Source organism: Physella acuta, unplaced genomic scaffold (assembly GCF_028476545.2).
Source record: "Physella acuta isolate Inbredline_101_S28 unplaced genomic scaffold, ASM2847654v3 ptg000087l, whole genome shotgun sequence".
NCBI lineage: Eukaryota > Metazoa > Mollusca > Gastropoda > Physidae > Physella > Physella acuta.
Window position 1 is genome coordinate 447,056 of NW_026731607.1, and position 67,945 is coordinate 515,000.

General features: G+C 32.5%; 3 protein-coding genes across 3 annotated transcripts; all 3 read left to right on the top strand.

Annotated features, from left to right (window-relative positions):
* The first annotated feature begins 25,960 nt into the window (after nucleotides 1-25,960).
* Nucleotides 25,961-28,383, top strand: LOC131927462 (kelch-like protein 24). Its single transcript, XM_059283152.1, has 2 exons — nucleotides 25,961-26,062; nucleotides 26,838-28,383. The coding sequence occupies exon 2, from the start codon at nucleotides 26,866-26,868 to the stop codon at nucleotides 27,949-27,951; it is 1,086 nt and encodes a 361-aa protein (XP_059139135.1). The 5' UTR covers nucleotides 25,961-26,062; nucleotides 26,838-26,865; the 3' UTR covers nucleotides 27,952-28,383.
* Nucleotides 28,384-41,720: 13,337 nt separating this feature from the next.
* On the top strand, nucleotides 41,721-49,022 carry LOC131927476 (kelch-like protein 40). Its single transcript, XM_059283153.1, has 2 exons — nucleotides 41,721-41,758; nucleotides 47,338-49,022. Exon 2 carries the CDS (start codon nucleotides 47,360-47,362, stop codon nucleotides 48,524-48,526), a length of 1,167 nt encoding a protein of 388 aa, XP_059139136.1. The 5' UTR covers nucleotides 41,721-41,758; nucleotides 47,338-47,359; the 3' UTR covers nucleotides 48,527-49,022.
* A 1,124-nt stretch (nucleotides 49,023-50,146) lies between these two features.
* Nucleotides 50,147-53,661, top strand: LOC131927143 (kelch-like protein 24). Its single transcript, XM_059282862.1, has 3 exons — nucleotides 50,147-50,204; nucleotides 52,635-53,553; nucleotides 53,653-53,661. Exons 1-3 carry the CDS (start codon nucleotides 50,191-50,193, stop codon nucleotides 53,659-53,661), a joined length of 942 nt encoding a protein of 313 aa, XP_059138845.1. The 5' UTR covers nucleotides 50,147-50,190.
* The last annotated feature ends 14,284 nt before the right edge of the window (nucleotides 53,662-67,945 follow it).

Below are 67,945 nucleotides of genomic sequence, written 5' to 3' on the forward strand. Positions count from 1 at the left end.
ATATGTATATTGAAATAGAAAAACAAAACACTTTAAAATATTTAATTGTTTTTAAAATTGGTATATGCGTGTTAATATCTCAAATTTATTTACTTTAATTGTTAGTAAACAGGAACGGTTGCGGTAGGGTAGTGTAGATTAGGAGAGGTTGGGTTAAGTAAGGTAAGTATAATAAAGTTTAGGTCTGGTGAGGTTAAGTGAGTATGCTCTAGTTAGGTCATGTAATGTTATCAGAGGTGGGTGAGGTTGGATAAGACTAAGGCATGACCTTTGATCCCACGACAACTTGTAGATTATCACAACTATAGAGATAGCTAGTCAGATCAGGGTACAATTGAGTGCCTCAGAGTGTCTTTGATTGTACATGTACGATTCCCAGAAAAATGCGCAATCGGAAAACTGCGCAAACAGAAAAATGCATAAAAACAAACCAATGATACTAGTACACTTTAATTGTTTCATACTTCGTTGAAATATGTTTTATTATGTTAAAATTTACACGTAGTCACTTTTTGTTAATGTCTATTAATGTTCGATTTAAGTGCCATTGCGCACTTTTTTTGTGCGCACTTTTCCCGTTGCACATCGTTCCAGTCACCTACATTTTAAAAAAAATTAAGTTTCATTTAGATATTACTATTCAGATAAATTTCGTTTTTCATACTACACTGTAAAAGAATAGTGCCCATTTAGTGAATGGATGTTGTTTAGTAATTGCAGTTGTGCTTGTTTATTACACAAAAACACGAAGTGTTGTATTCAACTTGAGCTATAGTGTAAGACGGTCGTAGTCTAATAATATTCTTAAATCGGTAATTCCCAATAAAGCGCCTGTGTTTTCGGTGCAATCTTAGTTGAACATAACTATTGTTATTTCTGGGGGTAAACTAAAAACGAATGTCATTTTAGATTCGAAATGCTACGTGAAAGGTAGAATTATAAGATATTTCCATTGTACACTCAAAGGGACAAATAATTTTGTTTAAAAGATTTCAGTAAAAACGTGTGCCATTTATAAAAATCATAATAATAATTGATAATAGGTGTCTAGAGACCTTAAGACTTAAGTTACTGGGCTTATTCGTCTCGAATGCCAAATCAAATACTTTAACAATCAAGTATTATTACAACATCGTGCTTCAAACAGTGTAATCGATTATTTTTATGTTGACCAAAGATTTGATGAATTTGAATTTTTAGTGTTTTCTGTAACTGAACTATAAAACAGATATATAAAAAACAATTTGATTTTTCCTTATCGTCGCTTAGGAATGAATTCATTATAAAAGACATCTTGTTGCTTTATAGGGTAGTATACATTATAAGGAAGCGCCAAACTTGTACAAAGAATTTATAATATTATAATATTATTATTAGCAGTAGCAGACGCCAAACATTAAAACTAATTGACCCAGAAGTTAATATACTTAATTAAAAAATAATTAAAATATGAGCAGATTTATTTTGGAAAGTTCTTTATTTCAGGAAACTTATTCCTACATATAGATCTATCACTTTCTCTGCATTTGCAACTTTTATATTACAGATTCTGTAAAATTATTTTTCTAATTTTTTTTCAGACTTTCGTTTTTTTGGCGCAGTTATAAAGACTTACTTGACTTTGTCCTCTTTGCTCCTTATGGAGCATAGGGCCTCCACCATTTCCTTCCATTTCTTCCTATCCTCGGCTATTAATTTTGAAATCTCCCAAGACATAAAGGGAATATCATAAAGTTATAAAGGGAATATCATAATAACATGATTTTTTTTAATTCATGTCAACAACAATAATCGGAGATATCTATCTCATTTGTATCCATTTGACTTATAGGCTTTGATTAAAAAAATAGAACACACAAAAAAAATCAGACTCCGTATGATTGACTTATAAAATAAATGAAAAGTACTACTAGATCATGTACAAATTCCACGCCATACGAAAAGTGGAAATCGACACGTATAATATATATATATATATATATATATATATATATATATATATATATATATATATATATATATATATATATATATAGACGTTTTGTATTAGATCTATGTATAAGTAAACCATCTCAAATGAATGAAAGTTGGCTACAAGTAAGAAAGAAGTATTACTATTGCTAAGCTGTATCAGTCCTCACAAGCCGATGATGAAAACTGTAAAACTAAAGCGAACATGCACGGCCAATAGACGCTGTAAATTACATGTCTGAGGCGAAAAAAAATAAAAATAAAAAAAAAAGAAATTAAAAAAAAAGTACCTTTGGAGGATTCTTACACACCCCCACCCTCCCCCCATTCACCCCAACACCAACTTCGATTCGCTTGTTATTTTATGTTTTCCTTTTCCTTTTGCATTTTTTACTTTCTCGTATATACGAAGTATTGTAATCGTGCAACATGAGTCGGAAATACATAGTTTTGCAATCTTGTCTGTATGTCTGTGTGTGTATGTGTGTCTGTGTGTCTGTGTGTGTCTGTAAACACGATAACTTGAGTACCATTACAGCTGGGTTGATGAAATTTCATATATAGATATTATATCAACTTTGTAGATCCGTATAAACTTTTGAGCGATTTCCAATAAACGAAAGTGGAACTTTTTCTACTTTCAATTTTTTTAAAAGCCTATAACTTGAGTACTATTTCAGATAGCTAAAGGAAATTTCACATATAATTGAAAGATCTAATTCTCTGCCTTTCCGTTGACCAGAAGTAGTAATTTTCACTTTTTTCGATTCCTCAAAAATAGCACGTGAATTTAAAAAGTACTAATAATATTCCGCACTATTATACACATCTTTATTCGGCGTTCGCTTGGTGCGCAATACTTTTTTTTAATGAGATTCTGTTTTAAAAAGTTTAAGTATTTAAAATGGATTAAAAATCATAACTATATCCCGAGTTCCCTGTTGTTTTATATAAGAATATTCGAGAACGATTAGGGGAGATCACTCCCGGTTTATTTAATGCACAAAATGTGATGAAAACTATGTAAATAACTATTTTTCTGACTATTCTACTATGTATATAATTATGTCACCAACGACATTCGTTTACAAACAAATGTTTGACTTTAATTGTTTTAATTGAAAATAGAAGTAAAAATGATTGGGACTCAACTTTTAAGCTAAATTACACCGAATGATAGTCGCAAATACTTCAGTTTTAGAAATAAAAAAATAACTAAAAAAAAAACAACTAAACTTGTATTTAAGTATTATTATATATCATTATATAACTACAGCGAACACATTAAAATTAAAAATTGTGTTTCTTTTCTCCAACTTAGTATTCTTAGCAATAGCAAAACATTTTTATAATTCCTTGTTTTTGTGTTTTCAGAAATTTAAATTCTACTCTACAACCAGCCATGTTTTATTTCGATCGGCATTCTGTAGTTGACTATCATAAGGACGACGCCCTACACGTAGCTAAGGAAGTCTGCAGATGTTTCGATGAAAACAAGGACAAGTTTACTGACTTTACCGTCAACGTTGGCAACACCAAGTTCAACTGTCATAAGTTTGTCTTAAGTTCCTGCTCTGGTTTCTTTGAGGCTCTAATGAGGACAGATAAGAGATCAAAATCTGAATCAAGTTGTACCATACATGGAATAACGCCAGAAATATTTGGTCTTATACTGGATGTTTTTTATAAAGGGAAGAATGTTTTAACTGAAGAAAACATGGTTGAAATGTGGCACGCGTCTACTCTACTGGAAATCACATTTTTAATTTCGGACTGTGAAACATTTGTAAAAGATAGAGTAAATTTACAAAACTACTGGCAAATATTTATTGAAGCTAAGCTGTTGAATTCCTTCGTCGTTTTGAAGAAAACTAAAGAGTTTATGGTGGATAATTTTCAGAAGATTGCTGAATCAGACGTCTTGATGCAACTTTCTTTTGATGATTTAAAATTCATTTTAAAACACGATTGGTGTCTTAGGACTGATTATGTCGTGCAAGCAGTTTTAAAATGGACGTGTACAGATGACTCTTATCTGACTAGTTCTTCTAATAAATTGAGCAGCTTGTCACATGGGAAAGAGATTGCTTCGACGTTTGACCAGGATAACATAACACTCCGCAGGTCATACCTTGGTCAGTTGTTTGCTCTAGTTCCAATAAAACACACTTCCACGGAGTGCCTGGTCAAACTTTTGAACAATAAATTTGTCTTGGCAAATTTTGGTGCCATAACTCAAATAACCAGGATCGCATCCATTAGAGAAGTCGAAACAGAAACCAAAAATCTTAACGTAAAATCCAAAACGGCGGTTCAACTTTTTAAGACAGCTGATGGATTTCTATTCTTCATATTTGTTCTGTACATTTTGAATTTCTCTTTTGGTTTTCAGTGCTGCTAAACTGCTAAATTAACCTACAAACCGTGCTGTTTATAATATAACAAGTTTCTCTGCTGCCTACCACAAACTACCCCCCACCCCTAAACCTATCGATATTTTAAAAAATGCTACCCATTGCAATTACTTTCTGAAGCACAAGTATCATTAGGCCTAAACATTCGATTTTAAATTTTAATGACCAATAATTTGATTGTTTTCCTTTTTGGAAACTACAACATAGAATTTTTTTTTTATAGTAAACATGTACATACATAGTGGTATTTGGAACCACTCATAAGTATTTCTCAAGCTAAGCTGACTACCGGCACAGTTAAAATACAAACTTGACCACTGCTTTAATGGTAATCTAAAACCTGTATATTCACATAAAACAAAAACGCATATGTAAACACACAAAAATTCATCCTTTATATATTATTCAATTAAGTTTATGGGCCAAAATTTGTAGATTTGTTTCATGAAATTTGTAAGCATGATTATTTGATAAGCTATCATAGTTAGTCCATCAATCAAGTTTCGCCATAAAAGATTAGTATTTGTTTTTTAAGTGCTATAGAACTGATTTAAAGGATACATAACGCCCAATGAAATAAGCGTATCTGATATAACGAATTGATCAACAATGAAGTGAACACATTTTGAGTGTGATCTACATCATTGACTTTATGCTTCAGTGTGATCTACACCATGTACTGTATGCTTGCGTGATCTACATCATTGACTTTATGCTTGAATGTGATCTACATCATTGACTCTATGCTTGAGTGATATACATCATTGACTGTATGTTTGCACGATTCACATAACATCGCGTGTAAACTGACAATAAAAAATGTTATTACAACGACGTGTATCATGATATGTTTCTTCAAACATTGTTTTCACGGATTACATAATGTAACTCTGAATCATAGATCATAACTAAAAAGTTATTATTGACACAAACATCTCCTCAATCTATTACTTATATTTCTAAAAACCTACGAAGCTATTAACAAAATAAATAGGCCGGAATTCAAACCCAATGAAATCATTTTCGTTTACGATAAAATCATTCACAAGTTACTGTCAATCATCACTTTGAAATGTTTAATATTTTATATTTCCTTCTTAGATAACCGACGTCTTGTGTAAAGCTTGGAATTTGTTTAAAATGAATCTTTAGCTTGCAATCTACGATAGTTAAATACTTGCTATTTATGTTACATCACAACCGGCATTGAAACTTAAAATGTAGTCAAATCAGAATACACAAATTCAAACTTGACAGTCCGCACAGCAGTTGAAGTAGAGTTTATGTTTTCTCTAGCATCGGCATGAAAATAGATAACGTGTTTAGCATCATGCACGATCGCTTTTTCCTTTTCCCCTAACGTGAATTGTGTACCGATCAGAGCAGGATGTCCTGAGGAATTCAACCCAGAATACGAACTCAAGACATTTGGGTTAACATTTGTACGCTCTATAGTCCGACCACGCCGTTTCACAGTAACACTATCTTAGACGCATTTTATCATTGAGTATGGTCTTTTAATATTAATGGATAAATTAATATCCAATAAGATAAAAAAAAACTTATAAAATTTTGTCTCTGTGTTGTTATGAGACACAAGTGTGTTGGCAACTATTTCATCAAAATCACAGACAGGCGTGGTTACGTCGGTAAGATGTTAATAAAGCAGGAGTGATCTCCCCGAACTTTTTCATACTTCTTAAGTAACACTTTCAGTTCAACAGGGGCGACAGAGTTATAGAAGTTTGCATGGCGCTACCAATTAGGTCAGTGGTTCCCAACCTTTTTCGAGTGGCGACCCCCTTTTATAAAAATTAAGTGACCCGCGACCCCCATAGAATTAAAAAGCCGAAATTAGTATGGAAATTAATAAGCACTAAAATAACATTTTCTAGTAGACTTTCAATATGAACTACTCTTGATAACTGTTTTAATACCATGAGTAAAATTGCATACTATTCACTAAACATTCGCGGTTAATTTTTTTTAAGTATTTTTTTTGTTAACGCCAACCTATGTCATTATCATTATCTTAATTTTGTTTTTAATCGAAAAATAGTGTTGAAAATCTATTCTCGAAAAGTCAATCAATTTTACGTTTGGGTATGAATGGTGAATACTACACCAAAATTGAGTGTGCCGTTTTTTTATCTAACGCGGAATCATTCTACAAATCAAAGAATTCATCTTGTAATTCATCGGGAATGCTGGCAACATCGAGGGAAGAAGAGAATGGATAATGCGTCAATGCAGATTCTTTTTTTTTTCAGCTCAGAGAAATAGCGCTGCAGTTCGTTTCACTTGATTCAAGATGCCCAGAAATTTCTTCTTTCAAAATTTTAATTATCTCACAATTAGATTCATCTACCACACTGCAGAGTTTCTCAAATTTACAATATTTCCAAGATTTATTTTCTTTGTCGATTTTGCAGCTTTGATAAAATGCCCCGAGATAATCATGGAGAGTGATAATATTCGTTCATTTTCCCTGAAGCTTCGGGTTATGCTTATGTTGATGTTCGAACACATCTGCTAGGTATGATACTCTCTCCAACCACTCTATGTCGTTTTAAGTATACCAAAAGGTCTTGTTTCCTTTGCATTTCCAAGAACAATTTGATTTCAGATTTCAATTCAAAAACACGATTCACAGCAATTCGTTTGACAGCCAGCGCACTGTAGTGTAGAAGAGCAGAACCTCGTGATCTTTATTCAGGTCTTTGCTCAGTTCTTTGAAGGCTCCAGATTTTATATAATTTACCACTTATACCAGCAATGGAGTCTGGATGGCGATTGGTGAGGGTAGTGGTTAGGGAGCGAAATCTTTTCTGCTTTCTGAAAGCCCGATTTTGACCTAAACATAGATGGTGCACAATCCGCACAAACCCTCACAGCCGTTTTAACCCATTTTAATCATCCAATTTACAAAAAATGCTATTTATTTTCTCCATGCTATTTTCACAAAAGAGCAACTCTTCTTTGCTATCATCTGAATGAATATAGACAAAGACCAGCAACTGCGAACACGAACTCACGTCTGTTGATTTATCAACTTGAAAAGCAAACAATGGTGAAAGCTTAATGTCAATAAAAATGTGTTATTTAACATCTACGGACATGTAAGAATTAACTTCACCATCTTCAACATGCAGCGTTTGATGATATTTTCTCCTATTTTGTTTGTTTTCGCTTGGCATTTTCTGTCGCGACTTCATGTGATGCTTGCACTAATGCTGTGTTTCCTTGGTGAAAACTTCCTGTTCGATCAAGTCTCTGACGTTTGCAACTAGCTTCATACCGACGAAAGAACTCCATATCTTTTTTGGTGTGCTTCGAATGACTCGTCTCAAATGACCTTTTAGTTTTGAAGATTTCATAAACTCGTGACTGAGAACAACTTTGTACAGTACGCTTTGCTTCTTCTCTATTCCCTTTCCAGTGATGTTAGTAAAGCCGAAAAAATTCTTCTAAATATTTATATTTTGTTTCAAATTACTAAGGTTTAGTATACCAATTGGCGACCCCCTAGAAAGCCCTTCGCGACCCCTAAGGGGGTCGCGACCCCCAGGTTGGGAACCCGTGAATTAGGTGAACAAGGCGATCACCTAGGGCGCTAGCCATAGGGGTTTTAAAAAATTTGTAATTTGAATTGAAATTATATGCAATCGGAAATGAACGTGATTGTTTTTATCAATGGCGACATAAGACAAAATTGAAATCAACTTATCTATTTAAATTATTTTAACTGTTGAGCGTTATATAAATAAGTGTTTTATTATAAAAACAAACTATGACTCTTAAAATATAATTACAAATAGCACGATGGCTGACTTAATTATTAATTTATATTGATCTAGATCTATACAGACTATTTAAAAAAATACTAAGTGTTATGTACAAGAAAAGTTATGAGTAGCCATGCAAATTTATAAATAAATGAACTATTTCTCAATACATAAAAAAATAGGAAAAATGATATTTTCAACTTAATGTTGACAAATTAGCAATTAATGTCTACTTACATGTTCAAATATAATTTTACGTATCATACTTGTGAGACAAACCATGTTTAGCTATTTATTACTCAGGGGTCTACGACAAATTCCCGAAAGACACTTGCCCGAATGCCGTTTGCCCGAAGGCCGATTTCCCGAATGGACACTTGCCCGAATGCGACAAATGCCAGAATGGACACTTGCCCGAATGCGACAAACGCCCGAATGGACACTTGCCCGAATGCGACTAATGCCCGAATGGACACTTGCCCGAATGCGACAAATGCCCGAATGGACACTTGCCCGAATGGGACAAATGCCCGAATGGACACTTGCCCGAATGCGACAAATGCCCGAATGCCACTTGCCCGAAAGCCGTTTGCCCGAAAAATGTTAACATTATATATTACTAAATAATCATTCGTAATCAATTTAAATTTAAAATGTTGGTAAACAAAACACATCTACGCAAAAAGAAAGTAAAAAAAAAATTATTATATATTACCACGCAGACATTTTAAATTAATTTGTATTTGATATTTAAAACGTTTAGAAACATACTTTCTCTTCCATATATGAAAGACAAAAATACAATTTTCATTCATCTTCGGATTGTAAAATGAGTTTTGTTTTCTTTATTAAGTAATCGCTTCAACACATTGTCTTAACAAGGTGCATTAAATGGAGATCAAACATATTTGACTACGTTTAGTTTTTAAATTTGCCACCTAGACCTCGCCTCATTCTTTTGTTAAATGATCACCACACAAGTTAAGCATAATAAGATAATCAAACAAACGCGACTCTGTTCAATGTTGCGAGACTCCGCGCCGCCTACGCCTTGTCATAAGCGCTGTATAACCACCGCAACACGTCGGCTATACAAGGTGTTCAAAACATTCATCAAAAGAATATACAGACACCGCCGCCAACATCATCTTACATTTATTAAAGAATAAAGTTTTTCTTACTGCACTTTCTCAGTTTTGAAAAAAAAAATAAAAGCTAAATTTAAAATACAAACAACTTTGTTTTATGCTTAGAATTGTGTTTATAATCAAAATTTCAAACTTAAATTGATTAAAGAATGTCTATTTGGAAATATTATTTATTATCTAATATTAACATTTTTCGGGCAAACGGCCTTCGGGCAAGTGGCATTCGGGCATTTGTCGCATTCGGGCAAGTGTCCATTCGGGCATTTGTCCCATTCGGGCAAGTGTCCATTCGGGCATTTGTCGTATTCGGGCAAGTGTCCATTCGGGCATTTGTCGCATTCGGGCAAGTGTCCATTCGGGCGTTTGTCGCATTCGGGCAAGTGTCCATTCGGGCATTTGTCGCATTCGGGCAAGTGTCCATTCGGGAAATCGGCCTTCGGGCAAACGGCATTCGGGCAAGTGTCTTTCGGGAAAACGTCCGGCTCCCATTACTCAGAAACCATTTTTGTCTGGTTTTTTAAAGCAAAGTTCCTATTTGTATTTATTTTTCTTCTCTGAATATTAAATCTGAACTAGTTAAAGCTAGTATGTTTAGTGTAGATTAAATTATCGCGCCGAGAGCAGAATAGACCTTATTGCTTTAGCTTTGTGTCAATTTAAAAAAAAAAATTACCTGAACTATTACTAAAACCAGATAATTCGATGCATGGAAAAGTCATGCTATAGACTCAGAACGTTTCATACTCACTTGTTGTAAAAACAACATACAATTATCAAATTTATTAATCACTCCACTTAGAATTATCTCGTTTGATAGTATAGCTTTTAGAAGCGTAACGTGCATAGTTCAAAGACATCGTATAAAACCAATGAAATGGAATTCTAAGAATGAATCAAACAGTTAGTGGACATCGAAGCTTTGCGTTTTGTTAACGGATTTGACAATTTGAAATCCAACGTTCCTCCGTTGAATTTATTTGCCTACTCGAGACCCTCAAGTTAATATTCGCATAATATATATTAGTCTATCACAATCATCTTTTCCCGTTCGTGCCCATGGGGCAGATTAAGTCGAGTTCATCTGTTTCAGTGACCTCGGCATATGAATTGATAGCGTGGTCAGCACTTTTGCCCAGCTGCCTTTATTTTCCAGAACGTGAGTTAGGTATTTATCAGAGCTCGGTGGATTCGGGACGTTCTATTGACATTCTACTGACTTAAACTGACTAGCTCTCTACCGCCGTCCCATTTTTCGCACTATACTGGAAATAAATAATACCCATAATGTCGTTTAGTCATTGGAGATCTGTTTCTTACACACGACTATGTTAGTATCTGCGTTCTATACACATTGAGCTGTGCTTTAAAAGATGTCGTAATCTAATAATAACATTACCTCGTGGATTCCCAATACAGCGTTCTTTAAGTTTTGGTGCAAACTTAGTTGAACATACTGTTGTTGACGCCCGAGACTAACTAACAACGAAAGTCATCTACATACTTGAATTTTAATTGATTTCTGAACTTTGTTTAAGAAAGGTAGATTTATAACATATTACAAATGCGCACAAAAACGAATAAATCATTTTGTTTGTTAATAAGTAGGGTTTGAGTAAAAAATCATGTGTCGCTTAGTGTGAATTTAGAATTTTTAGATCTAGATCTAGATAAAGATCTAGAATCTAGATTCTAGTCTAGATTTACTTATTTAGGTGTAAAGTCTCGAATGTTGCATTAAATATTTTAAAAACTGCGTACGATGTTAAATGATATTACAAAAAATGTGGACCTAAAATTGTTTTTTTTTTTGTCGGATTTTACTCCAAATCTGTCTTTTTAAAAACTATTTTTCGTAGATAAAGAAAATTTTAAAAGGCAAAAGCAACTTGGACTTTAACATAGTAGTGAAGACATAAACAAACTAACCCTGCTGCTAAAATAAGCTATCATGCATTTAAATCACAAGGAAATACTGCACTTGCGCAGTGAAATTTTTTATGGTATTAATATTAGCAGTAGCAGACGCTATTCTTAATAACACATTGACTGGGAAGTAATTAATTTGATTTTTAAAAAATTGGCCAAGTTTACAATAGAAACATATTCCCAAATGTTTCACATCCTCTTCATAATTTGCAACATTTGTTGTATTAATTAATAGCATTTTCTATTTTTTCCAGGTTTAAGTTTTTAAAAAAAATCGGCTGTTTTGAACCAAAAAATTAACAAAAATATAAATATCAACAATAGGAATCAGAGCCATTGAACTCAGTCAGTCAAGTGTCTCCATGTTCTTCTTCGCTTTGTATAAATAATGTATAATTAACTATAAAATATTACCATTCCTCACAGAGAAGATGACATCAAATGGTTTTCAAATCTACGATTAAACTGTGTGACTCATATTAGAGAGTACCAAACGCCTACTAAACGTTAGTTACCACAAATGCATGCACTTAATAAAGCAGTAGAGCGACCTTATATAAAAAAACAAAAACAAAGAACAACGTGTATAACAAGATTTTAAATGCACTGAAAATAAGAAAGAAAAACTAAATTGTTTCTTAAATAAAACCTTTTGTTTCGCACGAGAAGTCTTAAATATTTTTTTAATTTCTCATTTTTTTCCTCAGAAAACCAACATTCATAGCTACCATGTTTCTTTCCGATCGTTTTTCTGTAGCTGACTATCACAAAGACGAAGACTTGCACGTAGCTGAGGAAGTCTGCAGATGTTTTGATAAAAACAAGGACAACTACTCAGACTTTACAGTCAACGTTGGCGACACTAAGTTCAACTGTCACAAGTTTGTCTTAAGTTCCTGCTCTGGTTTCTTTGAAGCTCTCATGAGGACAGATATGAGAGAAAAATCTGAATCAAGTTGTACCATAAAGGGCGTCTCACCAGAAATATTTGGTCTGATACTCGATTCTATTTATAAAGGGAAGGATGTTTTAGACATGGAAAACATGCTTGACATGTGGCTTGCATCAAACCAACTGCAGATCAAATTTTTAGTTTCATTATGTGAAAACTGTATCAATGAGAGAGTAAATTTACAAAACTACTGGGAAATATTTACTGATGCCAAGCTGCTGGATTCTATTAACGTCACAACTAGAGTTAAACAGTTTATGGTGAACAATTTTGAGAAAATTGTTGAATCAAACGACTTCATGCAACTTTCTTATGACGATTTGAAATACCTTTTAAATCACAATTGGTCCATTTCAGCCGATATTATCGTAGAGTCAGTTTTAAAATGGACATATGCAGATGATTTTTACCTTTTACATGAGCCAAAATATTTTATCAAAGCACCAAACACTGAGTCAGATAATTGCCATCTAAAGTCAATTTGTAGAAAAGGAAACATTTCGAAAAGTGACAAGTTTATGGAAGCACGTCGAAGGTCATACCTTGCACCTTTATTTGCTTTAGTTCCTCTCGAGAGAGCTAGCAACGAATGTTTGAACAAACTTATGAACAACAAATTTGTCTTGGCGAATGTATTTGCCATTACTCGTGTAAAAAAGGTCGTTGCTTCAAGATTTACTCCAGAAAGAAAATTAAAACCGAACAAAATGCCACAAGCAAGTTATAAAGATGATTTGGATTATATCACACAACCACTACTTAAATTTCCCTATAAGATAAATGACATGACAGAAGAGCAACCTATAGTAAACAAGGCCGCTGCTACAAGATTTAGTGACAAAGAAACAAACGAATATCATTTTTTCACATTAAGCAATAGAAAGAAAATGTTGATTATAAAAAAGGGATCTCAAATTAGATTAATCAAGTTCTGAGGATACATTGCCCCCCCCCCATAATTCTACCTTACTCTGCTTTTAGTTCGAGCAAAATAAAAAAAGAGCAACCGAAATCAGTTGATGGACCTTATCAAACTGCAGTCAAACTTGTAAAATCAGTCGGCAGACTTACTCTCAGTGGATTGGAATTCGGATGTTATTGTTTACTAGGCCTTATGATCGCATATTTATTTATTTGTTTAATTTTAAAGGTGACTATTACTGTAACCTACCGACAGTGCAATTTATAGTGGCTGACAACCACACTATACACACCATTCACAACAACCCCAACAACCCCAACATTCACAACATCAACCACAACAACCACAACATTCACGCCAACAACGTCTACCATAAAATCCACAAGAACCACAAAAATCACAACAATCAGAAATCCCACAACAACCACAACAGCCACAATAATCACAACAGCCACAAAATTTACAACTACAACAACCATAAGATCCACAAAAATTACAAGAACCATAAGAACTAAAAAAACCACAGTAACCACACCAACCACACCAACCACAATAAGTACAATAACTACAACAGCAACAGCAACAACTACAATCACCCCAACTACAACAACCACAACAACCACAACAACCACAACAACCACAACAACCACAACAACCACAACAACCACAACAACCACAACAACCACAACAACCACAACAACCACAACAACCACAACAACCACAACAACCACAACAACCACAACAACCACAACAACCACAACAACCATAACAACCACAACAACCACAACAACCACAACAACCACAACAACCACAACAACCACAACAACCACAACCACAAACAACCACAACAACCCCAACCACAACAACCACAACAATCACAACAACCATAACAAACACAACCACCATAACGGCCACAACAATCACAACACCCACAACAGAACAACCACCACAACAAACACATCCTCCGTAACTTAATCAAATTTTCATACCCACATCTTACTATTACTCCATATTGAAACACAAGTCTCTTTAGTCCTAAAGATAAATAATAACATATAAAGGACATTTAGTTTTTTCTCCCCGTTTTGACAAAAAAAACCTTACTATGGATTTTCATTGTTTCATTTAAAATAGCATGTTTGGTGGTAATTTGTTCAATCATAGCTAGATTGATTCGTTGTAAGTTTGACTTTAGTTCCATTTTTTAATTACACGCATGCCTGATGCATTTAAGCTGCCGGAAAAAAACGACCCATTTTGATTGTATTACTTGATTCCGCTGCTTATTTTAATACAGTTTCGTTTATATCTATACATAGAACTGTGTAATAAGCTGCCCTTTTATAATAGCAATCACGTTTAGTCGCAAACAATGTCTTTGGTTTTATGATTATACTAGCAGTGATGTAAATAAAAAATGAATTGTGCAATATATGATAATATATAATTTTAAGTACACGATGTTGAATCAAGATGTGAACACATTTTAACCAGGAAGCGAACACATTTAAAGAAAGAACTGAACACATTTAAAGAAAGAAGTAAACACATTTGAAGAAAGAACTGAACACATTTGAAGAAAGAACTAAACACATTTGAAGATAGAACTGAACACATTTAAACAAAGAAGTGAACATATTTAAAGAAAGAAGTTAACACATTTAAATCGAGAAGTAAACACATTTTAACCAGAAAGTGTACACAATTTAAAGAAAAAACTGTTCACTTTTAAACAAATAACTGAGAACATTTTGACTGTGATCTATCTCATTGACTGTATGCTTGCATGGATCAGAGAACATCGAATATAACTTGGCACTGAAAAGTACGTCTATGTCCAGCAGGATGATCAACGAAAACATGTATGTTGGGACTATGCAGTCTTGGTCCAAAATTTTTATAATGTTTTTATAAGTATGTTATTTTACTAATTAAATGATAACTTGCAGATAAAAATGTGATCATTCTAATAAAGATTTAAGTAAAATAGTTTTTCATACTTTACTTAAATTAATTTTATGAAAGTTTGAGATAATATAAAGTACTTATAAGCCAACAAATCTAATGCTAATAGATTTTCTTATTTTGAAATGTGAACATTTTCCAAAGGGCTTCTTCTTCTTTGTTCTTAATTTTAGTGTTTGAAGGGATCCCCCCCAACACAATTAAGGATACCTGTCAACTGGTTATGCGCCATTTATTGACTCCGATTTCAGCCTGCTTTTCTTTTTGCATTTGCTTCCATAGCCTTTGTCCAACCAAGAACAAGCTACAAGGCAGCAGTTGTTTGATTTTGGAGTTGTCTCTCCAGGTGGCTGTCCCCAGCTAACGAGCTTCATCTGCCCTGGGGTTCGAACTAGGGTTGATAAATTCTAAAAAAGTCTCGAAGTGCAAAGCCTCAGGCAGATAAAGCTCGATCCCTCCCAACACTAAAAATTAAGAACGAAGAAGAAGTAGGCATGTCTATTCAACCACACCAAACGCGTCATCACGTTCAATAGACGCGCTATGGTTTTCAGTCATGTAACTATATTGTAAATAAAACATGTAAAGTACTGAAAAAAAAATTCATAAAAAACGTTTTAATAACAAGCTTTTATGTAATAATGCACTAAAAAGAAGAAAATAAATTATGGACTAATTTTAAATTACTATTGTTATTAAAACGTTTTTTATGAATTTTTAAATTTTTTTTAATAGTGCTTATTAGTCTCGTTTTATCTCAATATGATTTAGAATAGTTTCGAATGATGTATGAATATATTTTTTAATCTGGGGGCTTTATTATTTACATACTCCATATATTTGTGTATTCCCAACGCTGCGCATTGAAATTTGGTGCAATCGGAAATGAACGTGTTTGTTTTTATCAATGGCGACATAAGACAAAATCGGAATCAACTTATCAATTTAAATTGTTTTAACTGTTGAGCGTCGTATAAGTAAGTGTTGCTAGTAAAGCTAAGTATACTGAGTGTGCTTTTTATTATAAAAACAAACTATGACTCTTAAAATATAATTAAAAATCGCAAGATGGCTGAAATCATTAATAATTTATAGATCTTTATGAACCAAAAAAATTACATCGTGGTTTGTAGAAGTACAACCATATTTTTCTGATATGTCATTTAATTTATAAATAAATTAACTACACCTCAATCAAAAAGAAATAACAAAGTGATATTAAAAAAATAATGTTGACAAATTAGAAAAGTTATTGAAGTTGATCAATTTTTTAGCCAAATGAGACATGTCTAGTTACATGTACACATATTTACTTTACGTATCATACTTGTGAGACAAACTGTGGTTGGCTATATCTATTACTCAGAAACATATTTTTGCTTTCTCTTTGATCAACGTATCTAATTGTAAAATATATATTTTTCTTTTCTTAAATTTCAATATAACCTAGTTAAGGCTAGTATGTTTAGTTTATATTACATTATCGTACCGAGACCTGAATAGACCGTATTGTTTTGGTTTGTTTGAATTTAAAAAAAAAATACCTAAATTATCACTAATACCATATAATTCGATGAGTTGTATAAAGTCATACAATTTCACTCAGAACGTTTTATACTCACTTTTGTTTTAAAATATGACACAGGACTATTGAATTTATTAATCACTCCACTGTGAATTATCTCGTTTGATAGTATAGCATTTAGAAGCGTAACGTGCATAGTTCAAAGACATCGTATAAATCACAAGGAAATGGAATTCTAAGAATGAATCATTTAGTGGAAAATCAAAAGTTTGCGTTATAATAACGGATTTGACAATTTGAAATCCATCGTTCCTCTGTGGAATTTGATTGCCTACTCGAGACCCTCAAGCTAATATTCCTATAGTATATATTAATCAATCACCATCATCATCTTTTCCCGTTCGTGCCCATGGGGCAGATGAAGTCGAGTTCATCTGTTTCTGTGACCTCGGCATATGGAGAGATATTGTGGTCAGCATTTTCCCCAGCCGCCTTTATTTTCCCTAACGTGAGTTAGGTATTTATCAGAGCTCGGTGGATTCGGGACGTTCTATTGACATTCTACTGACTTAAACTGACTAGCTCTCTACCGCCGTCCCTTTTTCACTCTATACTGTCAATAAATAATACCGATTTAGCAAAAAATGTTGTCGTTTATTCATTGACGATTTGTTTGTTAGACTCGTCTATGTTAGTATGTGCGTTCTATACACCTTGAGCTGTGCTTTAAAAGATGTCGTAATCTAATAATAACATTACTTCGGGGATTCCCAATACAGCGTTCTTTGAGTTTTGGAGACTAACAACGAATGTCATCTACATACTTGAATTTTATTTGATTTCTGAACTTTGTTTAAGAAAGGTAGATTTATAACATATTACAAATGCGCACAAAAACGAATAAATCATTTTGTTAGTTAATAAGTAGGGTTTGAGTAAAAAATCATGTGTCGCTTAGTGTGAATTTAGAATTTTTAGATCTAGATCTAGATACAGATGTAGAATCTAGATCTAGTCATCTAGTCTAGATTTACTTATTTAGGTGTAAAGTCTCGAATGTTGCATTAAATATTTTAAAAACTGCGTACAATGTTAAATGTTATAACAAAAAATGTGTGCCTAAAATTGTAATTGTTTTTTTGTCGGATTTTACTCCAGATTTGACAAATTTGGCTTTTTTAAAACTATTTTTCGTAGATAAAGAAATTTTAAAAAGGCAAAAGCAACTTGGACTTTCACATAGTAGTGAAGACATAAGCAAACTAACCCTGCTGCTAAAATAAGCTATCATGCATTGAAATCACAAGGAAATACTGCACTTGCGCAGTGAAATTTTTTATGGTATTAATATTAGCAGTAGCAGTCGCTATTCTTAATAACACATTGACTGGGAAGTAATTAATTTAATTTTTAAAAATTTGGCCAAGTTTACAATAGAAACATATTCTCGAATGTTTCACATTCTCTTCATAATTTGCAACATCGGCTGTTTTGAACAAAAAATTAACAAAAATATAAATATCAACAATAGGCATCAGAGCCATTGAACTCAGTCAGTCAAGTGTCTCCATTTTCTTCTTCGCTTTGTATAAAAAATGTACAACTAACTATAAAATATTATCCTTACAGAGAAGATGACATCAAATGGTTTTTAAGTCTACGACTAAACTGTGTGACTCATATTAGAGAGTACCAAACGCCTACTAAACGCGAGATACCACAAATGCATACACTTAATAAAGCAGTAGAGCAACCATATATAAAAAAAAACAACAAATGAACAACATGTATAACAAGATTTTAAATGCACTGAAAATAAGAAAGAAAAACTAAATTGTTTCTTAAATAAAACCTTTTGTTTCGTATGAGAAGTCTTAAATATTTTTTTTAATTTCTCATTTTTTCCTCAGAAAACCAACATCCATAGCTACCATGTTTCATTCCTGTTTCATTCCAAACGTATTTCTGTAGCTGACTATTACAAAGACGAAGACTTGCACGTAGCTGAGGAAGTCTGCAGATGTTTTAATAAAAACAAGGACAACTTTACTGATTTTACAGTCAACGTTGGCGATATAAAGTTCAACTGCCACAAGTTTGTCTTAAGTTCCTGCTCTGGTTTCTTTGAGGCTCTCATGAGGACAGATATGAGAGAAAAATCTGAATCAAGCTGTACCATAGAAGGGATCTCCCCAGAAATATTTGGTCTCATACTTGATGTTATTTACAAAGGGAAGGATGTTTTAGACATGGAAAACATGCTTGACATGTGGCACGCATCAAACCAACTGCAGATCAAATTTTTAGTTTCATTATGTGAAAACTTGGTAAAAAAAAGTGTAAATTTACAAAACTACTGGGAAATATTTACTGATGCTAAGCTGCTGGATTCTATTAACGTCACAACTAGAGTTAAACAGTTTATGGTGAAAAATTTTGAGAAAATTGTTGAATCAAACGACTTCATGCAACTTTCTTTTGACGATTTCAAATTTATTTTAATGCACAGTTGGTCCATTTCAGCCGATATTATTGTAGAGTCAGTTTTAAAATGGACAAATGTAGATGACTTTTACCTTCTACATGAGCCAAAATATTTTATCAAAGCGCCAAACACTGAGTCAAATAATTGCCATCTAAAGTCACTTTGTAGAAAAGGAAACATTTCGAAAAGTGACCAGTTTATGGAAGCATCATACCTCCTTTCACGGTTACTTGTATATGTTCCTCTCGAGGGAGCAAGCGACGAATGTTTAAACAAACTTATGAACAACAAATTTGTCTTGGCAAATGATTATTCCATAACTCGTGTAAACAGGATCATTGCTTCAAGATTTACTCTAGAAAAAAAATTAAAACCGAACAAAATGCTTGTAAAAGACGTGAAATCGAATTCGGTTTTGCCACAAGCAAGTTATAAAGATGATTTGGATTATATCACACAAAAACTACTTAAATTTCCATAAACGACATATGCCATGACAGAAGAACATCCTCTGGTATACAAGGTCGCTGCTGCAAGATTTAGTGAGACAGAAACAAACGAATATAATTTTGACACATTAATCAAGAGAAACAAAATGTTTTTAAATCCGAAATTATATTTGCACACATCAAGATCTGAGGATACATTTCTTTTTTCCCCCAAATTCTACCTTACTCAGCTTTTATTTCTAACAAAATAAAAAAAGAGCAACCGAAACCAGTTGATGGACCTTATCAAACTGCAGTCAAACTTGTAAAATCAGTCGGCAGACTTACTCTCAGTGGATTGGAATTCGGATGTTTTTGTTTACTAGGCCTTATGATCGCTTATTTAGTTATTTGTTTAATTTTAAAGGTGATTATTACTGTTACCTACCAACAGTGCAATTTATAGTTTAACTGTCTGCTGACAACCACACTATACACACCATTCACAACAACCACAGCACCAACAACAACCACAATAACCACAAAAACTACAACTACAACAACCACAACAACAACAATAACTATAAAATCCACAAAAACCGCAATAATTACAAGAACCACAGTAACCACAACAACCACAACAGCCACAGTACAACTACAATCACACCAACTACAACAACCATAACAACCATAACAACCACAACCACAACAGCCACAACAACCACAACAACCATAACAAGCACAACACCAGAACGGCCCAAACAACAACAACGACCACAACAGAAACATCCCCGTTACCTAAAACTATCCATTGTTATTACCCACATCTTCCTATTACTGCATATTGAAACACCAGTCTCTTTAGCCCTAATGATCGGTGACAACATATTAAGACATTTTTTCCCATTTTAAAAAACCTTACTATGGATTGTCAATGTTTCATTTAACATAGCATGTTTGGAGTTATTTGTTCAAGCATAGCTAGATTGATTCGTTGTAAGTTTGACTTTAGTTCCTTTTTTTAAGTATACGCATGACTGATGCATTTACGCTGCCGGAAAAACAATCCATTTTGATTGTATTAGGCCTACTTGATTCAGCTGCTCATTTTAATACAGTTTCGTTTATATGTATACATAGAACTGTGTAATAAGCTGCCATTGTAGGATAGCAATCACGTTTAGTCGCAAACAATGTCTTTGGTTTATGATTATACTAGCAGTGATGTAAACAATAACAAAAAATGAATTGTGCAATATAGGATAACACATAATTTTAGTACACGATGTTGAATCAAGAAGTAAACACATTTTAACCAGAAAGTGAACACATTTAAAGAACAAACTGTTCACTTTTAAACAAAGAAATGAGAACATTTTGACTGACCTATCTCATAGACTGTATGCTTGCATGGAACAGAGAACATCGGATATAACTTGGCACTGAAAAGTACGCCTATGTCCAGCAGGATGATCAACGAAAACATGTATTTTGGGACTATGCAGTCTTGGTCCAAAATTTTGATATTTTTTTTATAAGTGTGTTATTTTACTAATTAAATGATAACTTGCAGATAAAAATGTGATCATTATAATAAAGATTTAAGGAAAATAGTTTTTGATACCTTACTTTAATTAATTTTATGTTAGTTTGAAATGATATATAGTGCTTATAAGCCAACAAATCTAATGCTAATAGATTTTCTTATTTTGAAAATGTGAACATTTTCCAAAGGGCTTCTTCTTCTTCTTCGTTCTTTATTTTAGTGTTGGAAGGGGTCCCCTCCAACACACTTAAGGATACATGTCAACTGAGGCCATTGAGGCCATTGACTGCGATTTCAGCCTGCTTTTCTTTTTGGATTTGCTTCCATAGCCTTTGTCCAACCAAGAACAAACTACAAGGCAGCAGTTGTTTGATTTTGGAGTTGTCTCTCCTAGAAGAGTGGCTGTCCCCAGCTAACGAGCCTCATCTACCTGAGGGTTCGAACTCGAGACTTTTCGGTTTAGCAGCCTTGAGGGCATTATATGCATATTTACCATTTACAAAAGGAGAGAATGTTTTTGTGTAGTTGTACTGATTGTATTCGTCGTCGTGTTTCCTTCAGGAGAAGAGGTGTGTGTGTGTGTTTGGGGGGGGGGGGGGGGGGGGGGGGAGGTGTTTCTAGTTCCGCAAGTGATAGTATGCATTATTGTAACACTAGTATGGTAAAAAGTAAAGTTACTCTTTCAAACTGGACGTTCTGCCGGACAGCGGAAGTAGAGTTTACGCGCTTCGTTTACACCGGCATTTAAAGAGATAAATCGTTTAGCACTATTACCCATCTCCTTTACTTTGCCTAACGCGAATGAAGTACTGATTGGAACTTGAAAATCTGAGGACTTAAGCCGGAATACAAACTCAAATAATTAGAGTTAGAAGTCACAAGCTCAAACATCCAACCATGCTATTCCAAGGTAACAATATCGTTTTTTTTTTTTAAAATTCAGTGTATTTGTTTTTATATTTATGATTCATTGAATATATAATTAGTTTAATAAATATAAATAGTGTTTCTGTGATATCATGGGAAACTAGAAAGTTTGGGACAATTGTGTCAGAACATCTACTATAAACACAAAACATAGGTGAGAGTTAAACAAAACGGGAGTAAACTCCCCTTGAACTTTCTCGTTCATTCTTATGTAACAGTAAATTTGGATGACATTTCCAGTAGCATGGACAGATAGAAATATAGATTCTAGAAGTAACATAGGCTACACTTTATGAAAAAATGGTGTAAAACCGGAGGGTAGAGTAGATATCACAAACAAGACACAATATATACATACATATATATATATAAATATATATATATATATATATATATATATAAATGTATATATATATATGTATATATATTTATATATATACATAAATATATATATATATATATATATATATATATATATATATATATATATATATATATATATATATATATATATATATATATATATATATATATATATATATATATATATATATATATATATATATATATATATAAATATATATATATATATATATATATATATATATATTATATATATATATATATACATACATATATATGCACCTATATATATATATATATATATATATATATATATATATATATATATATATATATATATATATATACATATATATGCACCTATATATATATATATATATATATATATATATATACATATATATGCACCTATATATATATATATATATATATATATATATATATATATATATATATATATATATTTATATTTATATTTATATTTATATATATATATATATATATATATATATATATATATATATATATATATATATATATATATATATATATATATATATATAAATGTATATATATATATGTATATATATTTATTTATATACATAAATATATATATATATATATATATATATATATATATATATATATATATATATATATATATATATATATATATATAAGTGTAAATAAATAAATAAATAAATAAGTAAATAAATACATAAATAAATAAATAAATAAATAAATAAATAAATAAATATATATATATATATATATATATATATATATATATATATATATATATATATATATATATATATATATATATCTATAATATAAGCGGCTAGGTAGTGTGTCAGTCCTTCCGTCATCGCTATAGATTTTGGGACTATAAAAGTAAACATTGGCACCATGCTGTGCTTTTCAGTGCACCGCAGTGTCTTATTATAAGTATTTGAGTAGGGTTTGTTTATATAGCGGCATAGAGCTATTTTATAATTTCCACTGTTTGTACAATTTTGCATAACTTAAAGAAAATATTAAATATACACACACGGCTAAAACATATTAAAAGTATCAATGTCAAATATCATTTTCGTTTATATTCCCAGAAAAAAATGGATACATTTCAATAACATAATAACAGTACGGTAGAAAAATCAAATTAATATAACTCTTTTTTTCTAATTTTGACAAAAGAGGTAATTTAAAAATACATTAAACTCACGCTAATAAAAAATGTGAATGCAAATATACGGTCGTCATAGAAGGAATTAGTGTTGCAATAATATAATTAGCAAAATGTGAATGCAAATTATCCGGATGTGTAAGAGTAAATTATTGTTAGAAAATTATAATTAGCATGGATTGATAAAAGGCAATCTTTTATTTATTTTATTCACTGAATGAAGGCCCTACTGTTTATTACTTATAATTTTTAATCAACTATTCAGCACTATTATAGGCGCGTCATCACGTTCATTAGGTGCGCAATGGTTTTAGTTATGAAACTCTATTGTAAATTTTTAAAATTTAAAGTACTGGAAAAAAAATGCGTGAATGGATAAAGTGAAATATTGTATATATTATGGATACTGCCTATTATTTATACTGTTTTCTAATTATTATTCTATCTTTCGTGTTTTATAGGAGAGGCGTAGCGAGGGGGGGGGGGGCATATGTCCCCGGGTGCCGACCTTAGGGGGCGCCAAAGTGGGTTGGAAAAAATTTGCGAGGGGGGAGGGGAGTGGTGGAAATCGAAAGATTTAGGGCGGGGGGGGGGGGGAAGGGGTGCAAATCGAAAGTTTGAGGGGGGTGCAAATCACCGGAAAGGGCGCGATTTGGCGCTACGGGCTAGACTGTGAGCAATATACCTTTATGATTGCAATCAAATTGTGTTTATGTTATGAGTGTTGTGTTTGTTTTTTCGTTTTTTTTTTTTTTTTTTTTTTTTTTTTGCGTTCGTTTGTGTTGTGTTTAGTTTTGTTCTGTTGGTACATTTAAAAAAGATTTACCGTGGCGGAGCACGGGATGCAGCTAGTATATATATAAGCGGCTAGGTAGTGTGTCAGTCCTTCCGTCATCGCTATAGATTTTGGGACTATAAAAGTAAACTACGCACCATGCTGTGCTTTTCAGTGCACCGCAGTGTCTTATTATAAGTATTAGAGTAGGGTTTGTTTATATAGCGGCATAGAGCTATTTTATAATTTCCACTGTTTGTACAATTTTGCATAACTTAAAGAAAATATTAAATATACACACACGGCTAAAACCTATTAAAAGTATCAATGTCAAATATCATTTTCGTTTATATTTCCAGAAAAAAATGGATACATTTCAATAACATAATAACAGTACGGTAGAAAAATCAAATTAATATAACTCTTTTTTTCTAATTTTGACAAAAGAGGTAATTTAAAAATACATTAAACTCACGCTAATAAAAAATGTGAATGCAAATATACGGTCGTCATAGAAGGAATTAGTGTTGCAATAATATTATTAGCAAAATGTGAATGCAAATTATCCGGATGTGTAAGAGTAAATTATTGTTAGAAAATTATAATTAGCATGGATTGATAAAAGGCAATCTTTTATTTATTTTATTCACTAAATGTAGGCCCTACTGTTTATTACTTATAATTTTGAATCAACTATTCAGCACTATTATAGACGCGTCATCACGTTCATCAGGTGCGCAATGGTTTTAGTTATGAAACTCTATTGTAAATTTTTAAAATTTAAAGTGCTGGAAATAAATTGCGTGAATGGATAAAGTGAAATATTGTATATATTATAGATACTGACTATTATTTATACTGTTTTCTAATTATTATTCTATCTTTCGGGTTTTATAGGAGAGGCGTATGGAGGGGGGGGGGGCATATGTCCCCGGGTGCCGAACTTAGGGGGCGCCAAAGTAGGGTGGAAAAAATTTGCGAGGGGGGGGGGGGGTGTGGTGGAAATCGAAAGTTTTAGGGCGGGGGGGGGGTGGGGAAGGGGTGCAAATCGAAAGTTTGAGGGGGTGCAAATCACCGGCAAGGGCGCAATTTGGCGCTACGGGCTAGACTGTGAGCAATATGCCTTAATGATTACATTTAAATTGTGTTTATGTTATGAGTGTTATGTTTGTTTTTTCGTTTTTTTTTGTTTTTTTTTTTTTTTGCGTTCGTTTGTGTTGTGTTTAGTTTTGTTCTGTTCTGTTCCCAAGTTGGTACATTTAAAAAAGATTTACCGTGGCGGAGCACGGGATGCAGCTAGTATATATATATACGGCATTTCATTAACCTTAACAAATAGGCCGTCAAGTTTTTTTTTTTCAAATGTATAATTACAGAAAGATGTAAAAACGACACACTACATTTCTAAGACTCAGATGTGCAGCCCCTAGATTTTTTAGACAATTTGATTTCGATGTTTTTATACGTTTCAAATACATTATCTATACTTCGCATACAATAAAGTAGAATAAAATAACAATGCTTGACACGATGTTTTTTTTAATTAATTATTAAAGTAATAGTATGCAAAATATTCGGGTATTCCCGGCGCCGCACATTAAAATTTGGTGCAATCGGAAATGAAAATGTTTGTTTTATGTCTGGCTACTAAGAAATAAGTTAGATAAACCTTTACTGTCCTATACAATTTTTGTAACTATTCAGCATTGTTTAAGTAATTGTTGCTAATAAAACAAAGTAAACTGTGAGTATTTTTCAGCTTACATAATAAAACATGACTTTTACAATACGATGACCAATCTCAAGACGGCTTAATGATTTAGACCTAGACGTAAAGAATATAAATTTTTCTGATTAGCCATAAATCTAGATCTAGATCTAGATCTCCAATTTATAAATAATTTAAATTTAAACAGAATAAATGAAAAATAATAATTTGCCATTTTAAATATTAATTTTGATAAATGTGCAAATCTAAAATCTTAAGAATGTGTTAGCTTTAATTAACTTACAGAAATACACATATTTTACTCAACGAATGACATATGTAAGGTAAACTTTGATTAACTTTTTCTTACCAAGGAACCCCTTTCAAAGTTATATTGGCCCAACGTTTTTATTTGTAAATATGTATTTCTTATACAAAATTCATACATTACCTAGTTAAGGCCAGTTTTTTTTAATTATTGCGGTGGGACGTAAATAAAGCTGATTTTTTTGTCATTCATTTTGTTTTAGTTACAAAATCTAGTTCTATTATTTTAATTCTGCTTTGTTAACAGACATATAAAGTCCATTTAAGTCCAGGTTTTGATTTCGAATTTACAGGTTCTCCAATTTATGATCCATATTTCCGATAGCATATATATATATATATATATATATATATATATATATATATATTCTTACAGAAATTATGTTTAATGTTGTTGTAAAATTTTTACGTTTGTGCCAATAACGTAAGAGGAGACCAAAATGAAAATTTAAAACTTTAAATTTAAAAATTAAAATTTTTGCAGAAAAAATAAAACATCATCTACAACCGCCATGTATAAAAGTATATCCACCGCTCACAATTACGACGCGCAAATGGGAAAAGAAATCTTCAAATGTTTTGAAAAAAACATGGACATATTTACTGACTTTACAGTCAACGTTGGCGACTTCCAGTTCAGTTGTCACAGGTTTGTCTTAAGTTCCTGCTCTGGTTTCTTTGAGGCTCTCTTGAGGACAGATATGAGAGAAAAATATGAATCAAGCTGTACCATAGAAGGCATCTCTCCAGAAATATTTGGTCTTATACTAGATGTTATTTACAAAGGAACTGATGTTTTAGATGAAGAAAACATGGTTGAAATGTGGCATGCATCAAATCAACTGCAGATTGAATTTTTAGTTTCGTCTTGTCAGAAATTCGTAAATGAAAACATAACGTTGCAAAACTACTGGAGCATTTATGAAGCAGCAAAGCTTTTAAATTCGTTTGGTGTATTAACCAAAGTAAAAAAGTTAATCGTGAACAATTATCCAAATGTTGTAGGATCCGACGACTTCATGGAAATTCCTTTCGAAGAGTTCAAAGACCTTTTAAAACACTTTCGTATTGTCGGAGATTTTGTCGTAAATTCAGTTTTAAAATGGGCGTATTCGGATGACTCGTACCTCACACCTGAGCCAGAAAAATGTATCGGTTTATTGCGTGTGGACATTGGACTTCATAATGCACTTTGTAAGAAGGTGGACGTTGGAACAGAAGAAGATGAGAAAATGTCACTTCGTAGGTTGTACCTTGGTCAGCTGTTTTCAGCTATTTCACTCAAAGACATCAGCACCGCGTGCCTGTCCAACCTTTTGAACAACACATTTGTAATAGACAATAAAGACGCCATCACACTGGTGAACAAACAGGCCGCTTCCAGGCTAGAATTCACAAAACCTGCTCTGTTTAAAAATTACAGAACAGCCACTGCCATCAAGACACCTCCCCCACCGGCGAGGAAAGTTTCTGCGAACAAAGAAAACCCGGTGAATCGTGTCTCGCTATACTTTGACATTCCTCTTAAGTTTCAATATATTTTAATTCTTTTATTCGCAGCCTTCTTGTTTACCCTTTTGTTATTCTCAGGTTGTTAACAAAAAAAAGTAACCCTAGTACTAAGTACTAGTACATTGTATTATTTTTTTTTAAATATTGAATGTCTCGATACTGTAGCAAACATCAACAAGGGCCAACAAAATTTCTTTGCCTCACCAAAGTTTTGAATTAGACTTCATTCTACTTAAAAATCATTCGATTGGATAAAATGCTTTAATTGATTGAAAAAAATCTTGATGGTTTAATATATAGATTTTCAATGCTTGATTATGTATATACAGGCTTGGTAAAGTCTGATTCCGTCACTTGTGAGTGTTGATAAATGGCTCCGCTTAGAGCTACCGCCACATAAACAATTAACACAATTAATAATGATTGTCATGCTGTCCTTCGTTCTTTACCTGGACACACGAAGTAAATGTGCATGCAGAAATTATATGTTTAATTTCAACACATTTCAGCTCTATGCGTTGTGGTTATTTATTTTATTTCATTAAATGCTTTATACAAGATTGTCTGAAAGCTGAAGTGTTAAAACATATTATTTACACCCGTAAATTATCGACTTTCTAACAATATAAATACTGTGTCAATGAATACTTTAATTTTTGTTTGTTTATAATTTTCAAAAATATAAAACCTTATGTGAAATTCTGAAATTAGATAATTGATAGATATAAAGCAAAACTTGATTGACGTAGAAATGAGCAAATTCATGTGTTATATACCTCATCTAATCTATGCTTGAGTAAATGAAAATCATGACATCAAACATTCACACTGTAAAAATGTGTATTATTATGAGACTTTATATCTCAAATATGTTTGTAGAGACCATCAGATAACGTTTCATGTATCTTAGCTTTGGAGAGAAACAATAATGTGATATAATATATATATATATATATATATATATATATATATATATATATATATATATATATATATATATATATTTATAAATATATTTCTTTTTCGATTTCTATATTAGCCATATACATATTGTTTTTAGTCCGTAGTAAAAAAAATTAAAAATTTGTTGAAGAGTGTGCTTTGTGATGACTTAATAAAACATTCTGGATTCAGTAAGCAACATTGCATAAACATATTACACGTTTTTATTGTTCTTTGCCTTTTTCATTTAGAATGCTATAAAGTTATACAAGAAATAAAATTTTTAATTTTATCCAGCCGAAAAATGAATGTAAATTTATTTTCACCAAATATATTTCAATCCATGTAGGTCAATGCCGCAAAAAATCTAACAAATGTATATGAAATAAATGCGTTCAATTTATACATGCATTAAATCCAAAGAAAATTATTTTATTAACTAACACCGGCTTTTAGAAAAACAAGGTTGTCTGGTAAATTTAATAATGCAAATGCATGAATTGGACTGTTAATTATTATTATTTCGACTTGTAGTTTTAAAATTATAGAGTGTGATTGTCTAAACGATACATTAGCGCATAATAAACAAGATCCCATTGATTTCCAGCTAAACAAAGCCTTATCTTAAATGACTGTTTTATTCCCTGTAACTGAGGTATTGCTCCTTGATGATTGGTTATGTTTTTTGAATGTTATTTCCCAATCGTACTTAGAGTATTTTCTTTTTTTGGAAATTAAGAGATTTTGTTTTGTTGAAAACTTCTGAAAGAAAGTACTTTTCTGGTTTAATTTTGTGGATTGTAAAAATTTTTGTTTATTTTTTTAAATTTATTTTAATTTTTGTTTTGGCAGCAACCAAAACAGTTGGACTTTTGTAGCCATTATTTTTCAGCAACATTTGAATATGTTTTGCTTGCGTCTAGGGATGAAAAACACAATTTTTATATATTTTTCATATTAAGATACCAAGGGCTGTTTCCTCTATCAATTTACTGTGTGATCATTTCTGTTCCAAATATTTTCCCTTAAGAACCCTTTGATACACACGAATAAATATTAACTGTCTTATTAATACGGCTTTAATTTTTACAAATGTAACTATAATCTTATCGCTTGCCATATTTTTATAAATATGTTTAAAAAAAATAATTTTATTACATAGACTTTACATGCCCGTTGTGTCAAAACATCTACAACAAACGCACATACATCTGTAGATGTAAAACAAAGCGCGAGTGATCTCTCCTAAATTTTCTCGCACATACATATATAAAAGTAAATTAGGATTACACAGTTGCATTGACCAATGGAAATATAGATTTAAGAAATAACAGGCTGCACTTTATAAGTATGTGGTTCAAAACCGGAAGTAGAATAAGCACCACCAACTGGACATGATATATTTTATAAATAGGCTATATATATATACATATATATATATATATATATATATATATATATATATATATATATATATATATATATATATATATATATATATATATATATATATATATATATATATCCGGTTATCGGAAATCGCTATAAAGTTGAAACTGATATACGACTTTGATAAAATACTTATATATGATATTTCCTCAACCTAGCTGTAACGGTACTCAAGTTATCGTGTTTACAGACACACACACACACACACACACACAGAGAGAGAGAGAGACACACATACACACACAGAGGCATACGGACAAGATTGCAAAATTATGTTTTTCCGTATCACTGAGGTGTAAAACGTCGAGATTTGTAAAAATCATGATTTTCTTTTGCACGATTACAGGACTTTCTCTATTCTTCGTATATTCGAGAAAGTAAAACAAGGCATTTTCCTAATTTAATTCTTAAAACTTCAAAACGTGTTCGTAATAAGCAACTGAAGATTTTTTTTAGGCCTCATGAAATTACAATTTGCAACGCCACAAATTATTCTGTCAGGCTGACGAATTCCTAGCGACGGATACGTAAGGGTCACATACATTTACCAATAAAGTAACAGCAGTAGGTATATACAGCACACAACACATCTTAGTCTACTAAATCTTAGTCTACAATATTGATCCAAAAAGCTCGAGACATCTAAATAATATTTCAACGGAAAAATGTGTCTACGCCTCAAGTTATTTAGGAAAGCTAAATTTAAAATTATTACCCTCTTCTTGGATAAACATTTTGCTATGTTTGAGGATTGGATATTTGGGTTTCTGTTTTAAAATGTTCATTTAAAAAAAAAAAAACAACCTCAGAACTTAAGAGTGTTTTGTTATACTCAACCACATAAAGCTATAGTGTTTCGACCTTACGACGATTCGTCGTTCACTACCACAAGTATAGAGATGGGCAGTGTCTTGTACTATCAGTGAACTATTACGTGTCTATTGTTCTAGTTTCACGGGTTCCTGCATTGCAACTGTGAAGTTTAATTCTTTTGTGGGGACCGAAGGAACTTGTTTTTTTTTTATTCTTATTCTCCTACATTTAGTTTTAAGTACTATCATCATCTTTTCCAGTTCGTGCCCAAGACTCACGGGAGAGATGATAGTGTTTATCTGAAGCTCAGCTTATGAAAGGATAATGTATAGTTTGAGTAAACCCTATAGAGCAGTATAGTTTGAGTAAACCCTACAGAGCAGTAGTGTTTGACTCCCCTAAATAGAGCAGTATAGTTTGAGTAAACCATATTGAGAAGTACAGTTTGAGTAAACCCTTAAAAAGCAGTATAGTTTGAGTAAAACCTACAGAGCAGTAGTTTGACCACTCTATAGAGCAGTAGTGTTTAAGTAAACCTTATAGAGCAGTATAGTTTTACTTCACTCTATAAGCAGTAGTGTTTGAATAAATCCTATAGGGCAGTAGTGTTTGACTCCAATCTATAGAGCAGTAGTGTTTGACTCCACTCTATAGAGCAGTAGTGTTTGACTTCACTCTATAGAGCAGTAGTGTTTGAATAAATCCTATAGAGCAGTAGAGTTTGACTCCACTCTATAGAGCAGTAGTGTTTGACTTCACCATATAGAGCAGTAGTGTTTGACTCCACTCTATTGAGCAGTAGTGTTTGACTCCACTATATTGAGCAGTAGTGTTTGACTCCAATCTATAGAGCAGTAGTGTTTGACTCCAATCTATAGAGCAGTAGTGTTTGACTAAACCCTATATAGCAGTGGTTCCCAAACAAATGCCACCTACTGTTACACGATTGTCCTTAAGAAAGATGTGTAGGATTTATCCATCTGTGTAAGTGTGGTTCTATCTTAGTGTTTTAAAATGCAAATGTTATCAATAAATCAGGTTTGAAGGTTGATTTGTGATTCAGGTCACAACCGCTGATCCACGCCGTCGCATTTTGCTTACCATACAGTAAATAAATTGTACCAAGTTAGCAAAAAATGTTGTCATTGAGTCATTGTAGACCCGTTTGTATACACGACAATGTGAGCACGTATTCTACGTTCTACACACTTTGAGCTGTGTTTTAATAAGAAGGTCTTAATCTAATAATTCTCTATCATCGGGGATTTCCTATTCAGCGTTCTTTGTTTTAGTGCAATCACAGTTGAACGTGACTATTTTGTTATCAATGGCGGCAAACTAAAAACTAATATCACCTGTATACTTAATTTAACTTGTTTTTGAACTTTGTATAAACAAGGTACAGGTGTAAAATAGTATAATTTTTCACAGAAATAAATAAATCATTTTGTTAATAGAAATTGAGTAAAAATGTGTGTCGTTAAGCATGGACTTACAATTTTTATATCAATGGTATTCTAAAATTAATAAAAATGGACCTAACACGAAATAGTATTGAATTTATAAATGCATATCCAAGAAAAAACGGTTGTGATCTCTCCGAAAATGTCTTGCATTTTTCTATAACAGTAGAAGGAAAGTTACTTTCAGTGCAACCAGGATATAGAAATATAGAAATTTTTCGCAAACCGCAACATTTTTTTTTTATATTTAAGTGAACGTCATAGAAAAAAAAATTGCGTACTAAATGAACTCAAACTGTGTTTGTAGTAAAGTAGAAATAGCTAAAACAACTTTCAAGTTATCTTGTTCCCAATTCAATTGAGTAAAATATCACTTTCTCTTACTATAATGATTTCACAATTCGTTAGATATTTACGCATACAATGATCTAATTAAATTTGAAACTTCGTTCACTTAACTAAAACAGTTATTAAGTTATTAGCCTTTGAGAAACCAGAGTTTGAGTAAGTACAACTTCCGATTACAAAAAGTCGTTCAAAGATTGATAGGAAACTACAGTTTGACTGAAGAAGGACATTACCCCGGATTTATTACCCCCTGTCAATTACCCCCCCCCCCAGAAGAACCTTACCCTAAAGATTAGGGTAAGGGCTAGAACTAGGGTTAGGTGGGCTTAGACATATGTCTATGATGAGGGTTGGGTTTAGTTCTATATATATATATATATTACTTTAAAATCTAGGCGCGATAATTTCTAATTGTTTCCTGACTTAGTAATCTTCACATTTAAAATTCTTATTTTTTTGTTTTCAGAATTCTAACATCTACAGCCGCCATGTTTAATTCGAAACAAAGTGCTGTATATAATGGCCTTGATTTTCACGTAGTTAGAGAAGTTTTCACGTGTTTGCGAGGCAATAAGGACAATTTTACTGACTTTACGGTCAACATCGGCGACTTTCAGTTCAACTGTCACCGGATTTTCCTCAGTTCCTGCTCTGGTTTCTTTGAGGCTCTAATGAGGACAGATATGAGAGAAAAATCTGAATCAAGCTGTACAATAGAGGGCATCTCACCAGAAATATTTGGACTCATACTGGATTTCATCTATGAGGGTAGAAATGTTCTAAATGACGATAATATCCTTGCCATATGGCATGCTTCAAACCAACTGCAGATAACATTTTTAGTTTTATTATGTGAACACTTTGTAAAAGAGAGTGTAAATTTACAAAACTACAGTGACATTCTTATAACTGCTCAGCTGCTGGACTCTTTAGATGTTATAACTAGAGTTAGACTGTTTATGGTGAAACATTTTCAGGAGATTTTAGAATCAAACGCCTTCGATCAACTCTCTTTTGACGATTTTAAATACATTTTAAATCACTGTAGGTACCAGTATTATAGAACCGATTTTTTCGTGCAGTCTGTTTTAAAATGGACATGTTCAGATGACGACTATCTCACAGATGAGCCGAAGAAATGTTCCAGCATGGTTCACACGCCTGAGACAGTAACAAGTTCACTAAAATTAAAATGTAGAAATGTGAACTCTACAACTGATGAACGGGGGGATTTACCGTTTCGAAGATCATACCTTGGTCAATTACTTGCATTAATTTCTCTCCAGAGAACAAGCAACGAGTGTCTAGCCAAACTTATGAAGGATAAATTTGTCATGGAAAATGTACATGCCAGGACTATTGTTAACAAGATCGCTGCCACAAGATTTGGTCCAAGAAGATTTGGTCCCACAAAATTTGGTCCAACAAAATTTGGTCCCACAAAATTTGGTCCCACAAAATTTGGTCCCACAAAATTTGGTACCACAAAAATTGGTACCACAAAATTTGGTACCACAAAATCAGAAACGATTATTCAAAACGCCATATCAATTTCACATTCATCAGAATCAGGCTCCGAGGTTGAATCCGATGAAACCACAGGAAGAATATCTATAACATATTCTGAATTTAATCTACTCAGAGATTTTGTTTTGCGGAGCCTCGCCAATAGTCATGATCAATCAGAAAATTCTCCAGAAGTCTTTGAATGTGTTATATTTTTAGTCATTTTATGTGTAGGCCTTCTAGTGTCGGTTTATCTATTCATTTGAGAAATTATGAATCACGTCTAAACAACAAACACACCCTCATCTTAAAATAATCGATCTGGTAATCACCAGAGCTGTCATTCAACACAATTACATTCAAAACTACCTGTCTCAATTACGCCAACGTTTTGATTTAACTACATTATCGATTTTGATTGTAGCACTGAACGTATGCATAATTTGTTTGTATTTTGTTTAATTAGAGGTAGGCCGTTGGTCAGTGTAAAATTTATCTCGAGACCATTTTAAAACACACACATTTTACCAATACCTTTAGGTAAATGAAAAAAAAAACTTTTGATTTTATTTATTTTAGCTCTTTTATACAATTTGTTTCGTTTATTTTCTTTAAAAAACAACAACTAATTGTGTCCTATTCTGCTGTACTAGATTAACATCAAGTTTAGCCGCAAATCATTGTGTTTGTTTCTTTATAACTAATTGCAATGTGTAATTTCAAAATTGCATAATAAACGTTTTAATAAAAAGCGTTTACGTAATAATGCACTAAAAAGTAGAAACGCAATGATTTTCTTTCAATATATAATAACATTCTACTAACTAAATGACTATAAAGAAAAGCATGGGTCACGATATTATCTATCGGATAGCTTTCCTACTATTTTGGAAGAGAGCACGCATTTCTTTATATTTATTCAAATAGTAGAGTATTTTTATATATTAAAAGAAAATAATTAATTGTCTACATTTAAGTGCATTATTGAAGCAAACGGTATCCTTATACCATGACAATGGTATTTTAGTTTTGCAGTTTAGAACCTTAAAGATAAATTAAAAATAGATTTGTGGGATTTATTAAGCTGGGTCAGTGTGGCTTAGTCTTAGACAGAGGGTGCGGTAGGTTAGGTTCAGATCGTTAAGGATAAACAAGTTTAGGTGAGTTATGTTTTGGTGAATTTAGGTGCGTTAAGGTCAGGTAAGGTAACTTTATGTGATCAGAGATTAGTTAGGCGTTGTTGAATAAGGATAGGCTTAACAAGACTGAGTTGCAAACTTTGACCTTACAATGATTTATCTGCTACCAGTAAACATCATCTTTCCGTTTGTGTCCAAGACACATGGGACAGCAGAAGAAGAGTTTATCTGTTTCAATGACCTCGACATACAAGGTGATATGGTGGTCAGCACTATGTCTTTGTTTCCCTAACGTGAGTTAGGTACCCATCAGAGATGGGTGGACTCAATGACGTGCTACTGAACCGGATTTGAAATCGAGACTTTCGAGTTAGCAGTCTCGCTCACTACTGCTAGGCCAAGCCTAAAGATGGGCATTGTCTTGTAAGATCGGTACACTATTGCGTTTCTCCAGGTGTAGAATCTATAATATAACGCTGCTGGTAGTGTGTCAGTCCTTCCTTCCTTCCTTCCGTCATCGCTATAGATTTTGGAACCATAAAAGTAAACATTCGCACCATGCTGTGCTTTTCAGTGCACCGCAGTGTCTTATTATAAGTATTAGAGTAGGGTTTGTTTATATAGCGGCATAGAGCTATTTTATAATTGCCACGGTTTTTACTCTTTCGCATAACGTCAAGAAAATATTAAATACACGCAAACTGCTAAAACGTATTAAAAAGATTAATGTCAAATATCATTTTCGTTTAGGTTCCCAGAAAAAGTGGATACATTTTAATAAGATAATAACAGTACGGTAGAAAAATCAAATTAATTTAACTCTTTTCTAATTTTGACAACGGAGGTAATTTTAAAATACATTAAACTCACGCTAATAACAAATGTAAATGCAAATATTTGTTCGTCATAGAAGGAATTAGTGTTGCAATAATATAATTAGCAAAATGTGAATGCAAATTATTCGGATGTGTAAGAGGAAATTATTGTTAGAAAATTATAATTAGCATGGATTGATAAAAGGCAATCTTTTATTTATTTTATTCACTGAATGTAGGCCCTACTGTTTATTACTTATAATTTTTAATCAACTATTCAGCTCTATGATAGACGCGTCATCACGTTCATTAGGTGCGCAATGGTTTTAGTTATGAAACTCTATTGTAAATTTTTAAAATTTAAAGTACTGGAAAAAAATGCGTGAATCGATAAAGTGAAATATTGTATATATTATAGATACGGCCTATTATTTATACTGTTTTCTAATTATTATTCTATCTTTCGGGTTTTATAGAAGAGGCGTAGCGAGGGGGGGGGGGGGGGGGGGCATATGTCCCCGGGTGCCGACCTTGGGGGGCGCCAAAGTGGGTTGTAAAAAATTTGCTAGGGGGGGGGTGGTGGAAATCGAAGGTTTTAGGGCGGGGGGGGGGGGGAAGGGGTGCAAATCGAAAGTTTGAGGGGGGTGCAAATCACCGGAAAGGGCGCGATTTGGCGCTACGGGCTAGACTGTGAGCAATATGCCTTTATGATTGCATTTAAATTGTGTTTATGTTATGAGTGTTGTGTTTGTTTTTTCGTTGTTTTTTTTTTTTTTTTCTTTTTTTTTTTTTTTGCGTTCGTTTGTATTGTGTTTAGTTTTGTTCTGTTGGTACAATTAAAAAAGATTTACCGTGGCGGAGCACGGGATGCAGCTAGTCTATAATATAAGCGGGCTGAGCGTGTGTCAGTCCTTCCTTCCTTCCTTCCTTCCTTCCTTCTGTCATCGCTATAGCTTTTGGAACCATAAAAGTAAACATTCGCACCATGCTGTGCTTTTCAGTGCACCGCAGTGTCTTATTATAAGTATTAGAGTAGGGTTTGTTTATATAGCGGCATAGAGCTATTTTATAATTGCCACGGTTTTTACTCTTTCGCATAACGTCAAGAAAATATTAAATACACGCAAACTGCTAAAACGTATTAAAAAGATTAATGTCAAATATCATTTTCGTTTAGGTTCCCAGAAAAAGTGGATACATTTTAATAAGATAATAACAGTACGGTAGAAAAATCAAATTAATTTAACTCTTTTCTAATTTTGACAACGGAGGTAATTTTAAAATACATTAAACTCACGCTAATAACAAATGTAAATGCAAATATTCGTTCGTCATAGAAGGAATTAGTGTTGCAATAATATAATTAGCAAAATGTGAATGCAAATTATTCGGATGTGTAAGAGGAAATTATTGTTAGAAAATTATAATTAGCATGGATTGATAAAAGGCAATCTTTTATTTATTTTATTCACTGAATGTAGGCCCTACTGTTTATTACTTATAATTTTTAATCAACTATTCAGCTCTATGATAGACGCGTCATCACGTTCATTAGGTGCGCAATGGTTTTAGTTATGAAACTCTATTGTAAATTTTTAAAATTTAAAGCACTGGAAAAAAATGCGTGAATCGATAAAGTGAAATATTGTATATATTATAGATACTGCCTATTATTTATACTGTTTTCTAATTATTATTCTATCTTTCGGGTTTTATAGGAGAGGCGTAGCGAGGGGGGGGGGGGCATATGTCCCCGGGTGCCGACCTTGGGGGGCGCCAAAGTGGGTTGTAAAAAATTTGCTAGGGGGGGGGGGTGGTGGAAATCGAAAGTTTTAGGGCGGGGGGGGGGAAGGGGTGCAAATCGAAAATTTGAGGGGGGTGCAAATCACCGGAAAGGGCGCGATTTGGCGCTACGGGCTAGACTGTGAGCAATTTGCCTTTATGATTGCATTTAAATTGTGTTTATGTTTTGAGTGTTGTGTTTGTTTTTTCGTTTTTTTTTTTTTTTTTTTTTTTTTTGCGTTCGTTTGTTTTGTGTTTAGTTTTGTTCTATTGGTACATTTAAAAAAGATTTACCGTTTCGGAGCACGGGATGCAGCTAGTTATGTATAGCGGCATTGCAGATGCGAGATTAAATTGTTTTGTAGAGACCCAGTATCAGTTAAATTGTTTAATGGAGACACAGTATAAGTTAAATTATTTAGTAGAAACCCAGTATAATTTAAATTGTTTAGTGGAGACCCAAGTAAGTTAAATTGTTCCAGGGAGACCCAGTATAAGTTAAATTGTTTAGTGTAGACCCAGTCAGGGGCGGAACTACAGTGCCGCCAGACCCCGCAATGCGGGGGGGCCCAGACCGAATGGGGCCCCAAAAATCCCGGCTAAATTATTTAAAAAAAAAAAATTTAAAATAAAAAATTTAAAAAAAAAAAAAAAAAAAAAAAAAGGTGGAGGTCGAGTTATCTTTCTTCTACAGTTACAAAAAAAAAAACACGATAGTCGGCAAACGTCTTTGAAAAAAATGTACAGACTATAGCTCGAGAGACCGCCAGACATATAGACAACTTCAAAGACGCAGGGGCGGAACTACAGTGCCGCCAGACACCGCAATGCGGGGGAGGGGGGCAGACCGATTGGGGGCCCAAAAATCCTGGCTAAATTATTTTTATAAAAAAATGTAAAAAAAAAAAAAATTTAAAATTAATTTTTTTTTTAAATTAGGTGGAGGTTGAGTTATCTTTCTTCTACAGTTACAAAAAAACACGATAGTCGGCAAACGTCTTTGAGAAAAATGCACAGACTATAGCTCGAGAGACCGCCAGACATATAGACAACTTCAAAGACGTAGCCTACCTTTTTACTTTTAGTGGCGTCGATTAGGAGAACAAAAAAGGATTGTTATATTGTTAACATTATTAAATATATATATATATATATATATATATATATATATATATATATATATATATATATATATATATATATATGATTGTGTGTTTAAACTACTGGCCTGGACTCTACAAAAAATATAATTATTTATTTCGATGTCATACATTTATAATTGCGTTCATTTTTACTTTAACAACTGTATCAATAAACTTGTGAAAGTTTAAGTTATCTCCCTTTAGCGAAGCATCTGAAGTTTTTGCCGGCACGCTTTGAAATCGGGCTGGGGAAATGTTGCGGCGACTATTCTGGTCTTCTAGACGACCGGAAAAAGTCGGCACTATTGATGTAGATGTTTATCGGCACTTTCTAGTCCCCTTCCCTTGAACCTTCCCAACTCTCACCCCTCCCCCCTCACCCCCCTCTCACCCCTACCCCTCACCTCTACCCCTCACCACACCCTTACTCTTACAATAAGATGTAATGCATAGATTAACGAACCGTCTATGAACTACTGAACTGTAAACTGACCACTTCTGCACATTTTGTTAAAGACACTAGTCAGTAGTTGTTCATTTACCTGATGAAGTATTTTGTTGACGAGTCTAATTCACACAACAAGGAAGGTAAGGCTCGTCTTTATATTATTAATTGTTTTATAATTAGTACACGTATTAATTGAACATTAGTTATTAACACTAAATACATTAAAGTTAATCAAATTTAGGATACAATGATCTAGCTTTTAAGGCTAAAAACAACCAAAAGATCTATATCACCTCTGAATGTATTAATGTTTAATTTCATGTTTAGCCCGTAACGGGGAGGGGTTATATTCGGTTATAATATGGGTGGGTCTTTGACAGTGTTTCTTCCAGACGTTTCTCTTCGGGGGGGGGGGGGGGGCGCTTGAAATTTTCGGAGGGGGGGGGGCGGGCACTGTTAAAAGTATATATTTTCTATATAAATTATATAAAATTAATTTCTTTCTGGGGGGGGGGGTGACACCATTAAGTGCCGCACCGGGTGACACCCGACCTCGCTACGCCACTGCACCCGATATATATATATATATATATATATATATATATATATACATATATATACATATAGATATATATATATATATAGGGGCCTAAAAAAAAATTTTGCGGGGGGGCCATTTTTTTCTAGTTCCGCCACTGGACCCAGTATAAGTTAAATTGTTTAGGGGAGACCCAGTATAAGTTAAATTGTTTAGTAGTTACCCAAGTTAGTTAAATTGTTTAGTGGAGACCCAGTATAAGTTAAATTGTTTAGTGGAGACCCAAGTAAGTTAAGTTTTTTCCTTCTTATTCAACTGTATACATATTTAGTTTGAAGTGCTATACTGTAAAAAAATGTAACAATACGAAGTGTTTCAGTTTTGTAGATCTGCTTGTAACACGAAGGCAGCCAAAATCTATACACCTAGATTTAAGCTTTAAGAAGGTATTAATCTAATATTACCCTATAACCGGGGATTCCCAATGTTTTAAGTTTTTGGTGTAATCATAGTTGTTGGTGTCGGTGACAAACTAAACTAAAATTGAAAGTCAGTTTACAATCTAGATCTATATACTTTAATTTATTTTCTGAACTTGGTATGAGAAAAGTAGAACTATAACTATTGCTCACAGAAAGAAACAAATATTTTTTAAATAGGATTTGACTAAAAAGCGTGTGTTGTACCTTATGAGCTTATACAATTTTATCTAGATCTACATTCTACATCCTTAATTTAAATAGTCTCAAATGTCCTATTAAATATTTAAAAAATCGGTTAAGGTTTTATTTCAACAAATTTGGTTATAAAAATCGAGACTTTTTTTTTCGTTTTAAACTAAATATATAAAAAGGCGAAATAATTTACAACTTTATCATCAAGGTTGCTTTAAATAGTACACTTCTGAATGTGTATTTTATTACAAAAACTATCAAACACCTAGCTAAACTCGAGCTAACAAACTAACATTTGCATAAAAAACTGCGGAAAACATAAGTGTAATGCCAAAATTCAATAGCGCCGTATAGCAGTTTTATTAGAAAAAAAACAGAGCTAAAAGCTAAGAGAAGGAGATAAAAATAGTTTTAAGCGATATCGGGACACTTTGACGGTAGAGCCGGTACGTCAAGCGAATGTTGTAGGACAAAGACAACGTAGAGAAAACTTGCCGCAATTAAATAACTCCTAACAGTCAAAATGATTCGCCAATAACAAACTGTACAGCTGAGGAAATGCTTCATATCCAGCTACACCGTGCTGTTTTTCGAGTTGAAAAACTATCAAGTTTATAACTTAAAATCATTTATCAAAAGGACGTCTTTTATTTATTGTAGTTCTGTTCTTTAAACACAACAAAGCCAGCTATTACATTTTACGCACCTTGTGCGGTGCTGAAACAAGTTTACGCTGTAATAATACCAGTCGGGGATTCCCAATGCAGCGCCGTTCTGTTACGGTGCAGTCATATTTGACCGTGTTCGTTGTTATCACTGGCTACACAACGAAAGGTAATATTTAATTCGCTGAAATTCAGTTGCTTGAGAAGTTTTTATAAGACGTTGGAGCGATAAGACATCGTGAATGCGTACAGAAAGGAACAATCAATGTGTTAATAAGGGTTTGGTAAAAAGCTTGTGTCGTTGAGCATAAAAGCTACAACAAATGTTTCCGTCTAGGTTGGTTAAACGTTTGCATTAAAATCTGCAGCAAATATCAGGGTAATGTCAAAGGTCAATAATGCCTGCTAGCTACAATAGGTAGGAAAAGTGGTTCCAAAAGTGGTTCCACTTTGTGTTGCCAGAAAGCATATTTTTGAACCAAAATTGAATATTTTAAAATATTTGTGAAATAAGTACAAAGTCACTTCCGGTTTTACTAAAGCTAAAAATATTTAAACACAAAATTACTAATAATATAATAGTAATTTACAAAACATTTTAATTTTAATTTGGATTAGTATAGTCAGGGTGTTGTAGTGAAAGGGGGTGTTATATTATTTAATATAAATAAACTACTAGGCTATATTCCATTGTAATAATAAGTAAAGCGTAATTAATATCAACAGTTTAATATAGGCCTACTCAATCTAGATCGACCTCTGACTATGGGGTCATATATTAACGATGTCACAACGATGCCAGACACCCCCCTTCCCCAAAAAAAGTAAACCTAAGCCCCCTCCCCCGCTATTGCAGCGATTTTCATAAAATATTTAGACCTATAGGCTTTTCCAACATTCAATGCAGGCCTATTGATTAATTGTTTTATAACAATTTGTAAAACAACTTTTAGTAATGCAAATAAAGGCTTAGATTCAGTTTCTTAACATGAGTGTTTGTTGAACATTGAAAAGTGTCATCTTACTTTCTGAACCCCCTCCCGCCCTTGACACAAAGGTCCAAATCTCCCCCACCACCTCAAAGTCTGATGGACGACCACTATAGCATTTTGCTATTATTTATAGGATATTCATTAATTAGTCATACAAACCCAATTACATTTGTTGCTGTGATGGTATCTCTGTCATTACAATTATTAAATAGTTTATTTTAACTCAACATTTCCCCTAAGCTCATTTGCTATAGCTGCCTATCCTTGTAGAAAACATCTTTTCCTCAAATATATGGAATGCATCTGATCAGCAAGTCTTTTTTTTTTGTAATATATAACATGTTCATAAACTTGCACGGCCAATAACAACACATTACTAGGAAACAGGCAGTGGATATAGTTTGCTGTATTTGTGGCTGATGGTTAGTTATCAGCCATGCTTCACTAAGCCTGGTCTACATTTATATGCTGGTATGGCTAGAATTGACAAAAACCCATATTCTTGATTCTTCCCTTATCATTAAGTTTTACATCTATGATATATATATGCAAATGTAAGGCTTAGAGTGGGACTACATATTTGTGAACACATTTGCTAAAGCAAAAGTTCTTGAGTTGAAATTTTAATCCTTTAGGTTGTCTCTGATTCAAATTCAAAGCAGCTTTAACCTTAACTGGTACCTGACTGGCTATAGACAGTAAAACTTAGTAAAAGCTGTTTGACATTTTGCTGACCATAAAATTTATTAATATGGAGAGGCAACAAAACTAGGTGAAATCTACTTCAGCCCCATATTCTTAAAAACTATTTATAGTTCGCCAGTTTAAGTTATTTGTTGAATTAAGGTAGCAATAATTAGTTTCCGCTTACACCAGCACACACAACCAGTGCTGAAAAAAAAATAAACATAACAAAGTTTATGATTTTCTTTTTTTAATTACCATATTCATTCAGAACTAACATAATAAAAAATAGTTGTTCAATATGAACAAGTTTTCTTGGGTCCAACATGTATCCTTGGATCAGTTTTTAAATTGAGCTTCATCTTGACTATTGTCTTCTCTGTATGCAGTTGTATAATCCACAGTATCTAAAAAAACATAAATAAATTTCATAAACTGTTATATTAAACTCATTATGTTTACATACTTTCAACTCTTAATGTTATAAATAAAAATATTTGTCCGTCTTATAAAGATCATAAAGCAATGATGTGTATTTATGTATTGGATTGTATGGGCTATCTAATCATTACCATTCATTAAAAATATAGGTCTAATAGTTTACTTTTAATATTTTAATGTAAGGAGTTTGTCATTAAATACAATAGGCCTTCAAAAGAGTCCAAAAGTCATGTATATATCATTTTAAAAAAAAGAAAAAGGTATCAATAAAGATATACTACTTATGTTTAGCCACCTCAGGAATTAGTTGAAAATTGATATTCAAACTAGGCTACTATAACTAGCATTAATTCATACACATACTAGAATAAATATTAGGATAATTATATTAATTTGATTAGTAAGTTAATCCATCTATGACAATTGACACCTTTTGGCTTTATCAACTATTCTGCATTTTAAGTTCTAAAGATCACTACATAAAACTAAGAGTAGACTGTCATATATTAAGTTAATTAAGTAGAACTAAAATAAGACAGCTATTTACTAGTAAGCCTACTCTTCTATTCAGTAATTTTTACTATTATTATTAGAGGCCTAAAATTACTGTTAGACTACTAATCTAGATTAAACTTAAATTTTGGATATTATTTAATGTACTAGTCTGTAACCTTTTATTTAGGCTACATGTAATTTTTACAGTTTAAAATTGTAGCCTTATTAAGCGTAGTTAACTTTGTTTAACTTACATACTAATACTAAATACCTACCCTATCACAGGCCTACTAGACTACTACTAAGCTACTACATGTAAATCTACAGTCTAGATAGGCCTACTGAAACTAAAAGTAATATGACAACTGTAAAAATTAAGCATACTTTATTTTTTTTACAATACTATTTTAAGCCTATAGACCTACTGTTATTAAATGAATCTATTAGTTAGACTAACATAAGTCATCATAAGTCTAATTAGTAATTACCTTTAACTAGGCCCTAATCATAATAACAATGTAATTGAAGTATTAGGACTGTCGTCTGTACCATAGCCTAAATTATCTTAAATAAAATGTATTTTGTACAGATCTAGTAATTTAGTAAGTATTAACTATTAAAATTAAATTAATATAGAAATTATTGGCCTACTAAATAATTGATTCACTAATGTCATGATTTTGCAATTATGAGGTTGTGTGTATTATAATATACCTAGTAACTGTATAGAGTAACTATACTTACTAATACTACTACTATAGTAAATATATTTTAACAAGTAGGCTTTAACTAATTAGACTAATCATTTATTAGACTAGGTGTATGTGTAGTGCCCTACTAATTACCAAGGACTAAGATTAACTATTTACTATATATATGACTAGTCTCTAAAACTAGTCTATACCAGCTACACATTTATAATATAAACTATGGGCCTAATTTATTTAACTTATCTATTATTACTATTAACTTAAAATACTTGAATTATTTAATATAGATTTTTATAAAATATAGGCCTATAACTTCTAGATCTAGACTAGAGTAGATCTCTACTCGACTTATACTTAATAGATCTAATGACGTACAATATAAAGTTACTTCACTAACTATAAGATCTATAGTATAGATCTAGTTAGTATAGTATTAGTATTATTGAGTATTAGGTATATAAATTAGAATAGATCTAGAATCTAGATCTAGTATTTTTATATTTAATAAATAATTAAACATATTAAAAACCCGTAACATCCTAGATCTACTACTAATCTAGACTAGATCTAGATTCTAGACGTCTATATAATAATATATAGTATATACTAATAGTATAGAAGTATATAGTATATATATAGAGTCTAGATCTAGTATAGATCTAGATCTAGTAAGTATACTAGATCTAGAATCTAGCTAGACTAGATTCTAGACTAGACTTAGATCTAGATCTAGATTAGCTAGATCTACTCTAGAATATACTAGATCTAGATAATAGATTCTAGATCTAGAATAGATCTCTAGAGTACTCCTCCTAGAATCTAGATCTAGTACTAGATCTAGAATCTAGATTCTCGATATAAATCTATCTAGTCTAGATAATCTAGATCTAGAAACTTATAGATCTAGCTCTAGCTTACTGCTTAGAGCACTCACAGAGTGAGTAGTCACAGGCCACAGGCCTAAAAAAAAACAATGAAACGTGCGTTAAAAACATTCTACAAAAACATTGGTAACAATTAATAAGAATAATGTTAGATATAAGTAATCTGAGCATAACAGTCATAAAAATATAAGCCAATTATAATGAAAAGAGATACAAACGAATTTTAAAAGCCTGAATCGAACTGAAAATATTCCCTTGTTCGCCATTTTGTTTTCTTGGATAACCTTGTTCGTATTTATCATGGACAATAATTGTTATGACGTGTATCGTTTCACTCTCCCTGGCCACTTCAGTTCAGTTCAAGGTGGGGTTGAGGGCGGTTTTATTAAATATTTAAATTTATACAATAATTCAAAATCATTTTCAACGGCTTATGTTCAACACAAAAATCTGAAAAGGAGTGTAATCGATGGTTCCTTATCGACTTTAATTTTTAAAATTGTAGCTATAATTTTATCGCTTGCCATATTTTTAAAAATAATTTTTTAAAAATTTAGTATGATTACATAGACTTTTCCTACCTATATCTGAGCAAGTGGTAATCGGCATCCGACCACATTGTTTTATAGATGTTTTGATGTATATTTTGGTCTTGGTCAAAAATTTGTCAGAAAGAATGAATAACCCAGTTAAAATTCGATTTGATTAAAATGATAAAAATTATCTAAAATAACGTTTGTAATTTCAGCTCATCTCATTAAAACAAAAAGCAGATAAAAATTAAAGTTTTATATAAATTCAATTTTGAGTTTCGCTACAGTCTCAATCGTTTGCTCTTTAACCTTATATTTTAAGTGTAACCTTACAAATTCTCATAATTCGTTAAAGATCATTAAATATATAGACCTCTGCTAAGAAAAAAACCCCAAACAAACAGGAAACTAATGTCGTTTTAGTGTTTAACACAAAATCTTGTCTAGCTTCAAAAACAGTCACACGTGTGTTGTTGTATGTACCCTAGATAAACAGTTTATTTAAGTCTCTAAACCATAATTATTTTACATTTTAACTTTCTACTTCTTCTTCTTCGTTCTTAATTATTAGTGGTGAAGGGGATTGAGATTTAAATGCCAGTTGGTTTGAACTCGAGGCTTTGTTCGAATTTATCAACCATGAGCTTTTTGCCGACTCCACCACGCCTCCAACACAATTAAGCGTTACGTGTCAACTGGCTATGCGCCATTGAGGCCATTGACTCCGATTTCAGCCTGCTTTTCTTTTTGGATTTGCTTCCATAGCCTTTGTCCAACCAAGAACAAACTACAAGGCAGCAGTTTTTTAATTTTGGAGTTGTCTCTCCTAGAAGAGTGGCTGTTCCCAGCTAACGAGCATCATCTGCCCGAGGGTTCGAACTCAGACTTTTCGGTTTAGCAACCATGAGCTTTACCGACTCGTCCCATTTTGCCTATTTAATATGCTATTTATGCTATTTAATATAGTTAAATACAATGAAAACATTTTAAAATTCTATTTTTTTCCTAGACAGCAAACATCCAACACAGACATGTCTCATTCCGAGCATAAAGTCGACGGCTTACACGTAGCTAAGGAAGTTTTCAAATGTTTTGAAAAACACAAGGAAAATTTTACTGACTTTACCGTCAACGTTGGCGACACCAAGTTCAACTGTCACAAGTTTGTCTTAAGTTCCTGCTCTGGTTTCTTTGAGGCTCTCATGAGGACAGATATGAGAGAAAAATCTGAATCAAGCTGTACCATAGAATGCATCTCCCCAGAAATATTTGGTCTTTTACTGGATGTTATTTACAAAGGGTCGGAAGTTTTAGACGAAGAAAACATGCTTGAAATGTGGCACGCATCCAATCAACTGCAGATCAAATTTTTGGTTGTAGATTGTGAAAACTTCGTGAAGGAGAGAATAAATTTAGAAAACTACTGGGAAATATTTACCAATGCCAAGCTGTTGGATTCTATTGACGTCACAACTAGAGTAAAAGAGTTTATGGTGAACAATTTTTCGGAGATTTTAGAATCAAATGTCTTCATGCAACTTTCTTTGGATGACTTAAAATTCATTTTAAACCATAAAAACTTCTTGTTCGAAGCCGATTTTTCCGTGCAGTCAGTTTTAAAATGGACATGTTCAGATGATTCCTATCTCGCGGCTACACCAAAGAAATGTTTAAGCTCGACAGATATGGTCAAGACAATATTTGATCGGCTAAAACCGTCTCGTAGCGCGGTTGACGTGGTGACACTGGACCAGGACAACATCACACTCCGCAGGTCACACTTCGGTGAGCTGCTGATCGTACTTCCTCTCCAAGACACAACTAATGCTTGCCTGGCTAAACTTATGAACAACAGATTTGTCTTGTCGAATTTCGATGCCATAACCCTTGTGAACCAGATAGCCGCTACAAGATTCGATGCCGGAGAAACGAAAAGTTTCAACGAAAAAACAAACAAAAACCAGACTTTTAAAAACGGCTTTATATTCAACTCAGATTCGACGCAATCTACAGAAAACAAACCTTCTAAAACTACACGCGATCGTGTAGGAAGATATTGCCTTTATGGAGCTGTACTTGTGATGGCATGTATGGTGGCGATTGTCATTTATATGATTATCACGTCTGTTTTTCCTACCAGCTGTGTGTTTTTACAACGGTCTGCAGTCGAATACAGCCAAAAAATCATTCCACAATAGAACAATTGTTTTTTTTACAGAACTGCTAATTACTTCAGTGCCATTCTTCACCACCATTGGTCCCATTGCGTCAGTTCATTACAAAAAATGTGTTGGTGTGTTTCGTTGAATAGGTAACAAATGTCTGCACCATATGCTTTCATTATAGGTTGACAATCATGTTTAAACATAAATACATTTCTTTTTAAGAAACATCATTGATTTAAACAATCAAGCCCATTGAAATATGCTTTTTCTTATAACATATAATTTAAGTACACGTTGATTTACAAAGAAGTCGAGACATTTTGACTGATCTATATCATTACATGTATAAGTGAAAGTTGATCTATATCATCAACTGTATGATTGCATGACTCATATAACATCAAATATAAATCAACACTGAAGAGTAAGTGTATGTGTATGAGGTGTATCATCGAACACATGCATGCTGGGAATATATGACATTCGGTTTTTTTTAATAATGCTTTATTTTGTATGAATAATCTACTAATAAACATGTTTTAAAAAATGTTAACTTTTTTATTCATATTAAGAATGTAGTTAACGACCTATCTTGAAAAAATCAGCTACAAATAGATTTGTAGGATTTATTAAGCTGAGCTAGTTTCTTTAAATTTATAAAAAGATAACGTTATGAGCACCTCAGGTCTTTAGGTTGGAGTTTTAGTTTTATTTTAGTTAACAATTGATGCAATAGTTTGCTCGTAATCTGTTCAAAAGTTAACACAATTACTGCATGCTATATGTATATTGAAATAGAAAAACAAAACACTTTAAAATATTTAATTGTTTTTAAAATTGGTATATGCGTGTTAATATCTCAAATTTATTTACTTTAATTGTTAGTAAACAGTAGCGGTTGCGGTAGGGTAGTGTAGATTAGGAGAGGTTGGGTTAAGTAAGGTAATTATAATAAAGCTTAGGTCTGGTGAGGTTAAGTGAGTATGTTCTAGTTAGGTTATGTAACGTTATCAGAGGTGAGGTGAGGTTGGATAAGACTGAGGCATGACCTTTGATCCCACGACAACTTGTAGATTATCACAACTATAGAGATAGCTAGTCAGATCAGGGTACAATTGAGTGCCTCAGAGTGTCTTTGATTGTACATGTACGATTCCCAGAAAAATGCGCAATCGGAAAACTGCGCAAACAGAAAAATGCATAAAAACAAACCAATGATACTAGTACACTTTAATTGTTTCATACTTCGTTGAAATATGTTTTATTATGTTAAAATTTACACGTAGTCACTTTTTGTTAATGTCTATTAATGTTCGATTTAAGTGCCCTTGCGCACTTTTTTTGTGCGCACTTTTCCCGTTGCACATCGTTCCAGTCACCTACATTTAAAAAAAAATTAAGTTTCATTTAGATATTACTATTCAGATAAATTTCGTTTTTCATACTACACTGTAAATGAATAGTGCCCATTTAGTGAATGGATGTTGTTTAGTAATTGCAGTTGTGCTTGTTTATTACACAAAAACACGAAGTGTTGTATTCAACTTGAGCTGTAGTGTAAGACGGTCGTAGTCTAATAATATTCTTAAATCGGTAATTCCCAATAAAGCGCCTGTGTTTTCGGTGCAATCTTAGTTGAACATAACTATTGTTATTTCTGGCGGTAAACTAAAAACGAATGTCATTTTAGATTCGAAATGCTACGTGAAAGGTAGAATTATAAGATATTTCCATTGTACACTCAAAGGGACAAATAATTTTGTTTAAAAGATTTGAGTAAAAACGTGTGCCATTTATAAAAATCATAATAATAATTGATAATAGGTGTCTAGAGACCTTAAGACTTAAGTTACTGGGCTTATTCGTCTCGAATGCCAAATCAAATACTTTAACAATCAAGTATTATTACAACATCGTGCTTCAAACAGTGTAATCGATTATTTTTATGTTGACCAAAGATTTGATGAATTTGAATTTTTAGTGTTTTCTGTAACTGAACTAAAAAACAGATATATAAAAAACAATTTGATTTTTCCTTATCGTCGCTTAGGAATGAATTCATTATAAAAGACATCTTGTTGCTTTATAGGGTAGTATACATTATAAGGAAGCGCCAAACTTGTACAAAGAATTTATAATATTATAATATTATTATTAGCAGTAGCAGGCGCCAAACATTAAAACTAATTGACCCAGAAGTTAATATACTTAATTAAAAAATAATTAAAATATGAGCAGATTTATTTTGGAAAGTTCTTTATTTCAGGAAACTTATTCCTACATATAGATCTATCACGTTCTCTGCATTTGCAACTTTTATATTACAGATTCTGTAAAATTATTTTTCTAATTTTTTTTCAGACTTTCGTTTTTTTGGCGCAGTTATAAAGACTTACTTGACTTTGTCCTCTTTGCTCCTTATGGAGCATAGGGCCTCCACCATTTCCTTCCATTTCTTCCTATCCTCGGCTATTAATTTTGAAATCTCCCAAGACATAAAGGGAATATCATAAAGTTATAAAGGGAATATCATAATAACATGATTTTTTAAATTCATGTCAACAACAATAATCGGAGATATCTATCTCATTTGTATCCATTTGACTTATAGGCTTTGATTAAAAAAAATAGAACACACAAAAAAAAATCAGACTCCGTATGATTGACTTATAAAATAAATGAAAAGTACTACTAGATCATGTACAAATTCCACGCCATACGAAAAGTGGAAATCGACACGTATAATATATATATATATATATATATATATATATATATATATATATATATATATATATATATATATATATATATATATATATAGACGTTTTGTATTAGATCTATGTATAAGTAAACCATCTCAAATGAATGAAAGTTGGCTACAAGTAAGAAAGAAGTATTACTATTGTTAAGCTGTATCAGTCCTCACAAGCCGATGATAAAAACTGTAAAACTAAAGCGAACATGCACGGCCAATAGACGCTGTAAATTACATGTCTGAGGCGAAAAAAAAATAAAAAATAAAAAAAAAAGAAATTAAAAAAAAAAGTACCTTTGGAGGATTCTTACACACCCCCACCCTCCCCCCATTCACCCCAACACCAACTTCGATTCGCTTGTTATTTTATGTTTTCCTTTTCCTTTTGCATTTTTTACTTTCTCGTATATACGAAGTATTGTAATCGTGCAACATGAGTCGGAAATACATAGTTTTGCAATCTTGTCTGTATGTCTGTGTGTGTATGTGTGTCTGTGTGTCTGTGTGTGTCTGTAAACACGATAACTTGAGTACCATTACAGCTGGGTTGATGAAATTTCATATATAGATATTATATCAACTTTGTAGATCCGTATCAACTTTTGAGCGATTTCCAATAAACGAAAGTGGAACTTTTTCTACTTTCAATTTTTTTAAAAGCCTATAACTTGAGTACTATTTCAGATAGCTAAAGGAAATTTCACATATAATTGAAAGATCTAATTCTCTGCCTTTCCGTTGACCAGAAGTAGTAATTTTCACTTTTTTCGATTCCTCAAAAATAGCACGTGAATTTAAAAAGTACTAATAATATTCCGCACTATTATACACATCTTTATTCGGCGTTCGCTTGGTGCGCAATTCTTTTTTTTATGAGATTCTGTTTTAAAAAGTTTAAGTATTTAAAATGGATTAAAAATCATAACTATATCCCGAGTTCCCATCCCCTGTTGTTTTATATAAGAATATTCGAGAACGATTAGGGGAGATCACTCCCGGTTTATTTAATGCACAAAATGTGATGAAAACTATGTAAATAACTATTTTTCTGACTATTCTACTATGTATATAATTATGTCACCAACGACATTCGTTTACAAACAAATGTTTGACTTTAATTGTTTTAATTGAAAATAGAAGTAAAAATGATTGGGACTCAACTTTTAAGCTAAATTACACCGAATGATAGTCGCAAATACTTCAGTTTTAGAAATAAAAAAATAACTAAAAAAAAACAACTAAACTTGTATTTAAGTATTATTATATATCATTATATAACTACAGCGAACACATTAAAATTGAAAATTGTGTTTCTTTTCTCCGACTTAGTATTCTTAGCAATAGCAAAAACATTTTTATAATTCCTTGTTTTTCTGTTTTCAGAAATCTAAATTCTACTCTACAACCAGCCATGTTTTTGTTCAATCGTCATTCTGTAGTTGACTATCATAAGGACGACGCCCTACGCGTAGCTAAGGAAGTCTGCAGATGTTTCGATGAAAACAAGGACAAGTTTACTGACTTTACCGTCAACGTTGGCAACACCAAGTTCAACTGTCATAAGTTTGTCTTAAGTTCCTGCTCTGGTTTCTTTGAGGCTCTCATGAGGACAGATAAGAGATCAAAATCTGAATCAAGTTGTACCATACATGGAATAACGCCAGAAATATTTGGTCTTATACTGGATTTTTTTTATAAAGGGAAGAATGTTTTAACTGAAGAAAACATGGTTGAAATGTGGCACGCGTCTACTCTACTGGAAATCACATTTTTAATTTCGGACTGTGAAACATTTGTAAAAGATAGAGTAAATTTACAAAACTACTGGCAAATATTTATTGAAGCTAAGCTGTTGAATTCCTTCGTCGTTTTGAAGAAAACTAAAGAGTTTATGGTGGATAATTTTCAGAAGATTGCTGAATCCGACGTCTTGATGCAACTTTCTTTTGATGATTTAAAATTCATTTTAAAACACGATTGGTGTCTTAGGACTGATTATGTCGTGCAAGCAGTTTTAAAATGGACGTGTACAGATGACTCTTATCTGACTAGTTCTTCTAATAAATTGAGCAGCTTGTCACATGGGAAAGAGATTGCTTCGACGTTTGACCAGGATAACATAACACTCCGCAGGTCATACCTTGGTCAGTTGTTTGCTCTAGTTCCAATAAAACACACTTCCACGGAGTGCCTGGTCAAACTTTTGAACAATAAATTTGTCTTGGCAAATTTTGGTGCCATAACTCAAATAACCAGGATCGCATCCATTAGAGAAGTCAAAACAGAAACCAAAAATCTTAACGTAAAATCCAAAACGGCGGTTCAACTTTTTAAGACAGCTGATGGATTTCTATTCTTCATATTTGTTCTGTACATTTTGAATTTCTCTTTTGGTTTTCAGTGCTGCTAAACTGCTAAATTAACCTACAAACCGTGCTGTTTATAATATAACAAGTTTCTCTGCTGCCTACCACAAACTACCCCCCACCCCTAAACCTATCGATATTTAAAAAAATGCTACCCATTGCAATTACTTTCTGAAGCACAAGTATACTTAGGCCTAAACATTTGATTTTATATTTAAAAACCAATAATTTGATTGTTTTCCTTTTTGGAAACTACAACGTAGAATTTTTTATTATAGTAAACATGTACATACATAGTGGTATTTGGAACCACTCATAAGTATTTCTCAAGCTAAGCTGACTACCGGCACAGTTAAAATACAAACTTGACCACTGCTTTTATGGTAATCAAAAACCTATATATTCACAGAAAACAAAAACGCATATGTAAACACACAAAAATTCATCCTTTATATATTATTCAATTAAGTTTATGGGCCAAAATTTGTAGATTTGTTTCATGAAATTTGTAAGCATGATTATTTAATAAGCTATCATAGTTAGTCCATCAATCAAGTTTCGCCATAAAAGATTAGTATTTGTTTTTTAAGTGCTATAGAACTGATTTAAAGGATACATAACGCCCAATGAAATAAGCGTATCTGATATAACGAATTGATCAACAATGAAGTGAACACATTTTGAGTGTGATCTACATCATTGACTGTATGCTTCAGTGTGATCTACACCATTTACTGCATGCTTGCGTGATCTACATCATTGACTTTATGCTTGAATGTGATCTACATCATTGACTCTATGCTTGAGTGATCTACATCATTGACTGTATGTTTGCACGATTCACATAACATCGTGTGTAAACTGACAATAAAAAATGTTATTACAACGACGTGTATCATGATGTGTTTCTTCAAACATTGTTTTCACGGATTACATAATGTAACTCTGAATCATAGATCATAACTAAAAAGTTATTACTGACACAACCATCTTCTCAATCTATTATTTATATTTCTAAAAACCTACGAAGTTATAAACATAATTAATAGACCGGAATTCAAACCCGATGAAATCATTTTCTAGCAGTAAATCATGAACAAACATATCACGTACGTTTACGATAAAATCATTCACAAGTTAGTGTAAATCATCACTTTGAAATTTTAAAATATTTTATATTTCCTTCTTAGATAACCGAAGTTTGGAGTAAAACTTGTACTCTGTTTAAAATGAATCGTTAACTTGCAATCTACGATAATTAAACGCTTGCTACTTGTGTTACATCACAACCGGCATGGAAACTTAAAATGTAGTCAAATCAGAATACAAAAATTCAAACCTGAAAGTCCGCACGGCAGTTGAAGTAGAGTTTATGTTTTCTCTAGCATCGGCATGAAAATAGATAACGTGTTTAGCATCATGCACGATCGCTTTTCCTTTCCCCTAACGTGATTTGTGTACCGATCAGAGCAGAATGTCCTGAGTAATTAAACCCAGAATACGAACTCAAGACATTTGGGTTAACATTTGTACGTTCTACAGTCCGTCAACGCCGTTTCACAGTAACACTATCTTAGATGCATTTTATCATTGAGTACAGTCGGTTAATATTAAATAAATATCCAATTAGGTAAAAAAAATAATTTAGTAAAATTGTGTCAAGGTTTGTCCAACTATTTGGACAGACCTACATACAGGCGTGGTTCCATCGGTAAAAGGTAAATAAAGCGGGAGTGATCTCCTAGTGTTCGCCAAGGGCACTATCCATGGGGGGGGGGGGGCGCAAATATGTGTAATTGCCATTACTTCTTCTTCTCCGTTCTTAATTTTTACTGCTGGAAGGGATCGAGCCTTATCTGCCAGAGGGTTCGAACTTTTTCGAATTTTAACAACTGACTCGACTATATTAGTTTATAATATATAACCTATAGACAGGGTAATAGACAAAGTTGTAGTTATCTACTTCGGCGCTCAGGGCAAATTATCAATTTAGCGCCACTCTCCAAATTAGGCCTATAATATAGTAATTCGCGTTGGTGCAAATGCGCCCCCTCATCCCTTATTTGGAAAGGTCGGGGCGCGTTTTACCAGTCACTGTCCTTTAATAGACGCTGCATGACGCAGCATGACGCAGTGCTGTAAAACACATGTAATGTTTAAAAAAAAAATTAATATTGCTTGATAAGCCTCTTTTTACAAGCTTTTATTTAACTCACTTCCTCTGTCTGTCTTGACGGAAACGCAGGAGTGAAAATTCGGACAGTTCTACTTGACCGATACGATTCACAGTTGGCACGTGTGTCAAGACATGAAGACAATGCAATCTGAAACTAAATTTGACTTAATTGGATGCCTAATTATTTTTTTATGAATTAATTAAAATTTGGACCGAATTAGTAGGCATGTCTACCAACCACACCATACGCGTCATCACCTTCATTAAATAGCTGCGCCATCACGTTAAATGGCAGCGTTCAAAAACCATTGCGCGCCTACTGAACGTGATGTTCAGTAGGCGCGCAATGGTTTTTAGTCATGTAACTCTTTTGTAAATAAAACATGTAAAGTACTGAAAAAAACTTCATAAAAAACGTTTTAATAACAAGCTTTTATGTAATGATGCACTTAAAAGTAGAAAATAAATTATAGACTACTATTTAAATAACTATAAAGAAAAGCGTGGGTGTCTTCCTTAACATTAGTAAAGGTATCCAATAGATACAAAAGTGACCCACGCTTTTCTTTATAGTTATTTAAATAGTAGTCTATAATTTATTTTCTACTTTTTAGTGCATCATTACATAAAAGCTTGTTATTAAAACGTTTTTTATGAATTTTTTTACAAGCTTTTATTTAACTCACTTCCTCTGTCTGTCGACAGTCTGTCGTCAGTCTAGATAGAAACGTAGGAGTGAAAATTCGGACAGTTCTACTTGACCGATAAGATTCACAGTTGGCACGTGGGTGAAGACATGAAGACAATGCAATCTGAAACTAAATTTGACTTAATTGGATGCCTAATTAATTTTTTATGAATTAATTAAAATTTGGGCCGAATTAGTAGGCATGTCTAGCCAACCACACCACACGCGTCATCACCTTCAATAGCTGCGCCATCACGTAATGGCTGCGTTCAAAAACCATTGCGCGCCTACTGAACGTGATGTTCAGTAGGCGCGCAATGGTTTTTAGTCATGTAACTCTATTGTAAATAAAACATGTAAAGTACTGAAAAAAAAAATTCATAAAAAACGTTTTAATAACAAGCTTTTATGTAATGATGCACTAAAAAGTAGAAAATAAATTATAGACTACTATTTAAATAACTATAAAGAAAAGCGCGGGTGTCTTCCTTAACATTAGTAAAGGTATCCAATAGATACTAAAGTGACCTACGCTTTTCTTTATAGTTATTTAAATAGTAGTCTATAATTTATTTTCTACTTTTTAGTGCATCATTACATAAAAGCTTGTTATTAAAACGTTTTTTATGAATTTTTTTCTCAATATGTATTATGATAGTCTCAAATGGTGTATAAATATTTTTTTTAATCTTGTGTATTCCCAAAGCTGCGCATTGAAATTTGATGCAATCGGAAATGAACGTGTTTATTTTTATCAATGGCGACGTAAGACAAAATTGAAATCAACATATCAATTTAAATTATTTTAACTATTGAGCTTTATATAAGTAAGTGTTGCTAATAAAACTATACTGAGTGTGCGTTTTATTATAAAAACAAACTATGACTCTTAAAATATAATTACAAATGTCAGGATGGCTGACATAATAATTATTTTATGTAGATCTAGATCTATTTAGACTATTTAAAAAAATATAAAGTGGTAGCTTTATGTACAAGAGAAATTATGAGTAGACATGCAATTTATACACAAATTAACTACTTATAAATACATAAAAAATAGAAAAATGATATTTTCAAGTTAATGTTGACAAATTATCAAATTTAATGTCTACTTACATATACAAATATGATTTTACGTATCAAACTTGTGAGACAAACAATGGTTAGCTATTTATTACTCAGAAAACATTTTTGTCTTTTTTTTCAAATCAAAGTTTCTATGTGTATTTATTTTTTCTTCTCTGAATATTAAATATGAACTAGTTAAGGCTAGTATGTTTAGTCCAGATTAAATTATCGCGCCGAGAGCAGAATAGACCTTATTGCTTTAGCTTTGTGTCAGTTTAAAAAAAAATTTACCTGATTTATTACTAACACCATACAATTCAATGCGTTGAAAAGTCATACTATAGCATCAGAACGTTTCATACTCACTTTTGTTTTATAATACAACATAAGATTATAAAATTTATTAATCACTCCACTGAGAATTATCTCGTTTGAGACGAGTTCAAAGACATCGTATAAAACCAATACAATGGAATTCTGAGAATGAATCAAACAGTTAGTAGACATCAAAGCTTTGCGTTTTGTTAACGGATTTGACAATTTGAAATCCAACGTCCCTCCGTTGAATTTATTTGCCTACTCGAGACCCTCAAGTTAATATTCCCATAGTATATATTAATCAATCACCATCATCTTTTCCCGTTCGTGCCCATGGGGCAGATGAAGTCGAGTTCATCTGTTTCTGTGGCCTCGGCATAAGAAGAGATAGTGTGGTCAGCATTTTCCACAGCCGCCTTTATTTTCCTTAACGTGAGTTAGGTATTTATCAGAGCTCGGTGGATTCGGGACGTTCTATTGACATTCTACTTACTTAAACTGACTAGCTCTCTACCGCCGTCCCATTTTTCGCTCTATATTTTAAACAAAAAGTACCCATTTAGCAAAAAATGTTGTCGTTTAGTCAATCGAGATCTGTTTTTTTCTTACACACGACTATGTTAGTATCTGCGTTCTATACACATTGAGCTGTGCTGTAAAATATGTCGTAATGTAATAATAAGATTACTTCGGGGATTCCCAATACAGCGTTCTTTAAGTTTTTGTGCAAACTTTTAGTTGAACATACTGTTGTTGACGCCCGAGACTAACTAACAACGAAAGTCATCTACATACTTGAATTTTATTTGATTTCTGAACTTTGTTTAAGAAAGGTAGATTTATAGCATTACAAATGCGCACAAAAACAAATAAATCATTTTGTTAATTAATATGTAGGGTTTGATTAAACAAGTTAATTAAAAAGTCTAGTGACATTTAAGCGCAATTTCCTTATGTTATCTAAAAATAGCTCTGTCGTAGCGTAAATCAAGAGCAGGGTTAGTATAACCATTGGTTAAAATACATGTTTTATTTACAATAGAGTTACATGACTAAAAACCATTGCGCGCCTAGCTACCGAACGTGATGTCGCAGCCATTGAACGTGATGGCGCAGCTATTGAACGTGATGACGCGTGTAGTGTGGTTGGATAAAAAATGCCTACTAATTCGGTCCAAATGTTAATTAATTCACATTTTTTTGTGACCGAACGAAAGGATATTTTTAAAAACTTTCTTCGGCAATATTGTTCTAAATAATGGCAGGAATCGATTGGTACATGTTTCAAGTCGCTAAGTGGTCTGGTTGCCGAGATATGGGCCACAAACTGCATTTTTTTTCGAGGTTTTTTGGCTTTTCCGGGAAATCCATGAAAGAAACCATGAATTTGTATGGCCTATGTTCATCCTGGTAACTTGCTTAATATAATTGCTTTTGGAACTAGTCCTCGATATTGCTTCGTTGAGGAGGAGATACGACTTAAAGCTGCGGACACACATTCATCCATCCATTCATTCATTCATTCATCCATCCATTCCCAGAAATGACGAGTTAATAAACGCAATTCTCCAGAATGGAAATTGCGCTAAAAAGCATGTGTCGCTTAGTGTGAATTTAGACTTTTTAGATTTAGATATAGATCCAGAATCTAGATCTAGATCTAGATCTACTTATTTAAATGTAAATTCTTGAATGTTGCATTAAATATTTTAAAAAACTGCGTACGATGTTAAATGTTATTACAAATAATATGATCCTAAAATTGTAATTGTTTGTTTTTGTCGGATTTTACTCCAGATTTAACAAATTTGGCTTTTTTAAACCTATTTTTTGTGGATAAAGAAAATTTAAAAAGGCAAAAGCAACTTTCACTTTCACATGGTAATGAAGGCATCAACAAACTAACCCTGCTGCTAAAATAAGCTATCATACATTTAAATCACAATGAAATACTGCACTTGCGCAGTGACATTTTTTAAATATAGTATTTATAATAGCAGTAGCACACGATATAATTAATTACACATTGACTGGGAAGTAATTATTTTGATTTAAAAATAATTTGGCCAAGTTTACAATAGAAACATATTCCCGAAAGTTTCACATTCTTTTCATATTTTGCAACATTTGTTGTATTAATGGACCTTTATTTGAGTGGCTGCCGGTCACGTGATCGGGATATTTACTATCAGTTTCCCCGTACTGCCGATTAAGACTTACAGTGAATGAATCAGTTCTATGCTGCTTTTTTGGGTACACAAACGACTCAGTATTGATTCATTAGTCCCCAATTTAAAACCCATAGTTATTTCTTCCAGGCATAGAAGTTATAAGCAAAAAAATGTGTTGCCACAATTAAATTATAGATCTAATATCTAGTATAGAATCTAGATCTAGATTTAACGCCGTTGTCCGCTCGGAACATATTTTATGAGTTTTTTTAAATAGATTTTATAATCCAACTAGCTTCTAGATTATTTAGATTTAGTTTATATTCAATTATTAAAACATTTAGCTGCCACAAAATAGAATCTAGATCTAGGTTCTAACACCAGTCTACACTAGATCTAGATATCTAGATCTAGATTTAACGACGTCGTTGTCCGATCAGAACAACTTTGTGAATGGGTTTTGTTTTGTAGTTCATCTAATCTAAAATCTAGATTATTTACATCTAGATCACATTTAGCGCTTAAAATGTAGTAATTTTGTTCAAGTTAAATAGTACTAAACAGTAGAAAATGGGTTAGATCAATATTAAATATTATTTTAGTCTTGAGTGTTTGATTTCTAGATTTAGATCTAGAATCTAGATCTAGATTTAGATTAGATCTAGATTCTAGATCTAATCTAGATCTAGATTAGATCTAGATTCCAGATATAGATAGTTGCAAGTTCCTGTGACAAAACAATGTAGAAATCAAATCAATTAAGAATGTTTGTTCAACTGTCTTTGTTATTTCTCTGTATACTTAGAATAAAGTAGACTTGATGGTAATTTACTTGGTATGCAGTGGATAGTATGTCCATGTATTTACTGACATAAACAAAGGGCATTCATATTTTGTTGGTAATCTGCAGCCAAGTTTACTTTGCTTGGATATGAATGTGGATTATGGTGCATACAATTATTGAACTTACTTTTATAATTATATACAGTTCAGACAAGCACTTTAACAATTCAAATAAAGTGATTATGCTGAAAATTACTTCAACTTCAAGAAATTGTGTCTTCTTGTAAATGTTAAAGCTATTGGGGATTGCGCATTACTATAACAAAGTAAGACAATATCCTACAAATAAAAACCTGACAATTAAATAAAATTTACATAGATCCCCTATTTGCTGACAACCACAACAACCACAACATTCACAACATTCACAACAACCACAAAAACAACTACCACTACAACAACAACAATAACCACAACACCACAACAACTACAACAATCATAACAAACACAACCACCATAGCAGCTACAACAATCACAACAACAACTACAACCACCACAACAAACTAAATCAATCCATTGTTCATACCCACATTTTACAATTACTGCTTATTGAAACACCAGTCTCTTTATCCCTAAAGATCGGTGACAACATATTAAGATATTTTTTCCCCATTTTAAAAAACCTTACTATGGATTGTCAATGTTTCATTTAACATAGCATGTTTAGTGGTAATTTGTTCAATCATAGCTAGATTGATTCGTTGTAAGTTTGACTAGTTCTATTTTTTATGTACACGCTTAACTGATGCATTTACGCTGCCGGAAAAAACAACTCATTTTGATTGTATTACTTGATTCCGCTGCTTATTTTAATACAGTTTCGTTTATATCTATACATAGAACTGTGTAATAAGCTGCCCTTTTATAATAGCAATCACGTTTAGTCGCAAACAATGTCTTTGATTTTTTGTGATAATACTAGCAGTGATGTAAATAAAAAATGAATTGTGCAATATATGATAATATATAATTTTAGTACACGATGTTGAATCAAGATGTGAACACATTTTAACCGGGAAGCGAACACATTTAAAGAAAGAACTGAACACATTTGAAGAAAGAACTAAACACATTTGAAGATAGAACTGAACACATTTAAACAAAGAAGTGAACATATTTAAAGAAAGAAGTTAACACATTTAAATCGAGAAGTAAACACATTTTAACCAGAAAGTGTACACAATTTAAAGAAAAAACTGTTCACTTTTAAACAAAGAACTGAGAACATTTTGACTGTGATCTATCTTATTGACTGTATGCTTGCATGGATCAGAGAACATCGGATATAACTTGGCACTGAAAAGTACGTCTATGTCCAGCAGGATGATCAACGAAAACATGTATGTTGGGACTATGCAGTCTTGGTCCACAATTTTTATAATGTTTTTATAAGTATGTTATTTTACTAATTAAATGATAACTTGCAGATAAAAATGTGATCATTCTAATAAAGATTTAAGTAAAATATTTTTTCATACTTTACTTAAATTAATTTTATGAAAGTTTGAGATAATATAAAGTACTTATAAGCCAACAAATCTAATGCTAATAGATTTTCTTATTTTGAAATGTGAACATTTTCCAAAGGGCTTCTTCTTCTTTGTTCTTAATTTTAGTGTTTGAAGGGATCCCCCCCCCCCCCAACACAATTAAGGATACCTGTCAACTGGTTATGCGCCATTTATTGACTCCGATTTCAGCCTGCTTTTCTTTTTGCATTTGCTTCCATAGCCTTTGTCCAACCAAGAACAAGCTACAAGGCAGCAGTTGTTTGATTTTGGAGTTGTCTCTCCAGGTGGCTGTCCCCAGCTAACGAGCTTCATCTGCCCTGGGGTTCGAACTAGGGTTGATAAATTCTAAAAAAGTCTCGAAGTGCAAAGCCTCAGGCAGATAAAGCTCGATCCCTCCCAACACTAAAAATTAAGAACGAAGAAGAAGTAGGCATGTCTATTCAACCACACCAAACGCGTCATCACGTTCAATAGACGCGATATGGTTTTCAGTCATGTAACTATATTGTAAATAAAACATGTAAAGTACTGAAAAAAAAATTCATAAAAAACGTTTTAATAACAAGCTTTTATGTAATAATGCACTAAAAAGAAGAAAATAAATTATGGACTAATTTTAAATTACTATTGTTATTAAAACGTTTTTTATGAATTTTTAAATTTTTTTTAATAGTGCTTATTAGTCTCGTTTTATCTCAATATGATTTAGAATAGTTTCGAATGATGTATGAATATATTTTTTAATCTGGGGGCTTTATTATTTACATACTCCATATATTTGTGTATTCCCAACGCTGCGCATTGAAATTTGGTGCAATCGGAAATGAACGTGTTTGTTTTTATCAATGGCGACATAAGACAAAATCGGAATCAACTTATCAATTTAAATTGTTTTAACTGTTGAGCGTCGTATAAGTAAGTGTTGCTAGTAAAGCTAAGTATACTGAGTGTGCTTTTTATTATAAAAACAAACTATGACTCTTAAAATATAATTAAAAATCGCAAGATGGCTGAAATCATTAATAATTTATAGATCTTTATGAACCAAAAAAATTACATCGTGGTTTGTAGAAGTACAACCATATTTTTCTGATATGTCATTTAATTTATAAATAAATTAACTACACCTCAATCAAAAAGAAATAACAAAGTGATATTAAAAAAATAATGTTGACAAATTAGAAAAGTTATTGAAGTTGATCAATTTTTTAGCCAAATGAGACATGTCTAGTTACATGTACACATATTTACTTTACGTATCATACTTGTGAGACAAACTGTGGTTGGCTATATCTATTACTCAGAAACATATTTTTGCTTTCTCTTAGATCAACGTATCTAATTGTAAAATATCTATTTTTCTTTTCTTAAATTTCAATATAACCTAGTTAAGGCTAGTATGTTTAGTTTATATTACATTATCGTACCGAGACCTGAATAGACCGTATTGTTTTGGTTTGTTTGAATTTAAAAAAAAAATACCTAAATTATCACTAATACCATATAATTCGATGAGTTGTATAAAGTCATACAATTTCACTCAGAACGTTTTATACTCACTTTTGTTTTAAAATATGACACAGGACTATTGAATTTATTAATCACTCCACTGTGAATTATCTCGTTTGATAGTATAGCATTTAGAAGCGTAACGTGCATAGTTCAAAGACATCGTATAAATCACAAGGAAATGGAATTCTAAGAATGAATCATTTAGTGGAAAATCAAAAGTTTGCGTTATAATAACGGATTTGACAATTTGAAATCCATCGTTCCTCTGAGGAATTTGATTGCCTACTCGAGACCCTCAAGCTAATATTCCCATAGTATATATTAATCAATCACCATCATCATCTTTTCCCGTTCGTGCCCATGGGGCAGATGAAGTCGAGTTCATCTGTTTCTGTGACCTCGGCATATGAAGAGATATTGTGGTCAGCATTTTCCCTAGCCGCCTTTATTTTCCTTAACGTGAGTTAGGTATTTATCAGAGCTCGGTGGATTCGGGACGTTCTATTGACATTCTACTGACTTAAACTGACTAGCTCTCTACCGCCGTCCCATTTTTCACTCTATACTGTCAATAAATAATACCGATTTAGCAAAAAATGTTGTCGTTTATTTATTGACGATCTGTTTGTTAGACTCGTCTATGTTAGTATGTGCGTTCTATACACCTTGAGCTGTGCTTTAAAAGATGTCGTAATCTAATAATAACATTACTTCGGGGATTCCCAATACAGCGTTCTTTGAGTTTTGGAGACTAACAACGAATGTCATCTACATACTTGAATTTTATTTGGTTTCTGAACTTTGTTTAAGAAAGGTAGATTTATAACATATTACAAATGCGCACAAAAACGAATAAATCATTTTGTTAGCTAATAAGTAGGGTTTGAGTAAAAAATCATGTGTCGCTTAGTGTGAATTTAGAATTTTTAGATCTAGATCTAGATACAGATGTAGAATCTAGATCTAGTCATCTAGTCTAGATTTACTTATTTAGGTGTAAAGTCTCGAATGTTGCATTAAATATTTTTAAAACTGCGTACAATGTTAAATGTTATAACAAAAAATGTGTGCCTAAAATTGTAATTGTTTTTTTTGTCGGATTTTACTCCAGATTTGACACATTTGGCTTTTTAAAAACTATTTTTCGTAGATAAAGAAAATTTAAAAAGGCAAAAGCAACTTGGACTTTCACATAGTAGTGAAGACATAAGCAAACTAACACTGCGGCTAAAATAAGCTATCATGCATTGAAATCACAAGGAAATACTGCACTTGCGCAGTGAAATTTTTTATGGTATTAATATTAGCAGTAGCAGTCGCTATTCTTAATAACACATTGACTGGGAAGTAATTAATTTAATTTTTAAAAATTTGGCCAAGTTTACAATAGAAACATATTCCCGAATGTTTCACATTCTCTTCATAATTTGCAACATTTGTTGTATTAATCATTAACATTGCATTTTCTATTCTTTCCAGGTTTAAGTTTAAGAAAAAAAAATCGGCTGTTTTGAACAACAAATGAACAAAAATATAAATATCAACAATAGGCATCAGAGCCATTGAACTCAGTCAGTATGGTGTCTCCATTTTCTTCTTCGCTTTGTATAAAAAATGTACAACTAACTATAAAATATTATCCTTACAGAGAAGATGACATCAAATGGTTTTTAAGTCTACGACTAAACTGTGTGACTCATATTAGAGAGTACCAAACGCCTACTAAACGCGAGTTACCACAAATGCATAAACTTAATAAAGCAGTAGAGCGACCTTATATAAAAAAACAAAAACAAATGAACAACATGTATAACAAGATTTTAAATGCACTGAAAATAAGAAAGAAAAACTAAATTGTTTCTTAAATAAAACCTTTTGTTTCGTATGAGAAGTCTTAAATATTTTTTTTAATTTCTCATTTTTTCCTCAGAAAACCAACATCCATAGCTACCATGTTTCATTCCAAACGTATTTCTGTAGCTGACTATCACAAAGACGAAGACTTGCACGTAGCTGAGGAAGTCTGCAGATGTTTTGATAAAAACAAGGACAACTTTACTGACTTTACAGTCAACGTTGGCGATATAAAGTTCAACTGCCACAAGTTTGTCTTAAGTTCCTGCTCTGGTTTCTTTGAGGCTCTCATGAGGACAGATATGAGAGAAAAATCTGAATCAAGCTGTACCATAGAGGGCATCTCACCAGACATATTTGGTCTGATACTCGATTGTATTTATAAAGGGAAGGATGTTTTAGACATGGAAAACATGCTTGACATGTGGCACGCATCAAACCAACTGCAGATCAAATTTTTAGTTTCATTATGTGAAAACTTTGTAAAAAAAGTGTAAATTTACAAAACTACTGGGAAATATTTACTGATGCTAAGCTGCTGGATTCTATTAACGTCACAACTAGAGTTAAACAGTTTATGGTGAAAAAGTTTGAGAAAATTGTTGAATCAAACGACTTCATGCAACTTTCTTTTGACGATTTCAAATTTATTTTAATGCACAGTTGGTCCATTTCAGCCGATATTATTGTAGAGTCAGTTTTAAAATGGACAAATGTAGATGACTTTTACCTTGTACATGAGCCAAAATATTTTATCAAAGCGCCAAACACTGAGTCAAATAATTGCCATCTAAAGTCACTTTGTAGAAAAGGAAACATTTCGAAAAGTGACCAGTTTATGGAAGCATCATACCTCCTTTCACGGTTACTTGTATATGTTCCTCTCGAGGGAGCAAGCGACGAATGTTTAAACAAACTTATGAACAACAAATTTGTCTTGGCAAATGATTATTCCATAACTCGTGTAAACAGGATCATTGCTTCAAGATTTACTCTAGAAAAAAAATTAAAACCGAACAAAATGCTTGTAAAAGACGTGAAATCGAATTCGGTTTTGCCACAAGCAAGTTATAAAGATGATTTGGATTATATCACACAAAAACTACTTAAATTTCCATAAACGACATATGCCATGACAGAAGAACATCCTCTGGTATACAAGGTCGCTGCTGCAAGATTTAGTGAGACAGAAACAAACGAATATAATTTTGACACATTAATCAAGAGAAACAAAATGTTTTTAAATCCGAAATTATATTTGCACTCATCAAGATCTGAGGATACATTTCTTTTTTCCCCCAAATTCTACCTTACTCAGCTTTTATTTCTACCAAAATAAAAAATGAGCAACCGAAATCAGTTGATGGACATTATCAAACTGCAGTCAAACTTGTAAAATCAGTCGGCAGACTTACTCTCAGTGGATTGGAATTATTGTTTTTTACTTGGTCTTATGATCGCTTTTTTAGTTATTAGTTTAATTTTAAAGGTGACTATTACTGTAACCTACCGACAATGCAATTAATGGTATGTCTGTCTGCCTTACAACCACAATATTCACAACATTCACAACAACCACAACAACCACAACAACCACAACACCAACAACAACCACAAAAACTACAACTACAACAACAACAATAACCATAAAATCCACAAAAACCGCAATAATTACAAGAACCACAGTAACCTCAAAAACCACAACAGCCACAGTAACAACTACAATCACCCCAACTACAACAACCAAAAAAACCATAACAACCACAACCACAACAACCACAACAACCATAACAAGCACAACACCAGAACGGCCCAAACAACAACAACGACCACAACAGAAACATCCCCGTTACCTAAAACTATCCATTGTTATTACCCACATCTTCCTATTACTGCATATTGAAACACCAGTCTCTTTAGCCCTAAAGATCGGTGACAACATATTAAGACATTTTTTTCCATTTTAAAAAACCTTACTATGGATTGTCAATGTTTCATTTAACATAGCATGTTTGGAGTTATTTGTTCAATCATAGCTAGATTGATTCGTTGTAAGTTTGACTTTAGTTCCTTTTTTTAAGTATACGCATGACTGATGCATTTACGCTGCCGGAAAAACAACCCATTTTGATTGTATTAGGCCTACTTGATTCAGCTGCTCATTTTAATACAGTTTCGTTTATA

Excerpts from the sequence above, each read along its gene's own strand:
- LOC131927462 (XM_059283152.1), top strand. The coding sequence starts at position 26,866 with ATGTATAAAAGTATATCCACCGCTCACAATTACGACGCGCAAATGGGA.
- LOC131927476 (XM_059283153.1), top strand. The coding sequence starts at position 47,360 with ATGTCTCATTCCGAGCATAAAGTCGACGGCTTACACGTAGCTAAGGAA.